Here is a 72089-nt window from a genome sequence, read left to right as displayed (position 1 = left end):
GAACGAACAACCCAGAAGTTGAGGAAAGACCAATGTCAAGCAACCGCTTCTAAAGGCCGTCGCCTTCCGATAAAAACGAGTCTACCGAGTCCTGTAGAAGAGTTCCACAGACGTCAAACTAACAAGTTTTCTGATTCCAAAGATATTGTTTAAAAATTTTGATCGAGTTCCGATGGAGAAGAATCTTTGCTGGCGATGTGGAATCCCCGGACACCTACGTGGTGTATGTCAGAAAAAAATTATTTTGTTCTGTTTCAGATGTGGAACACTCGGCGTGCGATCACAAAATTGCAAATGTAGATGTATACCATCCCGTTCAAATTCCGAATCCTGGGCTGATGGATGTTGGTCAAGAGGAAGATCAAGCAGCTAAACCAGTAGCTAAAAAAAACCGTCCCGACTGATGAAGCTGTAGTATTAATTTTATTTGGAATTTTTTAGAATATAACGACTCATGAAAAGTCCATTGAGTCACTGACCAGGAACCATCTGCATGCCACACTCGCTCTAACCAACTACCCCACATTTCCATGTGTCTAGAAACCAGTCAAGGTGAAGACAGCAACAACTTGCCAGGGAGGAAGTGGAGAAGTGACATGCAGAAAAGCCCGATGTCCTGGTCCGTCTGAAAACCAACGCCGGACGTTCAGCAACAGGAGTCGGCCGTCACAGTTTCATCAGTACACAAAATCATCCGATGTTATCGCCACAGCTGAACACCGCTCATCACCAGCTACCTAGTGCATCATCGATACTGCTGCCAACAATACCCAGGACGAAGACACCTCCCGATCAGCACTCGGTCTCACTCGAGAAACTAGGACCACCCAGGACGAAGATACCTCCCAACCACCACTTGGTCTCACCCGAGCAGCTAGGGCCATCCAGAACGAAGACACCTCCCGACCAGCACTCGGTCTCACTCGAGTAGCTAGGACCACCCAGGACGAAGACACCTCCCGACCAGCACTCGGTCTCACCCGAGCAGCTAGGAACCTTCAGCACGAAGACACCACCCGACCAGCACTCGGTCCCACCCGAGCAGCCAAGATACCAATACGCGATGACATATAGTAATTTTCTTTTATTATTTGAATTATGTATAGACGTTTATCCCTTCTGGTTGAATATTAAATATCATTTAGAATTTTAGTTTTCAGCATAGCTGAGAAAAAAAAAGTATATATGCATATTTTTTTTAACCGAAGCAAGGGGAGTCTAATGAAGTCCCTATATTTTTTTATTTAATCTGTTAAATGCTAGGCGTGAGTGACGATAGCGCGGTGCGAAAGTATTTCGCTGGTACACGGAGGAGCCAGGGTTCGAAGCTGCCTTGAGACATAACTTTTTTATATTTTTTTTCGTTAATATTCTGATTGTATAATATTTAAATATTTGTTTTTTTTTATCACTAGAACGGATAGCGTTTGTGGATTTATGAACCATACTGTATATAAGTAGAATTTGATATGCTCATTTGTTTTGAAGGATTATGGTAACAAATAATTCTTAGATATTTTTAATGTTAAAAATTATTTGCTGATAAAATTGTGTTAAATAATTCGTCGATTTGCATGGATACGCTGAAGTTTTTTTTGGTGCAAACAGCAAATTGTTTTTTGTAAAATCTACGGGTAAAAAACCGTTTTTTTGTACTGTAAATAATTTTGATGGGTCGTAGAACGATGGTAGCCGAACGTGGTTCGTGGTTCCCGACTGGAAAGATTATTTAAAAGACGGGGCAGCGCGAAAACAGGGGTCTTCCTGCTGAGACTGAGTGCCGGTGAATTTTAGTAAGTAAACCTCGTGAGTTCAATCCGATTCTGATCCGTTTTTTCTTTATCAGCGATACTGTAAAAAATTGAATTTTTGAGTTTAAATGAGTAAAAGTACCGTATCTCCGTTTTGGTAGTGATTAAGTATAAATCGTGGTCCTAGAGATTTGATTTTAAATAAGTATAAACCGTATTTCTGATTTCTGAGTATAAATAGTTAAAAACCGAGCGTTTAAGTTTCTTTTTAAATACCTGACCGTGAATAATTGTGTGACCGAATTCGATGAAGGAGAAATACGATTCTCCGTATTCTGCTGCCCCAAGTTATCCATTGTATTTGCCAGTCAAGCTAGGTTTGTGTTGGCGAGTTGACGAGTATCTGGAAGTCAGTCATCTTTTGTTCCGCCTGCCGGTTGGTAGGGACCATGTCGAAAGACTGTGCGGAGAACCTCCAAGGGAAACGCCCGCCCCGGTGGCACATATAACGTCTATGGGACAGGAGACCGCCAAGGTAGAGCACCAGAAGGAGCAGAGAGAGTCCCTGGTCAAAGAATTGGTCAAGACCTGCGGGACTCGTCGGGCCACTGATGAGACGGAGACGACACCCAGACGCCTTGAAGACGCCTGTTCAGTACCGCCAGCACCAGCGGTACAGAAGGGCAGGGAGTCGACCAGTCTAGCGGATAGGGTGGAGCGTAGTCAGAGCAACTGGAGTACTGAAGTAATCAGAGCTCTAGTCGCTCTCAGACCCGCTAACGCTCCGCCTAATAAGACGATCCATTGGAAATGGACGACCGCGGGAGGAATCTACACGTGAATCTACCGAGGGTCGAAGCCACCGTGAAGACCCACTATCAACCGTTTTGAGTTTGATTGTTTAAATTATTTTTTTTTGATCGAATGACATGTTTTCATTTATTTCTTTTTCCGCGTTACCGCGAAGTGCTGCGGAATACTTTCTCCATTGAAAAGAAGAGTCACATTCGAGGAGTGCCCGAATCCGATGGAGCAGAAGTACGACTCTCCGTATTCCGCTGCCCCAAGTGATCCATTGTATTTGCCAGTCAAGCTAGGTTTGTGTTGGCGTTGCGGCTATTTGGGTTATATAAGGTCCACGAGTATTTTTTTGTGTTTGACAGATCAAAGATGTCCGAGTCCTCCAGCAGGGGGTACCAGGATACAGTAGGTAGTACTGGAGCCGTCAACTACAACACTGGCGAGGGAATTGTAGGAAGTGCTGCAGAATACTTCTCCACTGAAAAGGAGAGTCACATTCGAGGAGTGCTCGAATCCGATGAAGGAGAAATACGATTCTCCGTATTCCGCTGCCCCAAGTGATCCATTGTATTTGCCAGTCAAGTTTGATTGTTGCGAGTTGTTTGTGTTGGCGTTGCGGCTATTCGGGTTATACAAGGTCCACGAGTATCCGGAAGTCAGTCATCTTTTGTTCCGCCTGCCGGTTGGTAGGGACCATGTCGAAAGACTGTGCGGAGAACCTCCAAAGGGAACGCCCGCCCCGGTGGCACATATGATGTCTATGTGACAGGAGACCGCCAAGGTAGAGCACCAGAAGAAGCAGAGAGAGTCCCTGGTCAAAGAAGTGGCCAAGACCTTCGGGACCTGTCGGACTACTGATGAGGCAGAGACGACACCCAGACGCCTTGAAGACGCCTGTTCAGTACTGCCAGCACCAGCGGTACAGAATGGCAAGAGTCGACCCGTCTAGCGGATTGGAGCGTAGTCAAAGCAACTGAAGCCCTGAACTAATCAGAGCTCTAGTTGCTCTAAGACCCGCTAACGCTCCGCCTAATAAGAGAATCCGTAGGAAATTGAGGACGACTGCGGGAGGAATCTACATGTAAATCTACCGAGGGCGGACGGCACCGTGAAGACCCATTATGAACCGTTTTAACTTTGATAGTTTAAATTAAATTTTTATTTATTTTTTTTAGTCGAATGGCATGTTTTAATTTATTTCTTTTTCATTTTATTATTCGTGTAGAGTTTTTTATTTATCTGAATAAATACGTTACCGCGTTGTGTTTTTTTTATTTTTTAGTTCCTTGTTTATTTTGTTTGACAGATCAAAGATATCCGAGTCCTCCAGCAGCGGGTACCAGGATACAGTAGGTAGGACTGGAGCCGTCAACTACATCACTGGCAAGGGAATTGTAGGAAGTGCTGCAGAATACTTCTCCATTGAAAAGGATAGTCACATTCGAGGAGTGCCCGAATCCGATAAAGGAGAAGTACGACTCTCCATATTCCGCTGCCCCAAGTGATCCATTGTATTTGCCAGTCAAACTAGGTTTGTGTTGGCATTGGGGTTATTCGGGTCATACAAGGTCCACGAGTATCCGGAAATCAGTCAGGAAGTGCTGCAGGTTGATAGGGACCATGTCTAAAGACTGTGCGGAGAACCTCCCAGGGGAACGCAAGGTCCCGGTGGGGCATATAATGTCTATGCGACAGGACACCGCCAAGGTAGAGCACCAGAAGAAACAAAGGGAATCCCTGGTAAAAGAATTGGCCAAGACCTTCGGGCTCGTCGGGCCACTGATAAGGCGGAGACGACACCCGAACGCCTTGAAGACGCCTGTTCAATACCGCCATCACCATTGGTACAGAAGGGCAGGGAGTTAACCCGTCTAGCAGATTCGGTGGACCGTAGTCAGGACAACTGGAACCCTGAATTAATCAGAGCTCTAGTCGCTCTCAGACCCCCTAACGCTCCGCCTAATAAGGGAATTCGTTGGAAATTGAGGACGACCGCGGGAGGAATCTACATGCGAATCTACCGAGGGCGGACGGCACCGTGAAGACCCATTATGAACCGTTTTAAGTTTGATTGTTTAAATTAAATTTTTAATTTTTTTTGGATTGAATGATATGTTTTTATTTTTTTTTTCATTTTATTATGCGTGGAGTTTTTTTTATTTTTCGGAATAAATGTTACCGCGTCGATTTTTTTTTATTAATTAATGTAAAATTTTTATGAATATTTTTTGTGTTTGACAGATCAAAGATGTCCGAGTCCTCCAGCAGCGGGTACCAGGATACAGTAGGCGGTACTGGAGCCGTCAACTACAGCAATGGCGAGGGAATTGTAGGAAGTGACGCAGAATACTTCTCCACTGAAAAGGAGTGTCACATTCGAGGAGTGCCCGAATCCGATGTGGGAGAAATACGACTCTCCGTATTCCGCTGCCCCAAGTGATCCATTGTATTTGCCAGTCAAACTAGGTTTGTGTTGGCGTTGCGGCTATTTGGGTCATACAAGGTCCACGAGTATCCGGAAGAGTTTATTTTCTGCATGCCGAAAGCAAACCGACCAACCAGCCGGCCGTCTGCGTCAAAAGGGTTGCCCGGGGAACCTCCCAGGGGAACGCCCGCCCCGGTGGGGCATATGATGTCTATGCGACAGAAGACCGCCAAGGTATAGCACCAGAAGAAACAGAAAGAGTCCCTGGTCAAAGAATTGGCCAGGCACTTGACCTTCGGGACTCGTCGGGCGACTGATAAGGCGGAGACGACACCCGGACGCCTTGAAGATGCCTGTTCAGTACCGCCAGCACCAGCGGTACAGAAGATTAAGGAGTTGATCCGTCTAGCAAATTGGGTGGAGCGTAGTCAGAGCAACTGGAGCCTTGAATTAATCAGAGCTCTAGTCGCTCTAGACCTGCTAACGCTCCGCCTAATAAGAGAATCCGTTGGAAATTGAGGACGACCGCGGGAGGAATCTACACGTGACTCTACCGTGGGCGGAAGTCACATACAGTAGTGCTGCAGAATACTTCTCCATTGAAAAGTAGAGTCACATTCGAGGAGTGCCCGAATCCAATGGAGGAGAAGTACGACTCTCCGTATTCCGCTGCCCCAAGTGATCCATTGTATTTGCCAGTCAAGCTAGGTTTGTGTTGGCGTTGGGGCTATTCGGGTCATACAAGGTCCACGAGTATCCGGAAGTCAGTCAGTGCTGCGGGTTGATAGGGACCATATCGAAAGACTGTGCGGAGAACCTCCCGGGGGACGCAAGGTCCGGTGGGGTAATGTCTATGCGACAGGAGACCGCCAAGGTAGAGCACCAGAAGAAACAGAGGGAGTCCCTGGTCAAAGAATTGGCCAAGACCTTCGGGACTCGTCGGGCCACTGATAAGACGGAGACGACACCAGGATGCCTTGAAGACGCCTGTTTAATACCGCCATCACCATCGGTACAGAAGGGCAGGGAGTTGATCTAGCGGATTGGGTGGTGCGTAGTCAGGGCAACTGGAACCCTGAATTAATCAGAGCTCTAGTCGCACTCAGACCCGCTAACGCTCCGCCTGATAAGAGAATCCGTTGGAAATTGAGGACGACCGCGGATAGGTATCTACATGTGAATCTACCAAGTACGAACGGCACCGTGAATACCCATTATGAACCGTTTTAAGTTTGATTGTTTAAATTACATTTTTAATTTTTTTTTGGATCGAAAGTCATGTTTTTATTTTTTTTTTCATTTTATTATGCGTGTAGTTCTTTTTTATTTTTCAGAATAAATGTTACAGCGTCGAATTTTTTTTATTAATTAATGTAAAATTTTTATAATTTTTTTTGGGTTTAACAGATCAAAGATGTCCAACTTCTCCAGCGACGGGTACCAGGATACAGTAGGTAGTACTGGAGCCGTCCACTACAACATTGGCGAGGGAATTATAGAGCACCAGAAGTAGCAGAGGGAGTCCCTGGTCAATTCTTTGACCACAAGACCTTCGGGACTCGTCGGGCCACTGATAAGGCGGAGACGACACCCGGACGCCTTGAGGACGCCTGTTCAATACCGCCAGCACCAGCGGTACAGAAGGGCAGGGAGTTGACCCGTCTAGCGGATTGGGTGGAGCGTAGTCAGGGCAAATGGAGTCCTGAATTAATCAGAGCTCTAGTCACTCTCAGACACGCTAACGCTCCGCCTAATAAGAATTGGCCGTTGGAAATTGAGGACGACCGCGGGAGGAATCTACACGTGAATCTACCGAGGGCAGAAGTCACCGTGAAGACCCACTATCAACCGTTTTGAGTTTGATTGTTTAAATTAAATTTTTATTTATTTTTTTAGTCGAATGACATGTTCTGATTTATTTCGTTTTCATTTTATTATTCGTATAGCGTTTTTCATTTATCTGAATAAATACGTTACCGCGTCGTGTTTTTTTAAATTTATAGTTCCTTGATTTTTTTCGTGTTTGACAAATCAAAGATGTCCGAGTCCTCCAGCAGCGGGTACCAGGATACAATAGGTAGTACTGGAGCCGTCAACTACACCACTGGCAAGGGAACTGTAGGAAGTGCTGCAGAATACTTCTCCATTGAAAAGGATAGTCACATTCGAGGAGTGCCCGAATCCGATAAAGGAGAAGTACGACTCTCCATATTCCGCTGCCCCAAGTGATCCATTGTATTTGCCAGTCAAACTAGGTTTGTGTTGGCATTGGGGTTATTCGGGTCATACAAGGTCCACGAGTATCCGGAAATCAGTCAGGAAGTGCTGCGGGTTGATAGGGACCATTCGAGTAGTGTCCGAATCCGGTGGAGGAGAAGTACGACTCTCCGTATTCCGCTGCCCCAAGTGATCCATTGTATTTGCCAGTAAGCTAGGTTTGTGTTGGCGTTGGGACTATTCGGGTCATACCAGGTCCACGAGTATCTGGAAGTCAGTCAGGAAGTGCTGCGGGTTGATAGGGACCATGTCGAAAGACTGTGCGGAGAACCTACCAAGGGAACGCAAGGTCCGGTGGGGTAATGTCTATGCCACAGGAGACCGCCAAGGTAGAGCACCAGAAGAAGCAGAGAGAGACCTTGGTCAAAGAATTGGCCAAGACCTTCGGGACTCGTCGGGCCACTGATGAGTTGGAGACGACACCGGACGCCTTGAAGACGCCTGTTCAGTACCGCCAGCACCAGCGGTACTGTTGACCCGTTGGGCAGGGAGTTGACCCGTCTAGTGGATTGGGTGGAGCGTAGTCAGGGCAACTGGAATCCTGAGCTAATCAGATCGCTGAAAATTGAAGAAGACCGCGGGGAGGAATCTACAAGTAAATCTACCGAGGGCGGACGGTACCGTGAAGACCCAGTACGGACCATTTTGAGTTTTATTGTTTAAATTAAGTTTTTAATTTTTTTTGGATCGAATGACATGTTTTTTTCCATTTTATTATTCGTGTAGATTTTTTTTACTTATCTGAATAAATACGTTGTCCTGTGGAGTTTTTGTTTTTTTTTATGAATTAATCGTTCCTTGTTTTTTTGTCTTTGATCGATCAAAAATGTCAGAGTCCTCCAGCAGCGGGTACCAGGATACAGTTGTACTGGAGCCGTCAACTACAACACTGGCGCGGTAATTGCAGGAAGTGCTCCAGAATACTTTTCCATTGAAAAGGAGAGCCACATTCGAGGAGTGCCCAAATCCGAAGGAGGAGAGGTACGACTCTCCGTATTCCGCCGCCCTATTCTATGTCAGCAGTTAACAGAAGAGTTAAGAAATCTCAAATCTCCTGTCGAGTTGCTGCAAAAAAGCCTTTTTTAGCAGAGGACCAAAAGCAGGCCAGGGTAATTTTTGCACTCAACAACATTCTTCAGGATAATAACTATTGGGAGCTTGTTGTCTTTACTGACGAAAAAATTTTCCAATCAAGTTCGAGCAGCAGAAAAATTTTAGTTTACCGCCCACCAAATTGTAGATTTCACCCCGGATCCATCAAGTTTGGTTTGGTTTGGAAAAAGGCTGGACATTTTTCTATTAATATGTGGGGATGGTTTAGCGTTAAAAGTTTGGGAATTTTCTGGCAAATCGAAGGAAGATTCAATAGTCAACGGTATATCGAAATCCTTGAAAATGTTATGCCGCCATCAGTACAGGTTTTGCACGAAAATAACGACTTCATTTATCAGCAGGACAATTGTCCAGTGCACACTGCTAATGATGTTCACCACTGGTTGCAGAACCATAATATAGAAACTCTTCTTTGGCCAGCCAACAGCCCTGACCTGATTACAATCGAAAATATTTGTGGTCGAATTGCAAAAATTATATACCAACGGAATTGGAGACCAAGAAATGCAGAAGAGTTAAGCGATGCAATCTATCGCGCATTAAATGAGCTCTCGGAAGACTATGAGTATTTTCAAAAATTAAGCTTTTCAATGCCCAGACGCCTGCAGCTTGTTATAGAGAAAAATGGTTATCCCATCAAATACTAATTTTTTTATTCTACTTTTTTTCTTAGTTTAAAATAATATACTGTTTTAATATTTAAGGTTTGTTTTAATTTGAGATAAAATATATTTTTTCAGTTTTAAAATTATTTTTTTTTAAAGCTGCTCACTTAATATGCATTTGAGCAAGAATAGACAAAAAGAGACAGAAATGACAAAGCCGTCATTGCCAGGCATGTTTCTTTCAAATTTGAGGGCACTAGTGCATGGTAGCATGTACAGGGTTGTTCACCACATACGACACGGAGTATTGTAGCTAAACGATTAGATTTTTACAATTTGTAAGTTTTGGGTTCGTTGAAGGACTATTACAGCTACAATTTAAAAATATTTTTACAAGATACAGAGTGTCCCAAATAAATAAAAAATATCAAAGTTGTATTTTTTTAAATGGAACACCCTGTATATTATTACATTTTTAGTTTCTACGATTAAAATAAAGGTAAATTTGATTAAGGTTTATTACCGTTTTTGAACTATTCTCAATTTTGTGAAATTACAGTAAAAATCTTAAGGCTTCATTTCTCCAAGGGTATCAAAGTTTTTAATACCAAATATTTACTAAAGTTTCTTTAATGATCAGTTATTGTGTTACAATAATAAAAATAATACTACCTCATACAGAGTGTCTAAAAATTTATTTTAAATAATTTCTAGCTTTAAACGGCAATAACTTGTTTAATTTAAATGGAACGCCCTGTATATTTTAGGAGAATCAGATGCAAAATTTAATTGTCTATCAAATTGTATTATACCACTTCTTTCCCATTCCTTCAAGTTTTCGTAGAAAATGCATTTTCTTATAATTTAGACCTCATTTATCAAGATACCCATGGAATATTGACATTTTAGATTGTTTTTAAAGCAACAAATATACAAAATGTACAGGCTAGTAATATTATCGTTTTTAGCAAAACGATATTACTAGCCCATTTGTATGCAAAAAGAAAACTATTTAAATCTTTATAAAAGAATATACTATTAATTAAATATACCACCATTATTTCCGCCCAAATACTAATTAATTACATACTTAATTGTTTTAATTAATAAATTATTATAAATAAATGTGTATTTGACTCAGAAATCAATACCATAATAAGTTATGAAAATGAACGTCTCTGTTGTTATAAATAAGAATTCGTCAAAAAATGAAATAAATTTTTTACCTTTTACCACACTATCTAATACACATACAAAATTCATTTTTTTTCATATTTGGAGCAACTATTATTAACAATATAAACGCAAACAGTCAATTAATGTAGTTTGAATACTAGAATCATATTAATTTTATTGGTCCTCTTTAACAAATATTTAAACAGTTTTTTTAATGAAATAAAGAAACGATATTGACAATATTAGTATCTGTCCTCTTTAAAAATTTGGTAGATGTTTAAAAATAATCTAAAATGTCAGTATTCCATGGGTATATTGATAAATGAGTTCTAAATTACAAGAAAATGCATTTTCTACGGAAAAATGAAGGGATAGGTAAGAAGTGGTATAGTATAATACAGTTTGATAGACAATTAAATTGTGTATCTGATTCTCATAAAATATACAGGGCGTTCCATTTAAATTAAACAAGTTATTGCCGTTTAAAGCTAGAAATTATTTAAAATAAATTTTTAGACACCCTGTATAAGGTAGTATTATTTTTATTATTGCAACACAATAACTGATCAATAAATAAACTTCAATAAATATTTAGTATTAAAAACTTTAATACCCTTGGAGAAATGAAGTCTTAAAATTTTTACTGCAATTTCACAAAATTGAAAGTATTTCAAAAACGGTAAGGTTTAAGTGTAATAAACCTTAATCAAATTTACCTTTATTTTAATCCAAACCAAACCACTTATTTTACCTTACCAAACCAAACCAAACCAAACCAAACCATTTAAAAAAATACAACTTTGATATTTTTTATTTATTTGGGACACTCTGTATCTTGTAAAAATATTTTTAAATTGTAGCTATAATAGTCCTTCAACGAACCCAAAACTTACAATTTGTAAAAATCTAATCGTTTAGCTACAATACTCCGTGTCGTATGGGGTGAACAACCCTGTATATACACTAATAGAAAGTTCAATTTTGTGGGATAGGAAAAATGCGTGTATGCGTTTTTTTTGAAATCCAGTGTGCATTGTACGTCAGTCAATGTACAGGGTGGACCATTTTAGTTGTTTCTATAGGGTATCTAGAAAACCGTGAGATATAATCACAATGGAGGTATTGTTGCGGTCAATTGTTGTACTTTTTGAAGATGTTCGATACCTTGTTCGAACCCCCTGTATATTTTTAATTTTCCTGATTCAGCTTGGCATGGGCTTCTCGAAAATATATAACACTATATATTTAATAGAAAACAAATTTCTTGCGAGATAGTATAAACCGACTGTTTCCATTGATACTGTGTGATTTGGTTTTTAACGTGTAAGACAGAGAAAATATAAATGACCGGTTAAAAGACAGAGAGACAAGCATCAAAAGGGGGGCCGGCGAGGAGCCGTTGCGGACCGAATACAGTGTTGCCGGTTTTTACGGGTTTGGGCAAGGTAAAGCATAAGCATGGAGGGAGAACGCATTGAGAGGTGCGGTGCTTTATGTTAAGGTTCGTATTCACTATCCGAAAAGAAAGAAAGGAATTGAATTCGGTTATTATTTTGGACAAAGCAGAACGAATGGCATGCGGCCCCGTTCGCCATTTGGGTTCCGCTCCGCATCTTCATCCAGTTCCCAGTTCCGGATTGTAACGGAATGTTACTTAATTTTTATGGGGTTGCCATTTCCATATAAAAATTAATACTTAATTATTTCAGTGTAGTTTCGAATGTTTCTCGTCTTATTTACATATATGAAGCGTGGTTCTCTATAAGTATTCTTTCTCTCTAATAAAGAACGTTATATCATTATCCTACAAAATACTCTATCCACCATTGCACATCATCCTATCTCCATGTGACTTTATTTGTTAAAAGCATCTACCGCTTATCCCACGAATCTAGTAGAGTCTTGGTTCGTTTCGATCGATACTCGCGGGAATGGGGCGCGCGCCGTTGTCCCCACCGTGTGCTGCTTTCCCCACTCCGGTAGACGAGAGCAGTAACCGTTAGAAGAATTCCAAAATAGGTCAGTGCTGGTAACCTGGGGTTGCGGATTAGACGACAGTGAACTTTTCTGCTCCCTTCCGAAACCGGGTGTGACGATGGGTAAAAACTCGGGGATAGAAAGCTTCGCTTTCTAGAAAGTGCTCACCCGACTACTCTCCGCAATATCCTGTCCTGCGCAGTGTCTTTTCTAGTATAGTGCTACGCCACGTTTTTCATCAAGTGAAGCTTGTCGTTTGAGAACTTTCCTTTCAGTTTTTCCCACTCAATCACGTGAACGCGTGTCTTAGCCAACGCCTTCGGAAAAACGGTGAGCCGGCTTTACTTTAAATTGTGAAAGGCCGTTCTTTGTCTTTCAAAAGGTGGCTGACTAGGCAGAGCAGCAGGTGGCGTCCTTTGGTCAGTACTTTCACAAGTACTGTCGGGAGCGTTTCCTGGTGCTATCATCTCTTTCTCTTTTTTTTTTTATTCTTTCCCACCACTTGATTTGTCTTAGCTGATTGGTCTCACCCCGCCTCTCGAAATGTGGAACCCATACATATCTCTTCGCACGTGTCGCCACCAAACCAAACCAAACTCTTGAGTCATAGGCGCACTAATATTTTATTTTCATTTAGATTTAGTATTACAGCCAATTTTAGTTTAAAAGTTTTGCTTATTAATTCTGTAAAATTTAATAAAAAAAAGTTTTATGATCAAGCAGGTTTTGTATCATAAATAAAAACAGATAAACAATTTTTGCGTAAAACGACCTTTAAAATTAACATTATAAACATTATATAACTGTTAAGTGGCATCGTTTTTATGATTCTAATTGTGCTACACTTTAAGGGGTGTGAAATAAATTACTTATTTATAATAATACTGAATTTATGCGGGGTGGTATAACTAGTGTTATAACGGTTGTAGCTATAGTATTACGGGCAAACAACGGTCCAGCTACGTCGAAACACCCATTAGAACACCGAAGTTAAGCGACGTAAGGCGATACTAGTGGATGGACAGGTGACCAGTTCGAAACTCCGTATCGTGCTGTTGTCCAATAAAGGCAAAAGTGTAAAATCTATTGACACACACTGCTCATTCACGCCGGTTCGAGGCCGGATGAGATCGGATATCTCGTGAGTAAGAGTCGATTTAGACACTTGCTCTGTCATTGACCGAGGACCGCTGTTCGGATTCCGTGTAAACAAAGTAGGCACCGTCCAAATTAGCCCTGGCAGCAAAAAGGAGACGTAATCGTAGAACTTCAAATCTTTTACTTTACTTTATAGTATTACATTATAACATTATCATGTCATAATATTATGAAATAATATTTCCTACTACCAATTTTTTTTTTTAATATTGGTACAGCAAATTTATCAGTATAAAGTTTTACTTATCTTATCCTTTTATTGTTATTTATAATTCTGAATACGAGGATAAGAAATTTTAGTTTTCAGTACGCCTATGACCGAAAACGAACGTCTACCTCCCGCTTCATCAGCGGCCATAATTGGATGGAATCAGGGATGAGTAAATATAGTGGACCCTAAAATTAATAAATTTTGCTCGTCCGCTGCAACACGTAAGAAATATTTATTGATGGATCAGTATGACAGAGAAGTAATAAAAGGCCGTTTTTATGAATAACAAAATGGTATTTGAACATCATATTATAATCATATTGAATTGACAATAGATTAATTTATGAGCTATCCGCAGAAAAATTGATTAATAATAATAAAATATGACACATGGCACTAATATAATTCCAAATTAAAATCGATAAGAGTTCTCATTCATAATAGTAATGTAGATATTTTTCAAAGTACTTCATTTGTAATTAAATTTTAATTTTTGTATTTTTTTTTTTTTTTTTTTTTTTTTTTTTTTTTAACAAAAAATAATATCAATCATTAAACAAAGCAAATTTAAACCAATAAATAAATCAAAAAGGTAATTTAATCAATAAAACGTACAACGTAGGGCTTTGTATGCCGATTGTCGTGTGTATGAAAAATAAAGTCAACGTTTGTTCAGTACAGTACGATATACTGAAGAGAAAAGAACTGTAAAATACGGGAGGAAAATGAGAAGTTTATTACCATCCACTTAATCCGGATCGGTCGGCAATAAGATTGTTTGTATTTTGTTTGAATTGGTCCTATTATGTAACTGAGGATGTACGTAACTACGTAATAGGGGAGGCATATGTTTTGTTTGATTTAGTTTATTTTAATGAAGCGTACACGACCGGCTTTGGTTTCTGATCTCGTGTGCAACGGGGTTCAGTTAAGAATGCGATATCAGGATATATTGAGAGAGATGCTGATGCTCTTTTACGTAGACACGTACATCGCTAGTTGCATAATAAGACAGATATCTATTAATCCAGAACGTAGCTAAAAGCGCATATTCTGTTGTCGATCCTGTAATCAGTATGATTACAGATTAAATAATATGGGAGTTGCATATAAAACATTAAACGATTCATAATTGTGTTAAGTTATGGACCAGTAATTTAACAAAAAGCATCCAATCATTAATGTCCATTCACAGCTGGCTTCACTCCATATTATTTAATACTGATAAGAATGGTCGACAATAGAATTTCAGACGATTTTTCTGACGTAATAGGGCAGCATTTTGTTTTGTGTAGTTTATGTAAGGTGATATATGGAAGCCGATAAGGTACCACGGCTGTGGGTGCCGATGTCGGGGCACAGGAGTCAGTAGACGCTGGTGAGTTGGGTAGTAAAAGTGAACAGAGAGACGAAAAGAGCGAAGAATTTCCCAAGCGTAGAAGTTGAGCCTCCGATTAAGTGGATAGGTAATAATTTGCTCTCCCCGACTTACAAGACTGCCATAGCGATTCACCTAGATGCATGTAGGTAAAAGTGATGACTAAAAAGTCAGAACGACCCGAGATTTTCTCTTGCCGACCAGTATTATCGGTAAGTCCTAAAGAAATTAGAATAAAAATAGAGCTATGTGGTGAGAATTAAGGTGATTATGAGTTAAGTGGATAGGTAAGGTAGATGTTTCGTCGTCGCCCGATTTACAAGATTGTCATAGCGATTTACTTCTAGAGATGTAGGTAAATGAGACAGAAATAGAACGACGCCAGAGGATTGGCTCTGCGGGACCAGTATAGTATGCTAGGTCTGTAAAGAAGATTAGAGAAAAAAGAGACTATGTTATAAAATGTTGCATCGGTATAGGCTCTGAAAGTGAAGATAGATGGATGATGTTAGGCTGAATTGTTAAGTCTATTACAGTTGTAGTAAAATGAGTGACTAATTGTTAAAAATAAAAAAAAAAAAAAAAAAAAATGCACATTTTTTTTGAAAATCGTTTTTTTTATTGTTTTAAATTAAAACAACTTTTGATGCAGAAATCTGGCATACCGCTCAGAAGAAATGTACTCACCCATACCCACCCAACGTTTTTCTCTTTGGTAATGAGCGATGTTGATTTTCCATTAAGCTGCCTAATCACTGTCTTACACGTTAAAAACCTATACACAGAGTTGATGCTGTCCCGATGTGTGAATATGATTAATGATTAATTAATAGGGAGGTGAGTTCTTGAGCCACTTAACGTGTTATACAGTCCTGGTCATTTAATTACTCTGTATATAGGGATTTTTCAATTGGATGACGACAGGAGAATGGAGATACAGAGTTGAGCGGTTGGGACGAGAGAGAGACGGAAAATAAAAGGGGGGATACAGTGTTGCCGGTTCGTAAACGTGTAGGCGGGATTAAGAACGAGCATGGTGGGAGCACAAATAGACTCCGATGCCGATGACAATTCGAGACTGCCCTCATTGTTGCCAGATGAAGCTTGCCTCTAGACAAGCCTCTGCATACTAATAGCATATTGTTAAATAATATCAATAGTTAGAATAGTTTTCGTTTTCTGGTTAAGAGAGTTTTGTTTAAAATCTCAAAGTAAAGAAAAATTACATTTTAAAAAAAATAAACTACTCAAAACAATTACGGCATATTTTCTAAAAAAATATGTAATTTGGAAAAACAAGACATTTTGAAAGTTCCCCGATTTTGAAATTAATGGAATTGGTTACGAAATTATGCACAAATAGTCGGCCGATTAAAAATAGCCTGTCAGCGCATAGCCTAAGGCTACGCAATGTAATCAAATAGTTGGCCGATCGACTTCATAAGTAGGTATGTATTGTTTTCACCTTTGCAAGCTCAGAGTCCTAAAGTCGGCTCCGACTAAAGAATTACAGTCAGTGCATACCGCTAATATATCCTAAAAAACTTACAAGAGAAGGACAGAAAAAATGCATCTGCAGTTAGAGAAGTATGTAATAATTAGTATTTATGTCAAATATGCGATAGTAATTGTTTTGAGTAGTGTTAATTATGTTAAGAATATTATTTTCTGAGTGATACTATTGTGCCCGTTAGCCCGAAGTGGAGACTAGAGGAGATAAACGAGCGCAGGTCACAGTTATAACACATGTTTTCTGAAAAAAAAATATGTTTTTCCGAAAATGTTACTTCTGATGGATTTAAAAATTGTAAGCATTGTTCACAACGTAGTCTGTCATAATAGGGAAAGCTTTGTCGTAGTATAACCTGGGCAACTGATGACTGGAATATGTTGTTCAACAAGATGAATCAGAGTCAGCAACGCCAGAACGGTCAAAGAGGACCGTCCTCCATGTAAAGGCACGCATGTGACTCCGTGTACTTCTTTCCCACGCGCAATCGTGATAGATGTCAATTAGCTGTATAGTCCATCTCCCCCAGCGTGCAAAGATTTGGAAGCCAGTTTGGAATTTCTAGCGATGTCGCCACGTGTCGACCGCATGAAAGAGCGTATCATAGCGGTAACGTAGTATTTATTATCCATTTAGAGTTATTATTACAAATCTAGTCGGTACAATTGAATAGTGTCTTATACCATCAGGAGTAATTTACTTTAAGTGAGTATTTCTTGGTTATATATCACTTAATATTTTCCTGAGAATTGTTATAGGAATCGTTTTATGATAGCTGACAAAGTTTAAGACGGAAGATGATCGATGCGGGTCGTCGTCGATGCGGTTCGTTGATACGATCGTAGTTCCGGAAATTTGTCCATGAGCCTCACGTAATTAGTAGGTTTTGAATGGTTGTCTCAACCCAGAACGAGGAGATCGATATTCTGTGTCAAGGAGTCGCACGACGGCAAAATCGGGCCCAGGTCGAGCATGGACGCCGTTTCGCGGAGGAGGATGTGTAAGACTGCGGTGAAGTCCGAAGCTGAAGTTCCAATATAAGCTATGTCCAACCGGGTTTTCCAGGGAATGTAAAGGGGAACCTAGTTCCTCAGGATCGCTAGTCGAATCGAGGAACCTCGTCCGTAATACAGTGTATCAATATCGAGAGAATGACATGGCAGGCGACGGCGAACGGTAAGACGGTCCAGCGACGCGTAGCCCCCATGCAGGCAGAAAGGTGGGGAGTGCAGCTGTACGTTATCGATGCCGGACCTAGAAGGAACAAAATAAATAAAAGACTAGTTTAACGTACGAACGGATCGGGACAGCGCGATCGATGCTCCGGCACGCGCATGCGCAGTCAAGCCATATGTTATGGGATTCGGACCTAGAGGACCTAGAGGAATTAAAAAAGACTAGTTTACGTATGGATCGGCCAGCGCGATTAATTCTAGGCAGGCGTGGGGATGCCAAGCCGTATGTTATCGGATTCCGACATAAAGTACAAAATTTAAAAGAGTAGAAGTTCAGCGGGATGATCTATTCAGTCTGCAGACATAATACAAGGCAACGACGATGGATTCGGCCAAAATTGTCTAGTTGCCCACAGCCCGGCGTAATTACCGACAGAAACATTGTCGTAAAATACTTGTTTTTCCAAATTTGATAAAATTTAATTTTTTAAATATTTTATGGAAATGTTTCACTTCAGGTCCCTAAAATTCAGAAGAATAATCGTTGATAAACGAAGTAGATATTTCTTGAATTTTAGACATTTCTGCAGAATTTTCGTATTGTTTGCTCCAATTGATTTTTTTTTTTTTTTTTTTTTTTTTTTTTTTTTTTTTTTTTTTTGAATTTTTTATTTATTTTTGAGTTTTTTTTTTTTTTTTTTTTTTATATTTTTATTATGATGTAATATAATGTTTCACTCAATCCTTATGCATTAAATAAAATTATACAGATCGATAGCTTATGAATAGTTGACTGGAGCAACTAAAGGCATAAGCAAGCGCAAGGGGGATGGTTCGAAATCGTTAGTGGCGGGAAGCTGATTGTTGAAAGTACAAGCTTATCTAAACGTAATGAACTATGTAGCCTGCTAGAGGAACTAGAACTTAGGAACTAGGTGTTCCCCCAGGGACTAGAATTCGGAACCTCTAGTTCGCGCAAGTGCAAATCGATCCTATCGTGACGAACTGTGTCAAGTGCATTTGGTAATATTGGGTCTTGTATGTGATAGAGGCTGTAATAGGCTTAGCTGTAGACAGTGAAATGATAGAAACTATAAGCATTTGTAGTATTTGATGGGTTCTAGGTTGGTAGCCGGGTTGAGATGTTGGATTTATAATAATAATTGAGGATTGGCGAGCGAGGAATAAGTTGATAACAGAGCTGTGTAAGGTCGATGGTATTACAGTTAGCATAGTTGTTGATAATATGAAATGAACCGCTACTAGCCTGTGATTTTGTCTAATATTGATACAGAAAACTTATCAAGGTATAGAAGGTTTACTTATCTTTAGCCTTTTCAATGCTGTTTGTAACGCTCTATGTCGATGAGATAAGTGGACAACGGGATAAGTGTAGTAATTCTGAATATATAGTGTAAGACTGGTTGATGGTTTAAGGTATGTGCCTATAGCGAATATGCAGCGCCCCGGACTCTCCGGTCTAGTGCAGCGCCGATAGATGGCAGGGTTCCCATCAGGATGCCCAAGGGGAGGAGTAGGAGAAAAGTAAATGTTGAAGATGTATTGAAATTTGTAGGGTGCCCTGCCTCAAGTGCTGAGAACATGTAAGGAGAATGAGTTTAGTTGAAGTGGGATAAGTAGGCAGATAGTGTCGATAGAAAAGGCGCGTTGTGTGTAGAGTGGAAGAGGGCCGAAATGGTATTGAGAAGCATAGTTATAAATCAAGATGAGCCAAATGTGGAATGTGAGTAATGAAGTGTTAGTGTGCCGGCGAGTGTTTAAGATGAAGGCCGTGGGCTGCAGAAAGAGGTTGTCTGATAGTGAAAGTGAAAGAAGATGAAGCGGCAGTGGTCAGATGTTTTATCCCAAATTATAGTGAAATCGATTAAGAGTCTCAATTAATAATTAGTAAATGTGATATATTTTTCAGAACTTACTTAACTTTAATTTAAAAATACTTTTTTAATTTTGTACTAGTTTTATAGAAACTTAACAATACTAAAGTCAATCATTTGTCTGTCACAATGTTCATATCACCTCTATATATTATTTAATGACATAATTACAATGATACATAATTATACTGATTACAATGGTCGACATGTCAACATCAGAATTTGCGCTTTTTACTTCACGTTATGTAATTAACTGATTATCTGCCATATTAGGTATCTGCGGATGTACGTCACTAACGTAATAAAGAAGCAAAAAAGTAACCAATAAATAAAACTAAAACCAAAAGGTTAGTTTATATTTAATAATACGTGGCTTTGGGTGCCAATTGTCGTGAATATGAAGAGTATAGTCAACATGTTCAGTACAATACGATATACTGAGAAAGAAAAGACTCTATATAATACGAGAGAAGAATGGGAAGTTTATTACTTATTAACTCGGATCGGTCGACAATAGAATTTGCGGTATTTACTACACTATGTAATTAATTGATTACCTATTTTATTACGTAACTACGGATGTTATGTGATTTAAGTAATAGCATGTTTAAACGGTTGTTATTTAATTATACGTACACATGGCTTTGGGTGCCGATTTGCTGTCCTCCATTCGCGAATTTCAAGTTCCAGAGCTTTACGCTCTGGGCTACTCGAGAACGGTTCTGAAAGTAGCTGTGCGCGATAGCCTCGTGCCTCCATATGGCGCGGAACAGTTCTGAACTTTATGATTCAATTGGATGGAGTGAGATTATCGCGTTCTTGAACAGTTCAGAACTGCACAACTGCGTGAATGAAGGACAGTAATGTGTGTAGGAAGAGTACAGTCAATGTGTTCAGTTCAATACGATATAAGAGAGAAAAGTAAGAATTTTCCCAAGCGTAACCATGAAGTAAAACGTTGGATTAAGTGGATATAATGAACTTTTGGTTTTTTTCTCTCCGATATTACAACATCGCCAATAAGCGATTCGCTGTCTACACATGTAGGTAATATGCCGAGGGCTAAACCGCTGGCAAATTTCTGTACACTAATACCACTTATAATGGAAAAAATCCAACAATACCAACGATTAATACCAACTAAATACCAGTAATGTCAAATCTTGCACACCAACAACACCAGCGGTTTACCCCTCCCTCGGTAAATGCTGACCAGTGCCGCTTTATCAAGAGTGCCGCTTTATCAAGTGCCGCATTAGGCAAGATAGGCAGCTGCCTAGGGCGCGGGCCGATAAAAACATTTACTTGAATTTTATTAGTTGAAGGGGCAGCAAAATAAATGATGCCTAGAGTACCAAATTACCTTAAGGCGGCCCTGCCCAAGACTCTCTTGTCGATCCGGTAAAAATCTATTATCTTAGCCTTAAAAAATAAATTAGAATAAATAAACTATGTAAAACTTAATGTTAAATTACTGAAAATGAAAGAATAATAATCTAAGCTAGATGTAATATATTACAGTTGTAATAGTTTTTATTATTTTATTAACTGTATAAAAATGGTGTTTTCTTGTTTTGTGTTGCATCTTCAAAGAAACTAAACAAAAACTGCAAAAATGTATGTACGTGTTTCGAAAAGACGATAAGGTATTATCTTAGATAAAAGAAAAATATATGGTAACAAAATTTATACTGAAAATTATATTTTTTTTCATTCGCTTTAAAATCTATAAATCTCGGTCTATTCATTAGACAGCCAGTCGACTTACGATCATTTACATGAAACTCTGTAAAATAAATAAATTGTAAAATATATATATTCTTATGTTTTATTAAAGTTACTCTGATATACTAATATATCAGTGTAACTTTAAAAATAAATCCTTTGAATTCAAATATAAACATAAAAAACATTTACAGCAGAGAAGGCGAAGGCGCTGGGTTAAATGTAGTCTCCACTAAAAACACGGAGGAGCGCTTTGACCCAAGATTTTACTATTAAGTTTCATATCTATCTTAATAGTAGATTATTTTCTTTTATCTATGTGCCCAAACCCACCAATTATTTTTTGTATTTATCATAACTTAGTCCGGGTACTTTATTTTCTAGTACATCAATACGAGCTTGTTGAAAATAGTAATTGTAGGCGTTTATGTCGATTTTATCCAATTTGTTAAGAGGATCGACTTTAAAACGTATGCGAAAATCCAAAATCAGGTAGTCTCTGAACACAAACTCTGAGGGTGATAAGAAGGTTTGCTTGCCAGTTACACGCCGTGCAAAGAGGTGTCCAGCAAGAGTACCTATATTAAGCTGTTTGCAGATAGTAATACATACATTTTCAGCTGTTGTTGTAGAATTAAAAGTTACAGATATGCTTTTGATAGTCTCTAAAGCCAAGTTTATGATCAGGCTTGGTTCAGTCATTTTAGTGTTTTTCCAGTGTTCTAACTATAATGTTTTGAATATTAAGAGATAACATAACCAAAATAAAAATCATAAAACGAAAACGTTCAGCCAGATTCAGTTTTCAGTTCAATTCGGTTTGAAAGACGTAGATTCTCTAGTAACTTTTGAAATTGTTTGGGTTGGCACTTTTGTTTTCGGAAAGAGTGGAGCCGGTACGACAGAAACATTGGTAACTGCCCAAGGTATTGGTACAGTCGTGGTCGCAATCTCCGTTTCTTTTTAGCACACTCGTCTACATCTAGAAAATTAATAAAAAAAGGTGATATAATGACGAAAAAACTAATTTTATTATTAAAAATTTAACTGTTTTTTGAAGTGAAACTCCTTTACGCTCGCTGGGAGTAAAAATTCAAAGCCGTCACACACGAGCTAGCGAAAAGAAAAGTGGTAAGGATCGCACCATCGCGCAAAGACCTTAGGCAAAGACCAAAAAAAATTGATTTAAAACTAAGAAAATCATTATAATAAACTTGATACTGTACCTGTGTACCAATATCCTCTAGTTGTGTGCTAGGAAGTAAATTTTCATGCATATTTTCATCGATAGGTTTGTAGCTTCTGAATAACGGTCTAGGTAAAGCATCTAGCTCATTTGCTAGCATAGAATTAGAATGATTAGAGTTAAGCAACTCGCATTTTCATTGGAGGACATTGTCATATTTATTTCAAACAAAAAATCAACGAGAAGATTCGTAAAATTTAACAAAATTACCGTAAATCACTATAAATAATGAACCTATATATATGATTATAACCGTAACAATTGGTGTCGGTTAGTCGGTAGTGCGATTCAAGAGGATTTTAAGAAGAAATTAAGTGGATTGGAAGATTTTTAGACCGAATTAGAGTATTTTTATGGTTGGTACAAGGGAGCAAGCAAAGAAAATGGAGTAAGTAAGCAAATTATTGGGCGATTTTATGGAGAATATGAGAAGAGAGAAGGCAGAAGAACAAGAAAGACTACGTAAAGAACATCAAGAAGAATACGACCGACTACAGAAAATGCTTATGGAAAATCAAGAAATTAGACAAGAACGGTTGGAGAAAATTGTAGACAATCTAGAAGTGCGTCACTAGAAAGATAAACAAGAAGAACAGGACCGGCTTGAGAAAATTCTGGAAAGCTTAGAGGAGCGTCATCAGAAAGAAAGACAAGAGGAACAGGACCGGATCGAGAAAATTTTACAAGGTTTTGAAGTGCGTCGACAAGAAGAAAAACTTGAGGAGCAGGACCGTATTAAGAAAAGTCTCGAAAAATTGGAAAAAAGGCAAGAAATTCACCTTCAAGAATTCGTAGAAGATCTGGAGGAGCGCCTTCAGCAGAAAATGGAAAAATTAGAGATGGACCTACAGAAGACCAAGGTACAAGTAAGGACACCTGGCGCTCCGGGAACTGCGAACCTTAAGGCCCCGACCTACGATGGACAAACGACATGGACGAAGTACCATCTTCAGTTTGAAGCAGCCGCCGGCCGCTGCCAACGGATTGGACCGATAAGGAGAAAGCAGCGGCACTTGTGACCGCGCTGCGTGGCCCTGCCCTGGAACTGCTACAAACTATTCCTGCAGCCCAACAGCAGGAGTATGAAACTTTGGTCGCTGCACTGGACAGGAGATATGGCGACCAACATCGACGTCAAATTTACCAGGCCCAGATCAAGACACGCCTGCAAAGGTCCGGAGAGAGTCTGCAGGAGTTCGAAGTAGACTTACGTCGGCTGGTACACCTATAGCATATCCAGAAGCACCAGAAGGGTTTAGGGAGGAACTCGCGGCCCAGTGCTTTATCAGTGGATTGAAAGACAACGAGTTACAGAGGGCGCTGCAAATATCCCGATTTTCTACCAGAAGCGAAGCACTGGTCAGGGCACTGGAAATTGAAGCTGCTTTTAGCGCCATCCCTAGACTGAAGATAAGATCGGTAGTAAAGGTCGAGGAACAGCCCGGAAGTTCTCACATACGTTTGGAGGAAATGTTTAGTAAACTATGTGAGTTACTAGTGAACACGAGTAGCTACAACACCCAGACAGAGAACTATAGAAGATCTCAGGACATTACGTGCTATTATATATATATATATATATATATATATATATATATATATATATATATATATATATATATATATATATATATATATATATATATATATATATATATATATATATATATATATATATATATATATATATATATATATATATATATATATATATATATATATATATATATATATATATATATATATATATATATATATATATATATATATATATATATATATATATATATATATATGAACAAAATTCTTACAGCTTTAGTGATTATTAATAAATAATATTTTCTTGCCTTTAGCTGTGTATTTTTCTAATTTCGAAAAATCGAAAGTAGAGAAAATTAAAAAAAAAATAAAAAAGTAAAAGAAAATTGTTTTGCTTGTCGTAAAGGGGGGAACCAAGCTCCACTCCCACAACCGGTTTCTGGGCCTACCCTTCATCAGGTGGGCTGTCCAGGGGCTGGTTCTCATCCATACGGTAAGCAAAACTTCTTCTATATCTACAGACGATGTCGTAAAGTGTCGGTGAGATATTAGTGCATCTCCCGTCAAAAGATGGTAAAGAGCGTTTTTCGGCCCGCTCAAATATATGAAATGAACAAAATTCTTACAGCTTTAGTGATTATTAATAAATAATATTTTCTTGCCTTTAGCTGTGTATTTTTTCTAATTTCGAAAAATCGAAAGTAGAGAAAAATTAAAAAAAAAATAAAAAGTAAAAAGAAAATTGTTTTGCTTGTCGTAAAAAGGGGAACCAAGCTCCACTCCCACAACCGGTTTCTGGGCCTACCCTTCATCAGGTGGGCTGTCCAGGGGCTGGTTCTTACCGATACGGTAAGCAAAACTTCTTCTATATCTACAGACGATGTCGTAAAGTGTCGGTGAGATATTAGTGCATCTCCCGTCAAAAGATGGTAAAGAGCGTTTTTCGGCCCGCTCAAATATATGAAATGAACAAAATTCTTACAGCTTTAGTGATTATTAATAAATAATATTTTCTTGCCTTTAGCTGTGTATTTTTCTAATTTCGAAAAATCGAAAGTAGAGAAAATTTAAAAAAATAAAAAGTAAAAGAAAATTGTTTTGCTTGTCGTAAAGGGGGAACCAAGCTCCACTCCCACAACCGGTTTCTGGGCCTACCCTTCATCAGGTGGGCTGTCCAGGGCTGGTTCTCACCGATACGGTAAGCAACACTTCTTCTATATCTACAGACGATGTCGTAAAGTGTCGGTGAGATATTAGTGCATCTCCCGTCAAAAGATGGTAAAGAGCGTTTTTCGGCCCGCTCAAATATATGAAATGAACAAAATTCTTACAGCTTTAGTGATTATTAATAAATAATATTTTCTTGCCTTTAGCTGTGTATTTTTTCTAATTTCGAAAAATCGAAAGTAGAGAAAAATTTAAAAAAATAAAAAGTAAAAAAGAAAATTGTTTTGCTTGTCGTAAAGGGGGAACCAAGCTCCACTCCCACAACCGGTTTCTGGGCCTACCCTTCATCAGGTGGGCTGTCCAGGGGCTGGTTCTCACCGATACGGTAAGCAAAACTTCTTCTATATCTACAGACGATGTCGTAAAGTGTCGGTGAGATATTAGTGCATCTCCCGTCAAAGATGGTAAAGAGCGTTTTTCGGCCCGCTCAAATATATGAAATGAACAAAATTCTTACAGCTTTAGTGATTATTAATAAATAATATTTTCTTGCCTTTAGCTGTGTATTTTTCTAATTTCGAAAATCGAAAGTAGAGAAAAATTAAAAAAAAAGTAAAAAAAAAATTGTTTTGCTTGTCGTAAAGGGGGGAACCAAGCTCCACTCCCACAACCGGTTTCTGGGCCTACCCTTCATCAGGTGGGCTGTCCAGGGGCTGGTTCTCACCGATACGGTAAGCAAAACTTCTTCTATATCTACAGACGATGTCGTAAAGTGTCGGTGAGATATTAGTGCATCTCCCGTGAAAAGATGGTAAAGAGCGTTCTTCGGCCCGCTCAAATATATGAAATGATCAAAATTCTTACAGCTTTAGTGATTATTAATAAATAATATTTTCTTGCCTTTAGCTGTGTATTTTTTCTAATTTCGAAAAATCGAAAGTAGAGAAAAATTAAAAAAAATTAAAAGTAAAAAGAAGAAGTTTTGCTTACCGTATCGGTGAGAACCAGCCCCTGGACAACCCACCTGATGAAGGGTAGGCCCAGAAACCGGTTGTGGGAGTGGAGCTTGGTTCCCCCCTTTACGACAAGCAAAACAATTTTCTTTTTACTTTTTATTTTTTTTTTAATTTTTCTCTACTTTCGATTTTTCGAAATTAGAAAAAATACACAGCTAAAGGCAAGAAAATATTATTTATTAATAATCACTAAAGCTGTAAGAATTTTGTTCATTTCATATATTTGAGCGGGCCGAAAAACGCTCTTTACCATCTTTTGACGGGAGATGCACTAATATCTCACCGACACTTTACGACATCGTCTGTAGATATAGAAGAAGTTTTGCTTACCGTATCGGTGAGAACCAGCCCCTGGACAGCCCACCTGATGAAGGGTAGGCCCAGAAACCGGTTGTGGGAGTGGAGCTTGGTTCCCCCCTTTACGACAAGCAAAACAATTTTCTTTTTACTTTTTATTTTTTTTTAATTTTTCTCTACTTTCGATTTTTCGAAATTAGAAAAAATACACAGCTAAAGGCAAGAAAATATTATTTATTATATATATATATATATATATATATATATATATATATATATATATATATATATATATATATATATATATATATATATATATATATATATATATATATATATATATATATCGCAGGAATTGCCATATCCAACGCGATTGTCGCATCCAAATGCCAAATGCCATTCCGTTCATCATTAAGAGAACATCAGCACATCGGAAGATCCCAGGACATAAGTTGCTATAGATGTGGCAGGAATGGCCACATCAAACGGAATTGCCGCGTTGAAATGCGATTCCGTTTACCCTTCAGAGAACATAGGCATCAGGAAATTAATGCTAATGGGCGAGTATTGGATGAGGAAAACAGAGTCTCTAGGATGTTTCCCATTAGGAGTTTAGGAAAAACCGCTGACAGTTTGGTGATCAACAGGAAGGTCAATGGTAGAAGATCTCGAATGACTGTGAATACAGGCGCTATGGTATCGTTGGTACGGACTAACTCAGTGCAAGGATTGAAGCTGATGCCTCTTAGAAGAAGAGTGTGTTTACGTACAGTTACGGGGGAAATGGCCGTTGTACGGGGAGAGGCTTTCATTGAACTGGAGTTAGGGAAAAAAAGTTTCGGCATAGCGTTTTAGTAGCAGACATTGAAGATGATTTTATCATGGGTATGGATCAGTCAACATGGTTTTTCGTTCGATCACCATAGAAACATCCTGAGAATCGGAAATGGGAAATTTGATGTATTTAAAGAGAAAAGTCCGGAAAATACGGAAGCAATATCAGTGGAAATTGTGAGGATACCTGGTGATACCAAAAAGACTCTGTTCGGGAAAATGGAGAAAACCCCTGAGTGCTGTGTAGCACGGGTACAAATTATCGACAACGAGCCAGATCGACGACGAGCTACCTTGGAAAAGAAAATTAAACATCGCGAAAGCACTATAAGAATAAGGAATTTTAAACTGAGAACTGACGAACAATGGACGACGACACAATTGAGGAAACATCAAATGGAAGATCCAGACATCGGAGCAATACTGCAGCTCAAGGAGGGTAACGGCGAGAGACCATCGTGACAGGATATTGCGGAGAGAGGGCTGATTTTCAAAGCTCTCTGGGCTCAGTGGAATTCACTGGTGATTGAGAATGGATTGTTAAAGCGTACGTGGAAAAGTGCGGATGGCCGAACAGTAACAACTCAGTTACTGGTACCAAGGAAGAAAGTTACCCAGGTATTGGAAGAAATTCACGGTGGTAAAACTGGAGCCCATCTTGGAGTAAACAAGACCTTGAGCAAGCTAAGATACCGTTTTTACTGGGTGGATTATTGCGAAGATGTTAGGAAATGGTGTCAAAGTTGTGAGATTTGCGCAGCTAGACAAGGACCAAGTACTCGATCTAGCGGAGAAATGAAACAGGATAGCGTTTGGACTGTCATTCGAAAGCTTAGATTAACAATAAAAATAGATAGAGCAAGTCATTCATAAATTCACAAAATCGAGGTGCCTAGATCGTTTTATCGGTTAGTGCCCCCACTACCCTAGTTTATGGACAGCGAGGTAAAGAGGGAAGTGGTACGGGAGTTCGAAGCAGAAGAGCATCAAAACAAAATTTATCCTTGAGATTTCATTGATGAGTAAAAGCTGGTAAAAGCCAGAGATATAGAAGTAGGTGGTTAGAGGCATAGATAAAATATTTTTTTGATAATAAATTTTAAAAATGTGTTCATCCAATAAAACTAATAGATTATTATAAACTTAATTATTATAACAAACTTACAACTTATTATAACACATAATATATGCTATAAAATATTTAACAAACACTATAAAAAAATGTGTTTATTAAATATTCAATAATTAAAAGTTAGATATAATTAAAAGATATTATACGCATTATCGTATAGTGATTGATAAACTAAAATGTTAATGGATCTATTATATAAGATGTTTTGTTATTTTGATAATATTAATTACAAAAGAAAAGTAGATACATGTGAACAACTAATTTTTATAGTGAATATCAGTAGACATTATTTACATTAATAATATAATTAATATAATGTATAATTAAAAAGCACAAAATTCATCTTTTCTGTTAGCATGGAGCTTTCAGAGCAGTTATACCATAATAAACAACGATAGGTTACCTATACAGTAAAATATATTCGGTAATTTTAATTGGAAATATTAGCACAAAAACTAAAAAAAACAATGTTCTCTAGTTTTAAAATTCATTTATTTTATATGATTCTGGGCTAAAAACTCATGACAAAATAAATTCTTGTTATGACTAATATTTTGACCAAACGAATTCTCAACGTAAGGATATTTACATGCCATATAATTTTACATTAATTAGGTATTAATCATAACACGATATTAATAAAAAAACAAGTGTTGTATTTTAATAATATATTTAGGGACTAAGTAAAAAATATATAATAATATTCTTACTACATTTAAGTTAAATGCCACTGTAAGGATTCAAGCAGAAACCAGTTTCTCATTGGCTTTTTATGTTAACATATTTGCATAACAAATAACATAGTTATAGCAAATAATCTAAAAAAAACGGCGTGAAAGACAGCTGGGGAATGACGATTGATAATTTAGCGAGATCAATCTTAAACTACACCATTTAAAAATAATTTTTATTTAATATAAAAATAAACTACAATCTTAGAGCGCCTTTAAAAATAGTACCAGCCAAAAACTAAAGCCAAGAAAATGACGTCTAGGGCTTGACCTCGCTGAAATTATCATATTTTCATTCCCCTGTCGCCTTTGACGCCGTTTTTTTTCGATCGTATGGTTTATTAACTTATTGCTATTAATAACTACTAACTTATTACATAATTATTAAATATTACATTAATTAGTATACATAATAAATTTCTAGTTTTATAAAATATAAATAATAAGACATAAATACTGTATGATCAAAAAAAAACGGCGTCCATTTGGCTTGGAAATGACGATCGATGACAGTCCCCATATAATTTTACATATAAAATAACAGCGATCTTCATTTCATAGCCATGGCTGACGCCGATTTTTTTTGATAATGTTGTCGAATTATCGAAATATCTGTTGCAAAAAGTACAATATTATAATATTTTACAAAGTGTAGAGCTGAAGCATAATTATCTTAACCAAAAGTTAATAATGAAAACATGAAATAGAAACTGATTTTCTTTTTAAATTCTCTGATATATTATTATTGTAGATATTTATAATATTAAGTGTCATTTCTTTGTAGGTATGTGATATTATATCTACCCGATATTAAATATGACTTAGGCAATTAAATTCCATGCCTAATTAAATAGGCAAAAACTCAAAAATATATCGATTTTTATATACAAACAAGTAAAAGTCTAGAATATGCGATTCTAATCACTAACATAACTTGTCTCTCAACGAAAGTATTTCTGGAGCTCTCCCTAGGGTTCACATCTCTCACTATTTTGCATAGTAGCATTACATCGATTTTAAATGTGATGTAAAGGACCAATTTCATATGCACTATGTAATTAAAGTAACGACTTCCATTCCACCATGAATATTTTCACTTCCTAAAACAAAATATAAACAGTTGGTGAATATAAATATCTACATTGAGTATACATTGTGAGCAAAATAAAAATAAAATTGACAATCAATGACATTCACCATATAAATTTACATTTAATAAAATGACATAAATCTTGCTTTCAAAGCCAACCGTGACGCTTTTTTTTCGATGGTGAGATCTTATACAACTATTGTGTAATTTTAGTAAAATAATATTAATATAATATATACAAATCTATATATAGGGTGGCGCCTCTCATAGGACGCGAAGGCTTCAAGGGAAATGAAAGTGAATTTGTATGACTTAGGGTGGTTGCAACGACGTCCCGTAATCCTGCTGTTAAAACAAAACAATTGGTGTTTATATATAAAAACCAGCTGATATGTTTTAACCGCAGGATTACGGGACGTCGTTGTAGCCACCCTTAACTTGATTGACTTCTGAACCCTCCATATGTTCTCAAAATTTAATTTCAATACAAACTTCCAACAACAAAAATCTTTGAAACCTTCGTATCATATGAAAGGCACCACTCTGTACACTTTGAATCTGTGTATAGATATTAGTATATAGTACCAGTACGTCTATCCGTTCTGTGGCTACGGGGTATCCGTGAGAGAGGAAACGATATTCTCTCGATGTTTTTCGTAAAAAATTAGACGACGCGTCCCATCAATAAAAATTCGACAAATTTGCAAGTAGCCAATAAAATAAGTGGGCGGAGCGATTTGCGGTGACGTACTCGTCAAGTTGACGTATAAAATATATTGCTGTTTATTTAAATGTTTTTTGTCCGCATTCCTTTCATGGATACAGATCCAGCAGACGAACTGTAATATTTTATATTAAAAAAATAAACTGTAAATATATATGTAATTACATATTATGACGGAATAGGTATGCTAACAAGATCATATTTCTTATCTAGTTATCTGCAGGATCATAATATCTATGATAATAACTTAATGTTAATTTCCTAGGTGATATTAAAACAGTTGAAACACCATAAATCGCGACATAAATGGCTGTGAAAATTCATCAGTTTCTTAATATTTTCTTCAGTTCCTTATAATCAGCTGTTTTTGAGCTCTTTTTTCCTCGACTTTTTAATATCATGCTATGAATAAATCCTAACAGGAAAACCATTTAATTTTTCTCTCACTATCTTTTAGAAATCTGGGTATACCGAAATCTGAAATAAAATATTTATCTTAGTCATACAAAACGTAAATAGGCTTTATTTTTTTATTAATGTAAACATACCAATTATAATTTATGTAAACATACCAATTATTTGTATTCATAATTAAATACAACTATACGATTTTAATTCGGACAATATTGTAACAAAAATATAAACATTACTTCTTATAATATACATAACATATTATATTATAAAACAAATATTAACAAATAGGTAAATAAAAGGAGATGCTGCATTACCACAGAACAGTACTTACTTTAGAAATGACACTCCACGATGTTTAATTTTTTTAATTCTTACACCTTTCCCAGTGTACACCCATTTTAAATGCTAATTTTGGCCCTTTATATAAAATGAAACAATTATACACTAATAGTTTATTAATAGTTAAGAAATATGGGAAAATAAAAGCACCGCAGACAGCTGATCGTACCAATCAGCTGTTTATTGACACTGTTGACCACTTGTTGACCAAGTCCTACTAATTCCCCTACTATAGAAAATACTATAACAACAGAGCGGCGTTGCCAGATTAAAAATTAATCCTAACGGTTGATGTAAAAATGACGAAATTTACAAATATTTCTTATAATTTTTTACTTGAATCTTATTAAGTACTAAATAAAATTATAAATATCGACATTTTCAAACGTAGTAAGCTAATTATATTATTAGTTTCTTAAGATTTCCCCAAAGTATACGTATACAAAATTAAAAATAAACACAGGCTTTGACAAAGCTTCGGTAGACTTGGCAACATAGCAAACAATAACAATAGTATGTTGGCATTCGCATAAAATGTAAACAGTTCCCCTGTGTTCGAAAGTAGCCCTAGGAAGGAGAGATTAATTCTACTGGATTTCAACAGGGCGATATGGTATGGTTATATAACCCGCAGCGCAAGAAAGGAAGATTTCCAAAGTTAACTCCAGCGTGGGAAGGTCCTTATACAGTCATCAAGAGGATAAATGATGTTGTGTACCGGATTCAACGCAGCCCTAGAAGTAAGTTGAAAGTAGTTCATCTGGATCGAATGAAGAGATACCAGACAGGAAACCTTGATCGGGACGATCAAATTTGAGAAGGGGGCAATGTCAAGGTGTGTGTAGCGCTAAACTGTATTACTGGTTGCCTACCTTACCGCCACGTGTCAAGAAAAATGGCGCATTCACCAGAGAGTATATAAAGCCCGCGCTTGGCAGTTGGACCAGTTTGAAGTTTGATAATACCGCGTTTTAAATCGTGAGATAATTGGCCAAGGTGCCAGAACAGTTAGAGTAATAGTAGTTGCATAAATTGTGTTTTATAATCAGTATAAATTGTGTGTACAGAGTGAGATAATAAATTCGTTAAGTATTTCATCGTGAGTTTCAATTAGTGGACCCACGGAATCCGTAAGAATATTAAATATTTTACCTGCTCGTATTTTTCCAACCCCTGGTGATAGATTTGTCTGATTTGAAACTATTTTGCTCTGCAATCAGAATGTTCAATTGCATTGTCAGGCTGACCAGCCTGTGCAGCAGCTGCGGTACCATTCTTTCAATTCCTTTGTTCGTGATTGTTCTCTCAGTAAATTCATCACGTCGGTGGTAAATTCATTATAAGCCTAATAAATAATTTTATTACACAAATTTACAAAGTTATACATTAAATATTTTACCTGCTCGTATTTTTCCAACTCCTGGTGATAGATTTGTCTGATTTGAGACAATTTTGCTCTGTAATCAGAATGTTCAATTGCATTGTCAGGCTGACCAGCCTGTGCAGCAGCTGAGGCACCATTCTGTCAATTCCTTTGTCCGTAATTGTTCTCTCAGTAAATTCATCACGTGGGTGGTAAATTCATTACAACCCTAATAAATAATTTTATTACACAAATTTACAAAGTTATATATTAAATATTTTACCTGCTCGTATTTTTCCAACTCCTGGTAATAGATTTGTCCGATTTGAGACAATTTTGCTCTGTAATCAGAATGTTCAATTGCATTGTCAGGCTGACCAGCCTGTGCAGCAGCTGAGGCACCATTCTTTCAATTCCTTTGTCCGTGATTGTTCTCTCAGTAAATTCATCACGTGGGTGGTAAATTCATTACAACCCTAATAAATAATTTTATTACACAAATTTACAAAGTTATATATTAAATATTTTACCTACTCGTATTTTTCCAACTCCTGGTGATAGATTTTTCTGATTTGAGACAATTTTGCTCTGTAATCAGAATGTTCAATTGCACTGTCAGGCTGACCAGCCTGTGCAGCAGCTGAGGCACCATTCCTTCAATTTCTTTGTCCGAGATTGTGAAATGCTTCACCTAAAAAATAACTGGATATGCAGAATTACTGTAACAAATTATAATATAAAAAAATGGGTAGAAGAATGATACACACCTCTTCCTGTAAACTTTCCTGTTGAAATCCCACCACTTTTTTCTAATCTCCTTTTAGCTTGAGGCATAGCATGGGAGTTATGTGCACAGGCAAGTTCAATATTGACCAAACTCTTTATTCCAAGGAAAAATAATTAACAGATATTGAAAAAAATGGTTTAAAAGTGATAGTATTGATTTAATGAATATCCCCTCTAAGCCACCAACGTATAATATGTGTTTTAAAACATAATTATTTTGAGTTCTACAAAAGGGTTCTCTAAATATTTCTTATTCCAGTCTATAGAAACAAATGACTTAATGTATACAATTGACTAACATCTGAAATATACATATTAATTATCTACGTCTTCTGACTTTAGCTCTGCCTTTTTCTTCTTTTTAGAGGTATTGTTTATTTCTTTTTTGTTAACTTTAAGACTTTTAGATGTAGGTATACCAGTGTTGGGAGGTCTGTTTAAAAATTCTAAAACCAACCTTCTTTAGTGGATTTCTCGAATTCCAGCTGGTAGATACGTGACTTGAGCGATTCAATTTCCTTATTTCTATCGTCTAACTGTATTAAAAGTCCTAAAACATCATTTTAAACGTGAAACTAAATACAGGTATATTCAAAATATAAACTTACCATGCACTGATTCTCTCAGTTAACCACTCAACAATTTCAGCTTTTCAATTACAGTTGATTCATCCTTAGGATGTTTATTTCAGATAATATGCTGTGAATCCTCGTCTTCTTCCTGTATAGTACACTGAATTTTATCAGTAATATTATCCCTGTGAGTTAGATATGATATTAAAGAATCATGTGTTTCCATGGCTCTGAAAATCTTTGTCTCCAATGTGTCCACGTCTTTTTGCGACGTTTTCAAAGAATTTACGCTACCGAACTTCTTTTCTTTTTCCATTTTCTCCATGTAAGCTTTCTTGAGCTCGAGTAAGCGGATGTGTCTTTCGTTCTATTCTTTTTGCAGCCCTATAGATTCGTTAATGGTTTTGTTGCTGCCGTTACCCAGGCATTTTTTGAACAATTCCGCGGCCTCTTTGTGGCATTCGATCGCCGCATCGTATTTTTTCTGGCGGTTCAACGTTTCAGCCTTGCGTTCGAGCTGATGTGCCTGAAGAAATAGAATTTTTAATTGAAAACAGTAGAAAAAGGTTAATTTTACACACTCTGTTTAATGGCGCCTTATCTGTATCCATTTTCTTAATCCCTGGATTATATTGTTATAAAAAAATATTTAAAATATTGTGAAATTTATTGCTAGGAATAATTAAGTTTTGTTCAACCAAATCAGCCAGTTATTTTTGTATCTTCCTCGGTTTTTCCAGCCACTTCATTTTTCACTATCCTTGAGCTCAAATTCTCGGGAACATTTTCAATTTTTCCACCTCCCTTATCTTTAACTTTGACTATTTGCTGTAAAGCATCTACTACTCTTTGTTTATTTGTTCTAAGCATTTTCAATTTGTGTTGAATAGCTAAACGCCTATCAGAAACTACAGCCATTAAATTAAATCTTATTTCATTATATTCATCATCTGTGATTCCTAATCTATCCTGAATTACATTTCTAAATTTATCTGTCCAGTCTTGATCACTACAGGGGCCATGATCTATAGGAAATGGTTTCAAACCATCCAATTCATAAAGTCGACTCCCAATAGGAACAAAACTGACAAACTGAAATGCTTCACCTAAAAAAAATAACTGGATATGCAGAATTACTGTAACAAATTATATAAAAAATGGGTAGAAGAATGATACACACCTCTTCCTGTAAACCTTCCTGTTGAAATCCCACTACTTTTTTAGCTACTAGGTTCAGAATTTCCTACATCGTTAACAGCAATAACTCTATATTGGTATTCTTCTCTTTCGTTAAGCCGTGGAACGGTATAGACAGTGTCATTGATAGGTAAAGCGTAAAAAGAGATGGTTTTAAGTGAACTTACATATACTCTGCTGCTTTCAGGAACTTGCAATTTATTTTTAATCTATTCAACTTTCGGTGTGCTGAAAAATTCAACTTCCTGGTGCACCTGAAAGTGGGATATCAATATTGATCGGTTCTTCAGCACGGACTTTGATTTTTCTTCCAATAATTCCATCGAACCACAACTTCGGTTTTTCTCAAAAACAAAATCATAGTTACACACCTGAATATATCTTGGGAAATAATATAATATACCCTTCATTGGTTTAGCAATAAATGCGTTGGAGGCGTCACTAGGCTTGCCGTTTCCTGCAGCATTTACTGCCGATACTCTGTATTCGTACTGATGACCTTCTTGTACACGATCATCGTAATATTCTTGACTTCTTACGGGCTCTTTGTTAAGTTTCACCCATCTGCCGGTAGCTCTATCACGGCGTTCGATGTCATAGCCAAGAATAGGTAAGCCACCGTTGCTTATGGGTGCAGTCTATTTAATCTTGGCGAATCTGACAAACACTCTGCATCTACTTCTCCATTAACATAAAATAAGTGTACACCTTTTCCTATGTGTCTTCTTGTATTTTCAATAGTACTGTTTCTGTTCACATTGCTTAATTGCCCTAAACAAAACCGATCACTATTGTTGCTCGGATTGGTAAAGCCATCCAGTGACAATGGAAAACTTCACCCACTCTACTATTGAGCTCATAGTAAGCATTTGATGCCCAGTATGGTTGTTCTTGGTATGGCACTGCTTGAACATCTTGTGTTAGAGGTGGTTCTGGGCTGGGATTGTTATTGGTTGTTGACGCATTTGCATCTGTTGGACTATATGCAGGTGTAGGTGTTTCAGCCAAGTTGGCATATGGAGATTGAGGATTTGAAATAACACTTCTTGGACTAGATACGTTAGATATGGGAGAGCTAGGGCTCATGTGGGCCGAATTAAAACCATTTGAAGAATATTTCATATTATGAGGCATATTTGGTTCGACTATTTGTTGGAATGGCAATAACGAATGCCCTGGTACAAAATCATTATGACGTGGTACGAAGACTGGTGGTAAGACTGGATTCTCTACCCTTTTATAATGAAAAGGATTAATGCACACTTCCTTCTGTTCAGATGAAAACGGATATTGTTTCTAAAGGTTTTAATTCGTGATGGCTCTGTAAATCAGGCCACTTCCATACACGGCATTATATTACATGGGGCAACCCCTTCCTATGAGAAACCTGTAGTCTGCCATTCAAACTCCTAGGGATAGTCACGCACTTGCTTGGTTGCCCAGGACAAGGCCCTTTCCAAATCGTCTATTGCACCTTTTCATTTTTTTTAACTTTTTCACTAAACTATCCACTGCTTTTTCAGCCCACTGTTCCTCCCCGTCACCTGGTTTCCACCCAAAAGTTTTTTAACTGCAGGGCTGGTAAATGAAAATAAGCTGTTCAGGGTTTGAATTGGTACACTGCTTAAGGCCCTTTCCAAATCGTCTATTGCACCTTTTCGTTTTTTTAACTTTTTCACTAAACTATCCACTGCTTTTTCAGCCCACTGTTCCTCCTCGTCACCTTGTTTCCACCCAAAAGTTTTTTAACTGCAGGGCTGGTAAATGAAAATAAGCTGTTCAGGGTTTGAATTGGTGCACTGCTTAAGGCCCTTTCCAAATCGTCTATTGCACCTTTTCGTTTTTTTAACTTTTTCACTAAACTATCCACTGCTTTTTCAGCCCACTGTCCCTCCTCGTCACCTTGTTTCCACCCAAAGTTTTTTAACTGCAGGGCTGGTAAATGAAAATAAGCTGTTCAGGGTTTGAATTGGTGCACTGCTTAAGGCCCTTTCCAAATCGTCTATTGCACCTTTTCGTTTTTTTAACTTTTTCACTAAACTATCCACTGCTTTTTCAGCCCACTGTTCCTCCTCGTCACCTTGTTTCTACCCAAAAGTTTTTTAACTGCAGGGCTGGTAAATGAAAATAAGCTGTTCAGGGTTTGAATTGGTGCACTGCTTAAGGCCCTTTTCAAATCGTCTATTGCACCTTTTCGTTTTTTTAACTTTTTCACTAAAATATCCACTGATTTTTCAGCCCACTGTTCCTCCTCGTTACCTTGTTTCCACCCAAAAGTTTTTTAACTGCAGGGCTGGTAAATGAAAATAAGCTGTTCAGGGTTTGAATTGGTGCACTGCTTAAGGCCCTTTCCAAATCGTCTATTGCACCTTTTCGTTTTTTTAACATTTTCACTAAACTATCCACTACTTTTTCAGCCCACTGTTCCTCCTCGTCACCTTGTTTCCACCCAAAAGTTTTTTAACTGCAAGGCTGGTAAATGAAAATAAGTTGTTCAGGGTTTGAATTGGTCCACTGCTTAAGGCCCTTTCCAAATCGTCTATTGCACCTTTTCGTTTTTTTTTAACTTTTTCACTAAACTATCCACTGCTTTTTGTAGCCCACTGTTCCTCCTCGTCACCTTGTTTCTACCCCAAAAGTTTTTTAACTGCAGGGCTGTTAAATGAAAATAAGCTGTTCAGGGTTTGAATTGGTCCACTGCTAGAAGATTAACCTTCACCTGTGTTCATGTTTATGCTTAATTATATTGGAAATAACTATATTATGGAACACTTGTGGGTAATTTTGTCAGAAACATGAGAAAAACGCAAAAAAAATGAACACAGAGCGACTTGGTGACGCCAGATCAAGCAGTGTTTTTAATAAGATACCGCATTGATTTTTGACTACTACTGGTTTCTCAGTTTCAAGAGGGTCTGATCTTCCTTGCAAGTTTTCAGCAAATACTCTAAATTCATATTTTTGGTTTCTTCCAGTAGTCTAGGTACAATAGCGTGATTGTACTTGGGATTAACGTAGTTAACAGCTGGAACGCAGCCTCCTCCATGTGTCAAATCACGTTTTTCAATTACATATCCACTACGATAGAGCGAAATATATTATTTAAAATATTAGAACATTATAGAAACTTACGTAATTTCACTTCCACCGTTATCTCTAGGTGGTTTCCACGAAAGAGTAGCACTTTGAGCTGTTACTTCTTCATATTCCAAAGGTTCTTGAGGTGATCCCGGCCTATCTAAACGAATTTATTAAAACCAAAACTTACCATCGTTAGCAGTAACTTACCCAGAACAGTTACTTGGAATGAACCTTCATCTATACCTGAATTATTCTTGAGCAAAATATGATACAAACCGCTATTCGATCTTTTAGCGTTTACCGTATGTATTACGGTATGATATCCCATTCAGGTTACAATTGAGCAGTGACTTCAGGGCATGGTTCTCCAATGAAGTCGATGTCAATGTGTAAGATAAGTCCAGCCTTAATACGGATATCGTTTAGCGGTGTCTTGATTTTCGGTGCCACTAGAAAATAATATAATTGAATAGTTTCGTTCTAATATATGTCATTTTAAGACTCACAAATTGTGGCTTTAGCTGTCACAATATCAGAGGGCTCCAATGGTTCACTCTGGCTAGCAGTATTTGTTGCGATAACTCTAAATTCGTATTCTTGGCCTTCTGTTAGATCAGGGATGGTGCAGCCAGTCTTCCTGGCCTGGCTGGCACATGGACGGCATTGGTCCAATACGGACTTCCCTTCTCTTTCCTTTGTACGACATAACCAGTGATCGGAGAACCACCGTCGTTCTTTGGTGGTGTCCATTCTAAATCTACGTGACCTTTATCCCAATCAGTAACTGCCGGTTTTCCTGGAGCACTAGGTTCATATGTAACAAAAAAATGTGAAATTAAAAAAACGGAATAACAAGTAAAATGAATGCTTTAAATCTTACCAAAATCGTTTTTTTGGCAATAATGCTCCTGGGTGTTTCGAGTGGTTCAGATTCACCCACTGCATTTACAGCCTTAACACGGAAGTAGTATTATTTCTTGTGAATTAATCGGGTGATATCATGGGAAGTGATTGTAGCCATTCCAGCATCAGACCAAGTTCCACGAGAAACGTCCATTTTCTCCACGATGTAATGAAGAATTGGTGAACCACCGTCATCAAGTGGTGGTTTCCATGAAATTCTTGCACTGTCTCTAGTAACGCTGCCCACATCTAATGGTGGTTGTGGTGGTCCTGGTTTATCTAATACTGTGACTTGTGCAGAAGCACTAAAGCTTCCCAAGTCGTTTCTGACAGTTAAGGTATATCTACCGGCATCAGCCCTCACTGCAGACGAAACGTCAAATAAGACTTTGTTGTTGTAAACAGCATGACCTACTCTATCAGAAACAGCTATTTCTTATTAAACGATGGAACCAAAAATCTGGGCTTAGCAATAACTGGAATTGAGGCCTCACTGGGTTCAATTCATATTCTTCTCCTTCAGTTAGATTAGGAACAGTTCCCTTAGTACTGTTTCCGGGAACCCTAGCTGCTTCTTCCCATGTCCTAAAATTAAAAAATAATAATAATAAAAATATATATATAAATTTACTAATAACTATAATAAGTTTAGTAAATGGATCTTTTGCTGTAATACTTTGAGTGGTGGTGAGTGGAGCTGATTCACCCTGTTTATTTACTGCTCGAACTCTGAACTGGTAATCGTGTCCTTCAGTCAGATTTGGAACTCTCATTGTTGTTCCAACGGAATCACCTACAGGTTTGGTTTGGTTTGGTTGAACCCATCTCATGTTTTCAGTGTCGAGTTTTTCAACTTGGTAATGGGAAATTTCAGAACCACCGTCATCTTTTGGTGGCTTCCAGCTAAGAGTTAGCAATGACTTAGTAACGTTATCAGCTCTAAGAGAACCTTCTGGTGGTGTAGAAACATCCAGAACTGTTACATTTACAGTGGTTGTATCTTTTGCGTTGATATTTTTAACGGTTAAGGTATATGGACCACTGTCTGCTCTTTGGGCATCTGTAATCTTGATGTGGGTCTTGTAATCTTCGTTAGTTATTTTCACACGGTTCGTGTTGAATAATACATATGTTTATGTAACCATTCTGTGCTTGGTGGTGGTTCACCGATAACAGAGACGTTAAATTCGATTGACTGTCTCACTTTAACTTTAAGATCAAATAAGGCATTTCTGTCGATTTTAGGGGGAACTGAAAAGTAAGAAAGCACATATTAATTATGTAAAGTTTTTTCGATTTTTTTTAATAAATAAACTTACGGTTTTTGGGTCTAGCAACATGGATCTTGGATGCGTCGCTAGGTTCGCCAAGTCCGGCTTTATTTACAGCTCTGATCCTGAATTCATATGGAGTACCTTCGATAAGGTCCTTGACCTTACCACTGGAAATATCGCCAGTGATTGGAGAGCCACCATCGTTTTCTGGCTTATCCCATTTCAGTTCGACGAAATCGCTGTCATAGTCGGTAATCTCCGGTGCGCTAGTCTTACCAGGTTCGTCGAATGGCTTTTTAGATTCGATTGCTTGGGACGTCGCGTCGTCAAGGGTTCAGATTTGCCTTGACGGTTTTGAGCGCAAACTCTAAATTTATACTTGTGGCCCGGTGTTAGACCATCGACATGTACTGACGTTTGCGGTCCCTCGGTTTCACCCACTGGAACCCATCTTCCACTAGCTTCGTCCATTTTTTCTACTACGTAATTTTCAACGGGGTGGCCACCATCAGCTGCTGGTGCTCCAACTAAGTTTACAGCCTTCGGCGTGAACATCAGATACTTTTAGTGGGCCACCTGGTGGGCTAGGGACGTCAAGCACGGTAACTTCAACTTCAGCAATGTCTTTTCCATTGGCATTTTCAGCTGTTACTGTGTAAGTGCCAGAATCAGCTCTGGTAGCATTGCGTATAGATATTTTTGTATTGTAGTCTAAATACTGAATTTTGCAGTTGGGACCAGACTTGATTTCTTTACCCTTTATTAGCCATTTAGTAGCTGGCATTGGCTTGCCAGAAACTTTAACGTCGTACGCAAAGTTTTGACCGGCGCGAAAATTTACTTCGATTAAGTTCGTCCTGTCAATCTTCGGTGCCAAATTGCGCGCCTTAGCAATAATTGTAGGCGTTTCGTTGCTTGGGTCTCCAGGACCAGCAGCGTTGACAGAACGGACTCTGAATTGATAAGGTTGGCCTTCAATTAGATCCGGTACCGTTGCTTTAAATTTATCTGCCGGAACTTCAAGAGCTGTTTCCCAGTCTCCAAATTTGTCTTTCTTTTCAATGATATATCCAGTAATTGGAGACCCACCGTCATCTTTTGGAGGTGTCCATTCTAGATCTACATGATCTTTGTCCCAATCAGTAGCTTTAAGATGGCCTGGCGGTCCAGATTCATCGAATGGATTCTTTGCAATGATCGTTTATTCTGCTTCTAGTGGTTCTGATTCACCTTCAGCATTCACTGCCGCTACTCTGAATTTGTATTCATGGTTTGGAGTGAGACCGGTAACTTCAAAGTCTAAAAATTAAATACAGAGTGAGAATGGAACTAAGTAAATTTAAAAAAAAACTTACTAGGCTCTGTAGCTCTGCCACGGGGAACCCAACAACCAGTTTCAGGGTCCATTTTGTCGATTTGATAATATTCAACTGGAGTGCCACCATCATATTTTGGTCTTTTCCATTTAAGTTTGCACCCGTTCTTGTTAACGTCAGAAATTTGTAACGGTCCTTGTGGTGGTGTTGGTTTGTCAGTAACAGTGACATTAATTGTGTAACTGTCCTTTCCAGAGCTATTTGTTGCTGTAACAGTGTACTGACCGGTATCATCCCGGCCTACTGGACGAATAACAATTTTAGTGTTATAATCAACGCTGTCAATTGTCGTTCGTTTGTCATTTCTTAAAGTACCACCAGTAAAACGCCATTCAACTGTTGCTGGGGGTTCACCAATAATATTAGCCTCGAATTTAAGTGGAGATCCTGCTGATATGGTAACGTCATGTAAATAGGGTCTGTCAATCTTTGGAGCCACTATAAAAATAAAAAAAAATATGAGTAATATTAATCTTGAAATTTAATAGTCAAATTATTAAGCTTACAAAATCTAGGTTTGGCTACGAAGATCTTGCTAGCGTCTGAAGCAGGATTTTGGCCTGCAGCATTAACAGCGATGACTGATGATATTCATTGCCTTCAATTAAACCAATGACTGTAGCTTTTGGCGAGGGACTAGTAGTTTCAACTGCTTTTTCCCATAGGGGACTGTATTTGTCTTTAATTTCTATGCTATATAACCGGTAATAGGAGAGTCACCATCTGAAACAGGCTCAGTCCATTTCAAGTCAACGTGATTTGCAGACCACAGGTTCTGAAGAACCGGGTTTAGCAGCGGTAGCTAAAAATTATTTATTAAATAAATTGTGGAAACGCTATATATCAGTGTATCGACTTACTGTATGGACCTTTAGTAGTGATCGTTCCAATAGTTTCCAGAGGTTCTGATTCACCTTCTTTGTTAACATCTATAACTCTGAATTTATAATCGTGTCCCGGAACTAATCCATCTACCTTAGTAGTAGCGAGCGCGATGTTGGGCGAGTCGGACGTGATGTCTGAGGAGCCTAAAGAGCCCGATAAAAACGATAATATTAAGTGCAAAATTTGTTGTGAACTGTAGATAAACGTAGTTTGAAGTGTTCGACACAGGCATGTAGTGTTTTTATTCATAGAAAATGTTTTGAAAACGTGGCGTTGTCGTGTGTGCTGTGATGGGCCTCGAAGAACAAGACTAGGTTCTATTACTGTAGAAAATAATTCTAACGAGTGTACAATTTTGCGTAAAGAAATTGACTGCTTATCAAGAGAAAAAGAATTAATTAATACGATAGCTGCCGAGAGAGAGTATACGATCCAAGTGTTAAAGAAAAGAAGGGGAGATATGGAATCTAAGTACGGGACCTTGGCCGACGGCGAAGGTATGATAACAAGAATGGAACAAAAACATTCGAACATACCAACAATATCTTATATACATATGTTTTTTTTAAATGGAAAGCATAGTTTGTTATGACTTCATAAAAAGCGACATTTTTTAAGCTTTTCAGCGATATAAGCTATAATATGTTTATTTCACAAAATTACTGAGTTATAGCCAATGCTTATCTTTCTTGACTAATTTCACTTAGTTAGCCATGGAAACAAGTTCAGTCGTCGTTGCTCTTAGACATGTGAAATTGTCACATCCAATCTTTGTAAATTAAAATAAACAAAAACTGTAAATAAGAGTTTTTCAAATGAAGAAAAGCGTGTAGGATTATTGGTTCAACTTTACGTTGACCGGTGAACGTTGCTTACGTTTTTTAGAGAACGGTTTTCAAGACATGTTAGAAAAGTTAAATTTAGATATTCTCGCATCAATAGAGTGGTTCCAACATGAGTTTCATTATGACACACCACCCCCCACCCACAATGAAAGAAATGTTAAAATTTATTTATATCATAATTATGTAGACTGAGGGATATAAAGAGGTGGACCTATTGTATGGGTCTCCTCGGTCACCTGACCTATCATTTTAGATTTTTTTTATGCGGCATGGTTATTAACAAGGTTTACAAAAGAACTTAAGAATTAAGAGAGGCACTGGAAGAGAAGGAACAGGAGAAGTTTCATTAAGTCGACCGGTCGTTCTGTGAGAATAGCTAGAAATTCAGTTTTAAAAAGATGCATTTATGTACTCAAAACAATTGCGGATTTTTCAAACATTTTATAAAAAACTTAAAGTGTGTGTAGTGATATTATTTTTTTAAGTTTTAGTTTGTGTAATGTAAATTGTAATTGTAAAGAGCCGTTTAATAATATATTTTGTCTTTTTATAAGTAAAGTAAGTAATCATAACAAAATTACAACACCACTGAAAACCGTTCTCTAAAAAACGTAAGTAACTTTCACCGGTCAACGTATCCTCGAAACTCTATGGCCAAGGAAAGTTCAACCAATAATCCTACCCGCTTTTCTTCATTTGAAAACTTTTTATATACAATTTTTGTTTATTTTAATTTACAAAGATTGGATGTGACAATTTTACATTTCTGAGAGCAACGACGATTGAACTTGTTTCCATGGCTTACTAAGTGAAATTAGCCAAGAAAGATAAGAATTGGCTATAACTCAGTAATTTTGTAAGAGAAACATACTATAGCTTATATCGCTGAAAAGCTTAAAAAAATGGGGCTTTTTATGAAGTCATGGCCAACTATGGTTTCCATTTAAAAAAACATATGTTTGTGTCATATATCAAAAATGACAGGCTTTGGAAAAAATCAGAGAACACAAACTCATTAGGAATGTGATTATCTACAACTTTTATCTGAACACTTTTTGTCTAAAACAGATTATAATGGAATTAAGGACAATTTTTAGAATAGCTAAAATTTGTTTTTTTCGAAATATCTAGTAAGCCATGAACTTTTTCAAAAATCTGAAAGGCGCATATTTATGACCCCACAAAACTGCAATTCCCCATTTAACCGACTCTCTATCTCCAGTAGTTTCCGAGGTGCCCATAGAGAACATCGTAGGAAACTCACCCTGTATATGGTATTGGTAAGAATTTTTTTAATTTTTGTATCAGAATTATAATATTTGTGAATTCTTTCTTTGAATGTTTTATTTATAAGTTGAGTGGGGTAATTATTTAAAACTAGTGCATCTTTTACTATTTGTATTACATTTTTCCTGTATTCCGGGTTAGATAATGTTATTGCTCTATCAGCAAGACCTATGATAACTAGTGATGGGAAAAACCGATTAATTTCAATAATCGAGTACTCGAGTATCAAGCGATTGCAATAACCGAGTGATCACTCGAGCGAAATATCACTCGTATTTAAAAATACGGTTTTCACCCGTTGCATGTTGTAAGTACTCGTTAACGCCAAGCGCCAAGCAGTAAGTTGCGTGCACAGGGCACATATTATTTCGGTAATGAACAGCAAATAGTAAGCGGCGAGCGATTCGCTTGATCACTTGATTTAGTTTATTTCGAAGCATTGTCGATGTAGGTCGTAAAATTTTGTCCCTCGGATACGCAACGGACAAATATACCGGGTGCGTCTCAAAAGTGGCTCACCCCTATAACTGTTTTTTATTTTTTTCAGATAAAACAACGAGATTTGGTATGTTAGTATATGACATAAATTAGGATTGATTAACTTATTCAATTGTTTTCGGTCACTTTCGGTTTCACCGGAAATGATTACAACTTTTGATTTTTAAATGGCACCCTTGGTATTTTTTTACTTTATTCGGTAGAAAATGACGCTCTGAATAGAATGACATATCACATGTCAACTTTTGACATTTTTGCATATGGTTTATTTGAAATTGTAACATGCGGTTCATAACGACAAGTTGACTCGAAGTACCAAATGTGTGGTATCAAATTATTCGTAATTTTTTTTTTCGAAATATGCTAATGAGCCACCCTCGTTCCATTTGAAAAAAATTATAAATATAATATATTTATTAATAAATAATATTTTCTTGCCTTTAGCTGTGTATTTTTTCTAATTTCGAAAAATCGAAAGTAGAGAAAAAAAAAGTAAAAAGTAAAAAGAAAATTGTTTTGCTTGTCGTAAAGGGGGGAACAAAGCTCCACTCCCACAACCGGTTTCTGGGCCTACCCTTCATCAGGTGGGCTGTCCAGGGGCTGGTTCTCACCGATACGGCAAGCAAAACTTCTTCTATATCAACAGACGATGTCGTAAAGTGTCGGTGAGATATTAGTGCATCTCCCGTCAAAAGATAGTAAAGAGCGTTTTTCGGCCCGCTCAAATATATGAAATGAACAAAATTCTTACAGCTTTAGTGTATATCAATAAATAATATTTTCTTGCCTTTAGCTGTGTATTTTTTCTAATTTCGAAAAATCGAAAGTAGAGAAAAAAAAATAAAGGTAAAAAACAAAATTGCTTGTCGTCGTGGGGGAACCAAGCTCGACTCCCCAACCGGTTTCTGGGCCTACCTTCATCAGGTGGGCTGTCCAGGGGCTGGTTCTCACCGAACGGCAAGCAAAACTTCTTCTATATCAACAGACGATGTCGTAAAGTGTCGGTGAGATATTAGTGCATCTCCCGTCAAAAGATGGTAAAGAGCGTTTTCGGCCCGCTCAAATATATTTAAATGAACAAAATTCTTACAGCTTTAGTGTATATTAATAAATAATATTTTCTTGCCTTTAGCTGTGTATTTTTTCTAATTTCGAAAAATCGAAAGTAGAGAAAAAAAAATAAAAAGTAAAAAGAAAATTGTTTTGCTTGTCGTAAAGGGGGGAACCAAGCTCCACTCCCACATCATGCATTCATTTCATATATTTGAGCGGGCCGAAAAACGCTCTTTACCATCTTTTGACGGGAGATGCACTAATATCTCACCGACACTTTACGACATCGTCTGATGATATAGAAGAAGTTTTGCTTGCCGTATCGGTGAGAACCAGCCCCTGGACAGCCCACCTGATGAAGGGTAGGCCCAGAAATCGGTTGTGGGAGTGGAGCTTGGTTCCCCCCTTTACGACAAGCAAAACAATTTTCTTTTTACTTTTTACTTTTTTTTCTCTACTTTCGATTTTTCGAAATTAGAAAAAATACACAGCTAAGGACAAGAAAATATTATTTATTAATATACACTAAAGCTGTAAGAATTTTGTTCATTTCATATATTTGAGCGGGCCGAAAAACGCTCTTTACCATCTTTTGACGGGAGATGCACTAATATCTCACCGACACTTTACGACATCGTCTGTTGATATAGAAGAAGTTTTGCTTACCGTGTCGGTGAGAACCAGCCCCTGGACAGCCCACCTGATGAAGGGTAGGCCCAGAAACCGGTTGTGGGAGTGGAGCTTGGTTACCCCTTTACGACAAGCAAAACAATTTTCTTTTTACTTTTTATTTTTTTCTCTACTTCTCGATTTTTCGAAATTAGAAAAATACACAGCTAAAGGCAAGAAAATATTATTTATTAATATACACTAAAGCTGTAAGAATTTTGTTCATTTCATATATTTGAGCGGGCCGAAAAACGCTCTTTACCATCTTTTGACGGGAGATGCACTAATATCTCACCGACACTTTACGACATCGTCTGTTGATATAGAAGAAGTTTTGCTTACCGTATCGGTGAGAACCAGCCCCTGGACAGCCCACCTGATGAAGGGTAGGCCCAGAAACCGGTTGTAGGAGTGGAGCTTGGTTACCCCTTTACGACAAGCAAAACAATTTTCTTTTTACTTTTTATTTTTTTTTTCTCTACTTTCGATTTTTCGAAATTAGAAAAAATACACAGCTAAAGGCAAGAAAATATTATTTATTAATATACACTAAAGCTGTAAGAATTTTGTTCATTTCATTTAATATATTTATTATATACAGTGTGTCAATTTTAAAACTTCTCACCCTTAATATCTTTCTTGCAGTTAAAAATATGAAAAATCGGAAAGACACGTCAATTTTATTAGTAAGGGGAACACTTTAAATGAATATTTTTGGCATTTTTATTTCAACCCCTTAGGAGGGGTAGATGTCACCATTACAATCTTAAATAGGAATGGGGGTCAAGTGACACATCGTTTTAAAGGACATTTAATTCTCTTTTCAGTGGTATCCTACTTTGTTACTTTTTGTCCAGAGATTTCCTAATAATCGCGTTTCGAAGATGCAGAAACAATTAAACATGCCTGTATTGAGATTTTGGTTTTCAGGCTAGTATATTTACACAAAAATTATTGCAGTGGATCTCCTTGTAGTACAAATGATTAGAAGATTAGGTGGCAACATGGACGTTAGCCACAACATTTTTTTTTTCTAGGGGGCCGAAATTCGAAATACTAATAAACAGAAAACATCATAAACATTAACGTTTCCTTTCTTAAATTCGAATGAGTTGCAACCTCTAATCAGTTTCACAGGAGGAATTGTTAACATTCCAGCAGGACGGTGCTCCAGCTCATTATTTTTTCCGAACCGATAGTAGTTAAACGAGAGATTTGTAGGTACATGGATTGGCAGAAGGGGACCAATTGAATGGCTTTCAAGATCACTTAGACTTTTTTTTTGGGGGGGGGGGACATCTTAAATCCATTGTTTATAAAACACAATCTACTGATACTGATGACCTTAAAAGGCGAATTACAGCAGAATGCCAGTCAATTCCCGGTGAAATTTTCCGAAATGTTAAGGAGGTGTTTGAAAACAGACTTTATTACTGTTTACGGGAAAATGGACAACATTTTGAACAACTTATAAGATAAAGCGTAAGTGGTGTAACCTAATCTTCTCATTTGTACTACAAGGAGATTCATTGCAATAGAATTTTTTTTTTAGAATTTAGAATGAGTGGGAGGGGGGTTAATCACTTCGACCTTACAGATCCATTGTGTCCCCCTTTCTTGAATCATAACTCATCATACAGTCCCAGGGCTTTGCCAAAAGCCAGTATCTGGGACGGTTTTATAGAGGGTAGTTCTCCATCTCCAATATCAGTCGTACCAAAATTCATGGCACGAATGGTTGTCGTCTCGGCGCACTCAGTGATGAGGTGTACTGGTGTTTCCCCATCTTCCCCACAGAATCTGCATTCGCCGTTTCTTCTTAGTTTCAATCTACTGAGGTGTTCATTGAGGAGACAGTGTCCTGTTAAAAACCCCGTGACAATCCGAAGATTTTTCTTACTCAGACCCAGGAAGATCTGTGCAATAGCTTTTGTGTAAACACTAACCTGAAAACCAAAATCTGGCACGTTTAATTGCTTCTGCACCTTTGAAACGCGATTATTCGGAAACCTCTGGATAAAAAGCAATAAAGAAGAATACAACTGAAAAGAGAATTAAACTCCCTTTAAAACGATGTGCCACTTGACCCCCATTCCCTTTTAAGATTGTAAAGGTGACATCTACCCCTCCTAGGGGGTTGAAATAAAAATGCTAAAAATATTCATTTAAGTGTCCCCCTTACAAATAAAATTGACGTGTCTTTCCAATTTTTCATATTTTTAACTGCAAGAAAGATATTAAGGGTGGGAAGTTTTAAAATTGACACACTGTATATAAATTTAAAAAAAAAGGGCAAGACAATAAAAACGTTAGACGATCAAATCTATTTTTCCAAGGCTCCTTGATTAAAAATTCGTGTTTTTAACACAGCCATGGCACTCTAGATTGAAGTTTAAAATACAATTTGTTTTTGAGCAAATATGTCAAAAGTTGACATATACGTCATTCTGTTTAGAATATCCTATCGAACAAAGGAAAGAAAATACCGAGGGTGCCATTTAAAAATCAAAAATTGCAGTTATTTCCGGTGAAACAGGAAGTGACAAAAAACAATTGTCAATCAATCCTAGGTGAGCCATTTTTGAGACGCACCCGGTATATACGGCGTCGTATAAATTTTCACTCGTCACATTAAAATCGGATTTCAATTTATTTCATTCTAGGATCGCTTGCGTTCGTCGCTTGATACTCCTCACTTGCATCGCTCGTTCATAATCGAGCGATGTAGGTTATTTCAATAATCGAGTACTCGAGCGAATTTTCGTACACAAACGAGCGAATTTTCGTACCACATAGTTTTTAGAGTTCCCTGAGTATTGGATATTATGGTGTCTAGAAAACTGATTGAATTATCTTTTTGTGTTTCGATGGAATTGGATTCGTTTGTGGAATGCATTAAATTCCTTCAAAACGTATTCATTTTTTTCTTTAGGAATAAGCATAATACAATCATCTACATAACGATAGTATAACGGTATTTCAAATTTAATTTTTCCGACAGATTCCTCCAGATTTTCCATAACGAGTTGGGCTATTACACTAGAGATGGATGATCCCATTGCGCAACCTTCGATTTGTTTGTAAAAATTGTTTTTGTATTGGAAATATGTTGAGTTTAATGTTAGTTCACATGCATGTATAAATTCTTCCCTTGGTACGACTGTAAATTTTTCTATTTCATTCCATTTTTTGTTGATAGCCTTTGTTGCTAATTGTATGGGTATGCTTTTATATAATGACGTGACATCAAGAGAGATTAAATTATAATTAATAGGAACCTGAATATGTTTAATTTTTTTGTTTAAAATGGAAATAATCTTTTGTATAATATTGATTTTTGTAAATGACATTCTTCAGAATATTTTTTAAAAATTTGGATAAAGAACTAAAAGGAGATTGTACACATGATATAGGTCGCAAAGGTATGTCATCCTTGTGTAATTTTGGTAAACCATATAATTTTGGGGGAAGAGCGTTTCTAATTTTAAGTTGTTTGGAATGAACTTTCGGTGGGAAAATTAGAACAGAAAATCTTTTCTTATTGATAGGCCGGATATTGTTTGCTGGAGACGAGAATACTTAAGGTCAATCCGAAAATCGCAACGAATGTAAGAATATTTTCTATTTGGATGAAACCTGGCTAAATGGAGGACGGTGTATCGAAAGTCTGGCAAGATAAAAATATACTGAATTTCCGACAAGCTGTCATGGAGGGGGTTGGTCAACGGGATTAAAACTTCCGTCTGGAAAGGGACGCAGGCTAATTATAACCCATACAGGCAGTGAAAACGGATTTTTGGACCAAGGATTATTGGAATTTCAATCTAATTCAAGCAAAGACTACCACGAATAAATGACGGCTGACGTTTTTGAGGAATATTTCCAACAAATGATCGAATATGTTCGCCAGAATTCAGTTATTGTAATGAATAATGCCAGCTATCATTCTCGATTAGTAGAGAAGCTTCCCACAAGTTCATGGAAAAAAGCGGCAAAAATAATTTAGTGGTTGCAGTGTAAAGCCTTAAATTTCGATGATACAATGGTGAAAAAAGGAACTTTTGCAAATTGCTAGACAGCATAAGGCAAAGTTTAAAAAATTTGTAATCTATGAGATGGCAAAAGGTAGAGGTATTATTGTACATCGCTTACCCCCCTTACCATTGTGAGCTGAACCCAATAGAGCTTACATGGGCACAAGTCAAAGGTTATGTTGCCAGGAACAACAAAACTTTTAAACTTCAAGAAGTACGACAACTTTTGATGGATTCATTGGCGAATGTGACTGCCGAAAACTGGCAAAGCGCCATAAAACATGTTATAGCTGAAGAGGGGAAAATGTAGCGTCTTGACGACCTAATCGACGAAACTACAGAAATCGAACCGTTAATTATTAACTTAGAACAAGACGATTCTTCAGATTTCTCTGATGAAGAATTGAATTAATAATGCTGTATACAGGGTGGTCCGAACTGTATTCTGGAAACTTCGGCAGCATATTCTGCACATAAAAATAAGTAAAAAAGTAAGTATAACTGTATGTCCTAAAGTGCTTAGTCTCGGAGATACAGGGTGTAGAAGTTTCAATTTTATTTCGATTTTTTCCAAATAGTTTCTGATGTAACGTCAATATTTGGATGAAAATTGGTGTCTGGGAGTTTTTTTAACATGAGAAATTTGATTTTGATGTCAATATGACTCCTACTTGTAGAGGGCACCACCTAGATGTTTTAACTGGTTTGAAAATTAATAACTTTTTGTCCGTACCTGTATAAAACTACTAGTAAAAAAATATACATTTGCGACGTTTTTTACGTATAAAAGATCTCTTGGTAAAAATCGCTACGAACAATGGTTCTCGAGATATTGGGAATCGAAATTATCAATACCTGCATCATTGGCATAAATTAAAGATGTTGACTAGATAGTTATTAGACTGAAATCATAAATTTGAAATTATTTTGTGCCCAAAGTTCAACAGAAGCTGTTTTATGATCGTTTTTTCGCAAAAAAAATTATAATAATAATAATAAAATGTCTTTATTTCCAAGTCAGTAAATAGAACAATTTAATTATGTATGACAGAAGATAAGTAATAATAATAATGAAATCTATATGTACAGCCAAGGATAATCAAACTTATTAGTTATACAACAACAAATAACAGACCCGGAAAGGAGCGAAATTCAGAATTGAGAACAACCCAATTCTGCTCTTCCATTTAACCCTTTACGCGAAATAAAATGATAATTCAAGAAAAATACAAAAGAAAAAAAAATTGAATTCACTGAATTACATTGAATACATTAAACAATTTGTCTTTTAAAAAGCCACAAGCGCACACGACTCTTAAAACGGACATTCCTCGCGGCTCTTAAACTAAAAGGCAGCTTCGGATAGTATTTAGAAACTCAGTAGCTAAATGATGATTTAAATATAGTCAACCTGTGGTAAGGAATGGAAATGTTGCTCAGGTGACGAATATTGACATTATGGGCATCTCTTCGGAACTGAATTTTATTGAACAGGTATACAGGAATTTCTGTAGTAATAATATTGTGAAAAGTATTTATCATGTTAAAAATAAATCTGTTTTTCATATTTAACCACTGTAAACGCTGTAATGTGAATGTGACGTGATCATACTTTTTAATGCCAAAAATAAATCTCAAGCATGAATTTTGAACCTTCTGCACTCTATATAAATCAGCGGCACTCAACGATTCGCTATACACTGGAGAACAGTGAGAGAAATGAGACAACACCAAAGAATTGCACAAGTCAGCCTTAATTTTAGGCGTTAGAGAACTTCTATGCGGATAGAGTTGTCTCAGAGCACTATAAGCTTTTTGAATACACGTTGATATATGTTTATTGTAGATAAATTTACTATCAATAATCAAACCCAGATTCCTCGCTTCCTCAACAATTTCCAAGGCAACACCATTTATGTTTAATTTGACGAGTTGGCAAATCTCGCTATAGCAATTTTTACTTGAAAAAACTAAAACTTTAGTTTTCAGAGGATTGAGAATCAAGTTATATTTTTGGGACTGCTCATATAAATTTTGGAGATCAGTATTAATTGAATTAATAGAAAGTTCAATATTATTTTTACTGAAGGAATAGTAAATTTGGGTATCATCTGCATATGTATGAATCTGGGAATGTTTGATGACATGCGATAACCGCGATGTATAAAGGCAGAACAACAAAGGTCCCACAATAGAACCCTGTGGTACACCTCGTGTTAACTGTACGGATTTGGAGATTTGATGATTAACCTTAACTGTCTGATGTCTGTCAGTAAAATAACTTTTTATAAGAGCCAAAGCACCCTGAGAAAACCCATAGTAGTGAAGTAACCCATAGTAGTGAAGTTATGAGAAAACCCATAGTAGTGAAGTTATGATGACAAATCTATTATTTCAGTCAAATAACTATCTACTCAATGTGTTTATTTTTTGTCAATAATGACATGTATTAACTATTTCCATTCTAAATACCTTGAGAACGGTTGCTCGTAGTTATTTTTACCAAGAGATATTTTTTACGTAAAAAGTCACGCAAATGTATATTTTTTTACTCATTACTTTTATACAAGTACGGTCGAAAAGTTATTACTCTTAAAAACAATGAAAAAACATGTAGGTGGCGATCCCTACAAATAGGCGTCATTTTGACATCAAAATCAAATTTCTCATGTCAAAAAACTCCCAGATACCAATTTTCATCCAAATATTGACGTTATTTCAGAAATGATTTGGAAGAAATCCAAATAGAAATTAAACTTCTTCACCCTGTATCTCTGAAACGAAACGTTTTAGGACATACAGTGTGACAACTGAATGAAGGGCAACGACGTCTGAGGTAGCAGAGGGGAAGCGTGTAAAAAATCTAGTCATGTCATAGGCGTGCAAATTTATTTTAATCAGATTATTATTAAAAATATTAATCAGTTTTAATAAGTACATTGGAAGTAAATACAAATTTTGGTAATTATTTACTTAGATAATAATAGATATACTTAATATAATATTAGGTATAAACTAAGAACGCTGTGGTATTTTTGGTATTTTTTAAACTGAGTCTTAAACTTCAAATGTCTACCTAATAGGTACTTATCTAATAAAAAAACAAATAGGTAAAAAAACTCAAAACATTTGGAAATAAATAAATAATATTAAAAGTATTATAATAAACTATGAACGGTCGAAACCTAAACTGTAAATTATAAATGTCTCTTTGATAATGTAAGTACTTAACTATTAAATAAAAAAAACAAAAAATAAATACTAGGTCTATGAAACACCCTGTACATATAAGAGTCTAATTTTCTTTATCACTTTCATCGTCAGTGTCGGTGTCGGAATCATCATCACTGCTGTCATTATCAGTTTGAATAATTATAGGTTCCACTTCTTCCATGTACTGGTCAACCTCCCAAAATATATTTTCAATGTTGATTACGTTTTTATTTTTTATTTCTAGATTTTCTCTTCAAAAAGCGGGATAAAATTTTTTATACCTAGGTGCAGCTGATTAAAAAAAATTATACGACTTGATTAACTTATTTTTTATTTTAAGCAATGTATTATTTTTATGTCCCTATTCTTTATTCTTGATATTTTTTATTAACTTGCAATAAGTTGAGTTATTATTGTTTGATAAAAATCCCCTTTGTTGCAGTCTTAATGGACCTCACTTTACCAAAAACAGAAATAAAACTCTTATGGTCATGATCAGATAAATAAATTAAATTAAACTGGTTTCAAAACTTACCACTTAGCAAGGCCCTAATATTATTAACTATTCCAAAAACGTCGTTACTTTGCCAACATTTTCTAAAAGTTAAATCATTATCCAGCCATGTCTCGTCAATGTAAATTATGTTACGTCCTTCTTCTCTGTATTTCCGAATTGACTTTATATATTTATACCGCCAATGAAGAATCGTGGGTCTTTCCATTTGGCATATCCTTTAATAGCATATAACAATAGGCCTTTAATAGCATCCTCAATGTTTCGCGACTATACGGAGAATTCATTATTTCTCGCAGCTTAAGGAGTAATTTTTTAAATGTAGGAACGACTTTTAGCTCCAAATAAAACTTTTTTATTGTTTGTCTAATGACAGGAAAATCTTCGAAGTCTTTCATAAGAGACAAGCGGGTTTTCTTCTTAGGTGGTGATGACAGCATCTCAGCTGGACGTTCCCGTTGCCGCTCCTCATCTTCTCTATGAATTTTGCGGACTATTTTTTGAGAAACCCCAGTATATAGAGACACGCGATCAACTTTTCTTTTTAGGGGTAATTTATAAGCATTGTTTCTGGTCTCTTCATCGCAAACTCTATATACATTAGCGATAATTTCCCTAGATTGGCCAGCAAGGGGTTTCCTTTGTAAAAAAATATTTCGTTCCATTATTAAAAAAAAACTATTTAAGGTTTGGTTTGGTTTGGTTTGGGAAACCATTTGGTTGCGAAATCCCTACAAATATAAATGTATCAGGAAATGTGTCATTTATATATGACATTTCTCATGCAAATACTTACTTTATTACACAAAACAACCAAAAACGAGTCTAGTTAATAAGTGTAACAAAATAAACGAATTATAAATTAACCAAACCAAACAACTATTACTAATTAAAAAACACAGTTGGAACTTTTTCCGCCTACGCCTGTGACCAAAGTTCGGCAAGGGCTTCCGATCCCAGGTAGGTACACAATTTAATTTGTTGTCTCCTAGGAATAATCTCTCATCCTCTCACTCTGGCCCACGGCGAAAAATCGCCCGAGGCAGCGCTTTTGCCGGTTCTAATTTGTAGTAGGTATATTTGAAATAGTTTTTTAAAGAATAACTGGTAATAGTAATTTTATTCTGCATTTCCCCATGTAAATAAAATAGCAAATCCCAGAAGACAATACTACTGAGAAAATTCATAAGGTTAAGTAATGAAATAGAAATTTAAAATTTGTACTTCTAGTCTATACAAAATAAATTAGGATTATTACGAGAAAATTGTGACAACATCGTAAAATGCAAGGAAGTTTTTTGCTCGCATTCTTTCAACCTCCTTTCATTGGGTTGTCAGACTGTACATTTATACGAACTTTTTTACTTATTTTTATCTGCAGAATATTCTGCCGAAGTTTCCGGAATACGATTCGGACCACCCTGTATACAAGTGTTATAGTTAAAGTAATGTTCACCTGCAATAGTTTGTTATTATTATTTTTTACAAGAATAATATATGTGTGTATACATATAAATTTTAGTGCATAATTACTTTGTATTTTTATTATACTAATAATTATGATAAACATTAAGTAAAAAATCATAAATAAAAATCCTGTTCTACGACTATGGACCCTTTGCTTCATTCGCATTTTTATGGCTTCATTTGCATTTTATGGCTGAATTTGCATTTTATTACCTATTGTTATTTGACCGATTACCGGGTGGTCTGGGTCACAATTTTTTTCTTCTTAGTCTAAATACTTTGAAAAAGATAAATAAGAGATAAAATTTGTTGACACACCCGATCTCCGTTTTCCGTTTATTTTATAGGCGCTCTGTGCTCTCAGCTTCATTGGAACGAACATATTCTTTTTTTTCCAGAGATCGATTAATTCATTAACTTTTTGGTTTTGATTTGTAGGATCGAGTTTTACCATTTTGTACGTCTTTTTATCTTGTAATAGATGGTTTATTTTGTTGTCATAATCCGATTCATTCATAACTACTGTTTTATTTGTTTTGTCTGCTATATTACAACTTCAGGATGGTGTTTTATAAATCTTTTGGTTTTGTTTAGATTTTTTTGGTTTAAGGATAATTTGTTTGATTTATTACTATTTTTAAGTTTGTTCTTAAAATTAGATATGATATTGGTTGATTTTGCTCTAATTTCGTCTTTTTTGTTATTTGGGAGATGGCTTATACTATACTTGATATTGGCTAATATGTTATGAGTTGGTATGGAATTTGCATTACTAATATCGACTGCATAATTAGGTCGCTCAATATCTGTTTAGCATAGGTAACTCTATGTTTGATACATTTTCAATCCAAAATTCATTTGTTTTGTTTTCGTAATGTTTCTGAATTTTAATAAGTTTGGTAATTTTATTTTGATTGCGGTTCTTGTCAGAGCCAGTATATATTTTTAGGGAACCATTTCTGTTACATTTTTTAGAACAAAGGTAATTTCAGTTTAAGATGCACATGTTTTTGTCGATCCTATTCAAAAGTGAAAGTTTATGTTTATAATTTACGCTTTTCCATTCTCTTTTTAATTAATCATTTATTCGTGGATTTTGTTTATTATTAGTTGCAAGTAAGCTCAGTAGTTAATAAAGGTTGTATATATGTAAATAAATACGGCTTTTATTTCCAAGGAGACGTGTTGTTAAGACGGGTAGTTTTAGTGACGCGACAGTTCTTAATGTTTTTGAATATTTTTTTCTATTTTCAATGACACATGATTTTTGAATTCCTTGAAATGATTCTCTGTCAATTTGTTTTTTATAAAATTATCATTTATACTAAGCTGATTGCAAAGAAATTTCATTTTCAGTGTATTGACCTAATCATGTGTACAATCTCCTTTTAGTTCTTTATCCAAATTTTTAAAAAATATTCTGAAGAATGTCATTTACAAAAATCAATATTATATAAAAGATTATTTACATCTTAAACAAAAAATTAAACATATTCAGGTTCCTGTTAATTATAATTATTTAATCTCTCTTGATGTCACGTCATTATATACAAATATACCCATAAAATTAGCAACAAAGACTGTCAACAAAAAATGGAATGAAATAGAAAAACTCACAGATATACCAAGGGAAGAATTTATACATGCATGTGAACTAACATTAAACTCAACATATTTCCAATACAAAAACAATTTATACAAACAAATCTAAGGTTGCGCAATGGGATCATCCATCTCTAGTGTAATAGCCCAACTCGTTATGGAAAATCTGGAGGAAAAAATTTTTAATCTGAAATACCGTTATACTATCGTTATGTAGATGATTGTAATATGCTTATTCCTAAAGAAAAAAATGAATACGTTCTGAAGGAATTTAATGCATTCGACAAACGAATCCAATTTACGATCGAAACACAAGAAGATAATTCAATCAGTTTTCTAAACACCATAATATACAATACCCAGGGAACTCTAAAAACTATGTGGTACACCAAGAAAACATGGTCCTCCAGATATCTGAAGTATAATTCAAACTACCCAAAAAAACAAAAAAATCAGTTATCATAGGTCTTGCTGATAGAGCAATAACATTATCTGACCCGGAATACAGGGAAAATGCAATAGAAAAAGCAAAAGATGCACTAGTTTTAAATAATTACCCCACTCAACTTATAAATAAAACATTCAAACAAAGAATTCACAAATATTATAATTCTGATACAAAAATTAAACAAAAAATTCTTACCAATACCGGCAATACCATATAAAATAAAAGTCTTCTCCCATCAACTAAAAAGTCTATTTTAAACAGATAATATAGAAGTGTGTCACAAAGGCTTTAATTTATTATCGGAATGTTACACAAAATTAAAATCAAAGACTTCTAAAAACAAAAAGAGCAACATAGTGTACCAAATTCCTTGTAACAATTGTGACGCTGTGTATATAGGTCAGACAAGCCAATATCTGGAAAATCGTCTAAAGAGTCATAAATATGACAAAAAAAAACATTACAGCACTTGTTACTCACGAGAAAAAAAAATAATAATAATCACACCTTGGATTACCTACAATAAAACAAAAATTTTAAAACACCGAAATTAATTTGAAAAAAACAAGAATTCTTTGGAATGATTCGGATACAAAAAAAACAAAAATGTAATTAACGAAAAAAAGATGTCGATAAGCTAACACACCAATCTTGTAAATAGAAACGCTAGCACAGCTTAAGTAAAAACCAGCTCGGACAGTGTAGCGTGCCGCTTTGATCTTTTTACGCTCGGATTTGCGATTCGAAAGAGGGGGAACACTAGAGCGGCGAGCTCTCTCGCCAAAACCAATAGCCGCGTAAGCGCCAGTCAGCCCAGAGATGTATTCAAAAAAATTTTACACGTGACGTAAAAATTATTCGACTGGTGCTAGAACATAATTTAGATAATAACGTTTTTTAAATTGTTGACTTTAAATAAATATACATTCTCAAAGAAAAACATTTAAAAAACAAAATTAATTAATTTATTTCTAGAAATAACAGCAAAATGAAATAGGTACATTGATTACTTATAGTTATTTACGAATGTTTCTAAATTAGGAGCTTTCTGGTTTTGTTTTGCTCCATTTAAGTTCTTATTAATATTCTTTTTAAGGTATAATAAATTCTAACTTATGCGTATAAATTTAACAAAAAAATACATTATAGGAAAAATTTTGATTGATGGTTGAATTTAATTGTCTGAAATAATTTAACGAATGTACATAATATATTTTCATTTAAGGAAAGTTCTTCAAAATTGTTCTGAAAAATTTTATAAAAACTTTTTAAAAACAAGTTTTTTATTTAAATACACTAAAAAGAATAAAATAAACTTTTTTTCTTTAAAACTTTTTTATTATGAACTTATAACGTCATTACAATAATTTTAATATTATATAAAAGCTTGTCGCGAGATTTGAGTGTACAGTTGCACTCATAAAAATCTGGTACGACAACTTTATCTTGTAATTCCTGGTCTAGGGTATCCTAATCAATATGTATATCGATTTTCATTAAAAAAGGAGAACTTAAAAACGACAGCTGTCAAATTTGACAGTTCAAATGTGAGACAAATAAAATGAAAACCGACTATGGGGTAGGGGGCATCCAATATATCGATTTTTATCAAAATCGGACAAATTTGAAATTATTTGACAGCTGTCACATTTGACAGCTCAACATTTTTTTTTTCATTTTAGCCCACGGCCATCATCGATTTTTATCAAAATCGGACAACTTTGAAATTTTTTTGACAACTGTCAAATTTGACAGCTCTAAATTTTTTTTCATTTTCGCCTATGGCCGTCCTATATATCAATTTTTATCAAAATCGGACAACTTTGAAATTTTTTTGACAGCTGTCAAATTTGACAGCTCAAATTTTTTTCTTTCATTTTGCCCATGGCCATCCTATATATCAATTTTTATGAAAATCGGTTGACTTTGAAATTTTGACATGTCATTAAACTGTCGTTTTTTCAAGATGGCCGCCCATATATTTTTTTTCATATGTATATACCCACAATATACCTATACAGGTTGTTAAATTGTTCATTACTCGCGGCAAGAGTTTTATGGTTGAAATAACCTCGGCCTGCTCGTCGATAGACGACGCGACGGGACGAGTCGGCAGAAAATCAATAATGCATACGTTCCTCAATAGGCAGTGTTGCCATTCTGTTTCCCATAAGTAACTCTGTCGAGTTAATAACCTGTATATAGGCATAGTTAAGGTTATTATTGTTATATATATAAGAGCATATATATATATATATACCTGTATATATATATATAGCATATATATATATATATATATATATATATATATATATATATATATATATATATATATATATATACAGTGGTGTCCCAGAAATGAGTGCAGATATTTTAACTGGTAGTATAGTTCAACCCCAGAAACACGCCTATGAGGTTTTTTTTGCGAAAAAAATGTTGAAAATTTTATATTTTTCTTGACATTTTCCGGAAAATGTTGAAAACTTTTGAGTGCCACTGTTCACTCCCCGGGAAATTCGTTTACCGGGCATAGAGAGTGTCGGAGAGAATGCAACGTTGCCACCTCCTACCATACCCACATTCTGCATGTTTATCTATAAATTCAATTATTTTAAGTTGCTACAGAAAAAAATACGAAATTCATTTTATTCATATTAGTGTAGATTGCTCTACTAATTCTAGAGAAACGCGCAATATTTTAAATACTTTTTACAGTGGAGTAAACTGAAAAATAAATCTTAACAATTATAGCTTCTTTTTTCGCCATATTAGGAAATATTTTCAATCGTTTCAATAAACAATTATAACCTTTAATGTTTAGTTAGAGCTTACCCTTTAATGAAAGTGTTTTTTATCCAGCACACATATACGTAAACACATACACACCAAATATCTATTAAACTGAACATCACAAACCTATCACATGCCTATCACTTTTAAAATATTATTTAAAATTTTCACATGATAATAATCAAACACTAAACTCGTAAATACAATAAAAAATGTTAAAAACTTGCTTTAATAACTACTTATATCCGGAGGCTGATGGTGTAGACAGTCCGGGGTTTTCTCGACATTTCTTCAAAACCGACGCAACCCCGACAACGATTTCGAAAACACTGAAGGAATTACAAATTACAAATTTTTATTTAGAAATTTTTTACCTTAGCGTCCTCTACTGGACTGATGTATTACTATTATGGGTCAACGTTTTGGTGGTTGTATAAAGATAGATAAATAAATTTTCCAAATGTTACCTGTTTAACTAAACGTATTATTTCCTGATAATAATAATATCAAACACGGGTACCTACGGGAATCACTTGTATGCTGGGAAAACAGGCAACAGTCAACAAATTTAAACATGCCAGGACTTCAACGACAAAGAAAAGTACATCTGCAAGCAGGCATTGGCTTTCTTTATCACTCACATTGCTTAAATCATGATACCGCGGCTACTCTTTGGCCAACAAATAGTTTCTCGGCCGGCTCAGCCGGCTGTCCTGGCAAGTGATTTTAAAACAATTTTGTTTTTTACAATATTAAATTACCATTTGGATGTATTTAATGCGATTATTGGATTAACTGGTAAGTCAGGAAATTGGCACACAAATACTCTTTATTCGTAAATACAACTAAGATATAAACGTATTTTTTGTATTTTTAGATTTCAAACTTTTGCAAAGACCCGCCGATAGAACTTGCCTAAGGCAGCGTACCTGTTTAACTAAACGCATTGTTTCACGATAATAATATCAAAACACGTAAGTACCTCTATAATTTATGATGAAAAAATGATTTTGATTATGTTTTATGCATATTTAAATACTTTCTAACCTCAAATAATAGTAAGATACTTTGTTTATCGCACAGCCTGTTGAAAACTGTATTGTCTTCTTAAAAATGTTTACAAACAAACAATTATTACAAAAAACAATGTCCTTTTTAATCTGATTTATACCTCAGAAGGATGCCAGTAAAATTTTATTAAATCAACATTATATTTGGCCATTAATATGCAAACAGGAGCATATTGCTTTAACTTAAATTTTCTTTTTACTTCTCCTGACAATGTTCTCTATATTCTCTATTTTGAGTTAGTAAACTTTTGAACGGGATGTGCGATATATAAAATACATAATATATCCAAGGGTATGATCTGATAAAAGTATTTTTGATGCATTTTTTTGGTTGTTTATGCACGTTGGCTTGGTTTATGTTTTATTCTGCTTATATTTATTTGGTATAACAGTTTTTTTGCCTTTGGAATGGCATGCATTGAGGCTAGATAGTGTATCATTAGATCATTAAAGGAATTTAAATTAGCATATATTTTTTGTGATATTAGTGTGTTATCATGATACAGGTAGTTGTATCATAGTGCCTTATGCATGTTATTTACCTATTATATACTTCTATGTATTATCAGTAATAGATCATAACATACTACTAAAATGTCTTTTTAATAGTATGTTTATTTTTACAATTCACTAGTTATTTGCAAAATGTATTTTGAACTAATGTAAGTCATTAATTGATCATCTTTCTTTTTCAGGTTCCGGGATATTCTTTTTCATTGTTAAAAAAATATATATATATTTCAATATTATTGTAATATAAATCGCAGCTCTAAAAAATAAATGATATTGTTTACTAATGTGTAATTTATTTACTATGAATTTTCTCTGAAAATAATAAGTCTTTAATAATATCATTGATTTGCTGTGTAAAGTTAATAGACATATTTTTTTAATACTTTAAATTATATTAAAGTAATAAAAATATGTTTATTAACTTTAAACAGTAAGTCAGTGATACTTATAAAAATATTTTTTTTTTAAATTTCCCCTCTTTTAAGCCCCGCCCCTCCAATTCCCCTCAATTTAGCTAGTACTGCCAGGGGACACCAGGTGGCGTCTGTTTCCATTTTTTAACATGAAGTTAGCATTTCTTTAATGTACCTATTCTCTGGGTATACCCAAGAAAGAATTAAGGTAAAATCAAAGAGTATTCTACGTTATCTAAAATATAAAAATATGGGAAGCCCCGACAAAAATCTGACACCTGATATCAAAGTGATAAACAAACATCGGCGCATGCGGCAGCGAGCACTTACACTTAATTTTTCAGTTCATTGCTAGATGGCCTTTTACTAGGGATGCACTGCAAACAAATATTCCAGCAAAACTAAAGCAAGTTTTTCTTATTCTAAATTCTAACAAATAAATAAACCTTGTAAAACTGTATAAATAAAATCGGTCTTCGATTTAAAAAAGATCGATTATACCAAAAAATCGTTTGATAAAAAATCACGTCGATTTGATAATAATCGATTCGAATCATACATCCCTAGTATGGTGTGTAGTTTAAGGTTATGTTTAAGGTTAATCGTGGGTTATTAAACTCCCACAAAAAACAAAAACAGAAAACAACAAAAACAATGCAAACAATGCCAAATAAACCTGTAAAAAGTACTTTTATTATTCAAAATGAAATATCATATAATTCAGTTGGTATACGAATATTTTTGATTTATTTATAATGTTTGGTGTCAAAAATATGTGAGAAATGAGGTAAACAGTTTAAATGTCTTAATAAATTCGTTTTTAATTTATTAACCTTTCAGGTATCTACCTAATGGTAGGAAGAAATTAATTATGTAATGGTAGGAAAAATAATTTCACTTTAATTATGTATTAGAAAATCAGTAATCTTAAATTAGGATGCATCAATGGAGAAGAAGGCAATTGTAATCACAATACAATAATAGGTAATTATTTACAAAACGGTTTTTTGCTAATTTAGCACTAATCGTGATTTTTTTTGCATAGACACGTTCTATTGTGTGTAGGGAACATGAATCTAGCTGCGGAGAAACGATAATTTTTTTTTTTTCGTAAATATTGGGCACTTAATCGAAAACCGTTTTCTAAATAATTACCTTCCTGTGATAGTTTACAAAACGGTTTTTCACTATTTTTGTAATGTGGTCGACGTTGATTATATAGTTGTTTTGTACTCATTATGAAGAATATGAACCCACCTGCGGAGACACGAAAAAATCCATATTTTTATTAAAAACGGCATTTTCCCTGAGCCGTGTTTTCGCTTCTATTTATATTTATTGACTCATACACTTATACCTATAATTTTACTATACAATACAAGTTCATAATTCATTTTTCACAGAAATTATCCACTTTCCAACGGAAATAATGTTAAATATTTCAAAAAAACATACATAATACGAATTGGATAAAATATTTCTTTTTTTGTCATACCCTCAGTATTTATAACGATTAACGTGTTGACATTTCTATGCTTTGTTGCCAAGTTTTCATTCTTTCTGAAATTTTTTTTCTGCGTTTTCTTTCTTTGTAAGATAACTTTAAGATTCCTACCTAAGTTAAATGAAATAAAAAATGCTGTTTAGGAATTTAGGATGTGGTAGCGATAGTGATATTAAGTTGATAAGAATAGATATTATTCATTGATCTGTGTCAAAGGTCGAGAAGAGGATCTGTGGTTTTTACTACTATGTTTTGTGACTATGTGTTCAGTTGAGTTTTTTTTACGTTGAATGCTGTTTCACGCATAATATTCTATTTGTCAATCGTTTAGTAATAATTTTCGGAAATGCCTTGTGTGACATGTACTTTTACAGTGCGAGAGTTTTTGCACCTTTCTTCGAACCGAAGACAACTTATCGACTTTTTAGTGGACCATGGTGTTCTTTGTCGATTTTCGACGTGTGTTACGTGCGACAATATTATTGAACTTAATATTAATTCTTTGTTTTACACTTGTTCCAAGACATATCGCCGCCAAAATCGGATCCGTAAATGTAAAACCAAAAAAAGTGCTAAGAAAGGCACTTGGTTTTCTAAGGCACATCTTTCCTTGGAAGATATTGTTTATTTTGTGGTGTTGTGGCTAAGACTACCATTTCCAAGACAGAACTTTATTATGAGGGAGTTACATTGTAGTTCGAAAACAGTTGTAGATTGGAGTTCTTTTTGCCGCGAATTATGTGTTCAGTGGGTGGTTGAACATTCGGACAAAATTGGGGGAATAGGGAAAATCGTAGAAATTGATGAAGCAAAATTCGGCAGGAGGAAATATAATAGAGGACGTAGTATCGAAGGGCAATGGGTGTTTGGTGGAATTGACAGAGAATCAAGAAAAGTGTTTTTTGTGCCTGTTCCTGACAGGACTGCACAAACATTATTAAATGTAATTAAACAGTGGATTTTGCCTGGAACGACCATTATTTCAGACTGTTGGAGAGCGTACGATAATTTGGAACGTGAAGGGTTTAATCATTTGGCCGTCAATCATTCTTTGCATTTTGTCGATCCTAATGATTCTAATATTCATACACAGAATATTGAAAGAATTTGGAGGAACGTCCGCGGTGCAATTCCCAGATATGGTCGAAAGCAACACCACTTTATTGGATATTTAGCTGAATTCTTATTCAAAAATGCCAATCAAGATAATTGTGATATACATCAAATCTTTCTTCAAATCGCTAAATTGTATCCACCCCAAGTTTAATTATATTTTCCTATTATTCTAATAATTCCTTTCGTTTTTCTTCTTTAAATGCAATTTTATTTCTTCTACATTCATTTGCCAACGCAATAACCATTCTACGAACGATTTACTGTGTTAAAAAGTGACAGATGTGTTCTTTTTCCATTTATGTGCTACAGTGACTACTATTATGAGGAATACTCTGTTTTTCAATTCCCTTTCTATCCACCCACTACCCCTAGTCATTCCCAGAACCTGTAAAATTTTTTGTCGAAAATGGACAAAACGAAGGAGATTTTCTTGTTTCCGCAGGTAAGTTTTTGCTTTATACGCATGGTTTTAAGAGTCTATAACTTATATATAAAAAAGTCGCTCAAGGTAAAATAGTGTGTATTGTATGCAATTGATTCTGCGGATTTACGATTTTTATGTGGAGGTGGCAACGTTGCATTCGATCGGAACATTCGGAACGCAAACAGCAGCAGCTGATTCATAGGCGAAGGCGAAGCGCTCGACGGATTTCATATTAAAACATCGAAACAGTGAATAAATACTTCTCTTTTTGCATTTTTCGTTGATAAAAGTGGTTTATCCGCCTTTTTATGGTTACACTAGGGAGCTATTATCATTCTCACAGTGGTTTTACCCCACCCAGCACCCTATTCGCTCCCAGGTCCCGTAAGCTTCTAAACTGAAAAATTAAGAAAAAACACCGTTTTTTGAAGCTCCGCAGGTAGGTTCGTAATCTCTACAATCATTTGAAAGTGTCTGTATGCATAAAATTTCTTATATTATTAAAATAGCGGAAAACCGTTTTGTAAACTGTTACCCAATAATAGATCTACAAATACCAAGCAATACATTAAATCAAAAATCTCAGTAACACTGTTATTATGTACTCCCTGTGGTCTTATTAAGTATAAAGTTTTGTTTTACATGAAAATAATTATCCCATTTAATTATGCATTAAATTTTAGTGTCAGCTTATGGATAGCTCGATTACCAGTCAAATAGTTTCGATGTTTTCTATACTATGAAGAAAATTTGATCTGATTAGATTAATTCAGATGTAAATTTATGTTATACGGTAAGATATTTTTAAACAAACCAAGAAAGTTCTCTTCAGACAAGTTCTGGTCTGAAACTGCAAATATTAACGAAAAAGTTATACATGTAGTTTTCTATTCATAAATGATATTATTGATTTTATTCTAGGTAAATGTATCGAGTCATATATTATGCAGAATATATTGAGAAAAATGGTAAACTAACTAAAAGTGCTAACAAAATTTCTTAGGAAGTTATAGATATACCTAATTATTAGAAGCTGTAACAAATGTTCAAAGAGTCAGAGTATACTTTATTAGAAGTGTGTTAGATAGAATTATACACTTTAAAGAAAATATCTTTTATTGTTGCAGGTAATGCATATTGTGTAATGCATATAATATGTGAAATCTATTATTACATACAAAGATTGAAAATTATTTAAACAGCTACCTGTATGTTGTCTCACAATCTCATTTAGTGAATGGGTTATTAAAAATTGAACATATTTACACACAGAATATTGTGGATATGGATATCTGGAAAGCATATTATAACCATTTTTATTTTTAGGATTTATGAAATGATTACATAAATATACTAACAACAAATTGCAATGCATCTGTATATTAGAGACAAAGATGAAAAAGAGTAACAAGAATATATGTATTCAAAAGAAAAATATCAAGACCATTTGTAGTAATTAAAATTAAAGAATAAAATACATAAAATGTACCATATGATCGAAAAAAAAAACGGCGTCCAGTTGGCTGGGAAATGACGATCAATGACATTTCCGATATAAATTTACATATAAAATGACAGCGACCTTGATTTCATAGCCATCGTTGATGCCGTTTTTTCTCGATCATACGGTAGTTTATGTGTGAACAAATTCTCATTTCATATAAAAATCGGAGCTCTATCTAGAGTATATTTGAATATAAATGTTTTTATGTATTGGAAGGGGGACTGTAGTTTTCAAATATAATAAAGAAAATAGACTAAAAAAACATGTGTTTAAGTTCTTTTTTAAACTATTCTGTAGTTACGTAAATGTGTTTCAAATAGGTTGCTTTTCACAATAAAGTCAATATACAGTAATTATGCTTTACTTTTCAAAACACACTCTTTGTTTTTATTATCAGAGAGTTATTAATATTAGAAAATTTAGTTACATGAATATAATAGAGTAAATATTATGTTTCAAGTTTCAAATAATTAGAATATGATATGAGTCATAATAGCTTAGATATGATTGCTAATAAAATACCTAGTTTATACAATATTTAGATATATCTCTTTAAATATAAATTAGTATTGCCCACCATGCGATTAATGGGAAATACAATATGGTCGTGAAAAACGGCGTCAGCGATGGCTATGATATAAAGATCGCTGTCAATTTATGTGTAAAATTTTATGGAGAATGTCACCGACCGTTATTTTTCAAGTTTCATTCTTGGACGCCGTTTTTTTCGACCATACGGTATTTCTAGGTATGGAATTATGTCTCTAATATGTAGTTAGGTAATTTTTTCCATTTGCCTATTGTTAATTATAACGTCGTCAAACTATAAAATTTGCTACATTTTTTACTTAAATTTTTTTACTAATATCAGAACATGTTTTGAATAGTTTAATTAGTAATAAAGCTACTAACATGTTCAGTTATTTTTTTTTTCTATAAAGCTTTTTTGATAAAAAAATAAGTATACCTGCTAAGACGTTAAATTGCCTGAGAAATTACGATCGATGCCATTTACCATCCACTTTTACACAATAAAATGCCATCGATCGTAATTTCAAAAGCAGAAAACTTGCCGCCGTTTTTTCCAATGAAATGGGCGGTGGGGAGAAAATTACAGATTCCTGTATTATATTAACGACATTATTAATCGCATGTACACAAAGCATGTACACCATGTACACTATTAGAAATCGATCTAATTTCTAATATTATCGAGCTTTTAAAATTCGAGAAAGTGATCGGAGATTGTGTTTAAAGTGTTGTGAAATGTTCGTTAGTGCATATTTTTGTGTCGGTAATCGGTATCGGTATAGGCAAATCGCGATGTACAAATCCGAAGAAGGTAGATATGCTAAGAGCATAGGTACTTTCTGGCAGGGGAAAGCGCTTTAGAAGCTCGGAGACTTATTCCGAAGAGTATCCGAATAGATAAATCCCTAATGCTCGAACCTTTGTAAGTATGGTTCAGCATTTGAGGGATTCGTGAAAAGCAACGAAGAATTGCTGCAAAACGTTAAAAATTCCATGCTCAGAAGAAGGAGAGCATGTATTGGAAATGGAGGTCGTCATGAACAATTATTGTAATAGCATGCAGTCAAGAAGCGAAGGGTATACCGGGTGGTGCATCATCGTTGGAAATATAGGATATCCTATGCAAATTTTGAACTGTCGAGATATTGGATCCCCTTTGTGCAAATTTGTAATGTATCTTTAAAACCATTTACGATTTAGCCTTTAAAATTAATAGGAGAGCCAATATTTCCACAGTTGAAAATTCTGCATAGTGTTGTTAAGAATTGTAGTGAAGTGATGTTATTAAGTGTAGTGTTATGTGCAGTTTTAAGAGTGAGTAAAATGGAAAAAGAAAGCTCTGCAGTTGTATCTCTGCTATAGGGATCTCTTTTTTTATTGTTTGGTAAGTTTTTTTTCTTTAGTTTAATTTGTGTAATGTGGAAAGTAGGGCTACTGGCGATCACCCACTTAAAAAGTAACGCACCTCTGCAGAACCTCTTGATGGCGTGGGATTTTGCAAGTACTTTTTAAGTCTTTCTAGTCGATGTGGCAACAGCGGGCGGCGAACCAGCCGAGATCCGCGAGATCTCTCCCCGCGCCGGGGGATCCGCGAGATTCCCGGCGGCTCTCAAAATGTCGCAATTTTTTTTTTAAACTTTCAAAGTTAAATAACTCGGTTATTTTCAATCTATTTTAAAAATGGTAAAGAGAAAATATGTTTCTTTTGGCCAGATCTACCACCCCTTAAAATATCTGCACTCATTTCTGGGACACCCTGTATATATACAGTACCGGCCAAAAGTGGAGAAACTTTTAATATTTTTACTATGTCAAAATACAGTTTACTCTCTGCAGAATAGGATATCAAGAAAATATTTCGCATTTAATCTGCTTTGTGTAGCCATATAAAAACTGCTTATTTTGTGAATAAATTTGTAGGTAAAAAATTATTTACAAATTCCAGCGGACATAAGTGGAGAAACCTTATCTTTTTCTTAACATTCTGTGAGATATTCTCTTGTTAAAGCGTCTAGATCGTGGTATTGGGTTCACAGTGCGCTAAAAATATGCCGCGCGGGATAAATTTGTCAGATCAAATTAAAAAAATCATAATTGAGAAGTATCATTTGGGAATTAAACAAATTGATATTGCTAGACACTTAAATTTACATAAAAGTGTTGCGTGCAAACAGATTAATTTGTATAGAAATCGTGGGACAACTGCCAGTATACCCAAGCCTGGAAGACCCAAAAAAACAACTTTGGCAACAGATAAAATAATAAGAAGATATTCACTTAGAAATCCATTTTGCACTGCGGAGGATATAAGGAACGAATATCCCTTTATTTCAATATCTGTTAGGTCCATTAGACGGCGTCTGAAAGAGGCACAACTAAATGCCAGAAGACCTGCCCGAAAACCGTTTATTTCTAAGAAAAATAGGCAGGCCCGACTACAATTTGCATTGGAACATGCAAATTGGACCTACAAGCAGTGGAGAAATGTACTCTGGTCAGACGAAAGCAAGTACAATCTATTTGGTTCGGATGGTATTAGGTGGGTGAGACGTCCTGCCAATGAGAGGTTCAATCCCAAGTACACCATACCCACCATAAAACACGGCGGTGGGAACGTTCTAGTCTGGGGTTGTTTTTCTGGGCATGGGGTCGGGCCCCTTATTCAAATAGATGGAATTATGGATCGTTATATATATTTAAATATTTTGCAAGAAACAATGGTACCGTATGCTGAATCCTCTCTCCCATTAACCTGGAAATTTATGCACGATAATGATCCGAAACACACTGCCAAACTTATTAAGGAATTTTTAACCGAGGAACAAGTTGAAGTGATCAAATGGCCAGCTCAAAGCCCCGACCTGAACCCTATAGAGAACCTATGGGATCAACTAGAAGTCGATGTTAGGCGTAAAAACAGGGACAAATTTAAAAATAACGATGTTTTGTTCGCTGCCCTATTACAAGCCTGGAATGAAATATCCGGGGACGTAATAAAGAACTTGATTGAGTCTATGCCTAAAAGGTGCCAAGCAGTCATCAAAAGTAAAGGCTATGCAACCAAATACTGAGACTAGCGACTACAAATGTATAAAAAATACCAGTTTCTCCATTTTTGTCCTCATAGAAATTCGTTTAATTTTTTCAAAATTTAATAAAGGCTTTTTCCAAAAAAATCTTGTGTGTATTTTTATGAGACAGTTATCCTATGTATAAATATATATGCTTTATAAACATTTTCGTTCTTGTAAAACGGCAGCAAATAAATTTAAAAAGTTTCTCTACTTTTGGCCGGTACTGTATATATATATAATTTCAGCCCGATCCATTCATAAATAGAATTTTAAAAAATCAAAAACCTCAAAAATGCCGCCATTTTGACAGCTGTCAAAAATTCGGGTCATGCCTTGCAAAAAAATGTATTGTCATCGGGACTGAACCTACATGCCAA

The 72089-nt window shown here is 35.7% G+C and overlaps 2 protein-coding genes, 1 long non-coding RNA gene and 2 pseudogenes across 3 annotated transcripts; 1 reads left to right on the top strand and 4 right to left on the bottom strand.

The window, feature by feature from the left end:
• Positions 1–31045: 31045 nt before the first annotated feature.
• Positions 31046–38012, bottom strand: LOC115878024 (annotated as a pseudogene).
• Positions 32944–34752, bottom strand: LOC115878026. The gene is made up of 5 exons (XM_030894381.1): positions 34717–34752; positions 33604–33760; positions 33353–33462; positions 33106–33228; positions 32944–33051 (listed from the first exon to the last, which is right to left on the bottom strand). Exons 1-5 carry the CDS (start codon positions 34750–34752, stop codon positions 32944–32946), a joined length of 534 nt encoding a protein of 177 aa, XP_030750241.1.
• LOC115878025 (ubiquitin carboxyl-terminal hydrolase calypso-like) lies at positions 35130–36141 on the bottom strand. Its single transcript, XM_030894380.1, has 2 exons — positions 36117–36141; positions 35130–35533 (listed from the first exon to the last, which is right to left on the bottom strand). The coding sequence occupies exons 1-2, from the start codon at positions 36139–36141 to the stop codon at positions 35130–35132; spliced, it is 429 nt and encodes a 142-aa protein (XP_030750240.1).
• On the bottom strand, positions 37116–43662 carry LOC115878023 (annotated as a pseudogene).
• Positions 43663–64494: 20832 nt separating this feature from the next.
• On the top strand, positions 64495–67518 carry LOC115877981. Its single transcript, XR_004049452.1, has 3 exons — positions 64495–64543; positions 67149–67226; positions 67287–67518. It is a non-coding gene; the product is annotated as an uncharacterized LOC115877981 (long non-coding RNA).
• Positions 67519–72089: the final 4571 nt, after the last annotated feature.

The sequence above is a fragment of the Sitophilus oryzae genome, unplaced genomic scaffold (genome assembly GCF_002938485.1).
Source record: "Sitophilus oryzae breed Bouriz unplaced genomic scaffold, Soryzae_2.0 scaffold_149_pilon_pilon, whole genome shotgun sequence".
Classification (NCBI taxonomy): Eukaryota; Metazoa; Arthropoda; class Insecta; order Coleoptera; family Curculionidae; genus Sitophilus; species Sitophilus oryzae.
Note: the sequence above shows the minus strand (reverse complement) of the source record. Positions and strands in the feature narration are given on the sequence as shown.

Excerpts from the sequence above, each read along its gene's own strand:
- LOC115878026 (XM_030894381.1), bottom strand. The coding sequence starts at position 34,752 with ATGGAGAAAATGGAAAAAGAAAAGAAGTTCGGTAGC. Across the intron at positions 33,761-34,716 it reads AAGAAAAGAAGTTCGGTAGC|GTGAAGCATTTCACAATCTC; the intron begins GTAAATTCTTTG and ends GTTATTTTTTAG. Across the intron at positions 33,229-33,352 it reads AGTTGGAAAAATACGAGCAG|AATGGTGCCTCAGCTGCTGC; the intron begins GTAAAATATTTA and ends AGGAATTGACAG.
- LOC115878025 (XM_030894380.1), bottom strand. The coding sequence starts at position 36,141 with ATGATCGTGTACAAGAAGGTCATCA. Across the intron at positions 35,534-36,116 it reads CGTGTACAAGAAGGTCATCA|GTGAAGCATTTCAGTTTGTC; the intron begins GTACGAATACAG and ends TATTTTTTTTAG.